Source organism: Pelodiscus sinensis, chromosome 4, assembly GCF_052426305.1.
Source record: "Pelodiscus sinensis isolate ZL-2025 chromosome 4, ASM5242630v1, whole genome shotgun sequence".
Taxonomy (NCBI): domain Eukaryota; kingdom Metazoa; phylum Chordata; order Testudines; family Trionychidae; genus Pelodiscus; species Pelodiscus sinensis.
In genome coordinates this window covers 39097194-39169282 of record NC_143055.1, presented here as the reverse complement: position 1 = coordinate 39169282, position 72089 = coordinate 39097194, and positions in this window count along the sequence as shown.

Here is a 72089-nt window from a genome sequence, read left to right as displayed (position 1 = left end):
TCCCTGCCCAAAGTTTGTGGAAGGCTGGAGAGGGATGGCACGAGACAAATGGCTTGGTCATTGTCTCCGGTCCATCCCCTCCAGGCTCCCTAGGGTTGGCCGCTGTCAGCAGACAGGCTACTGGGCTAGATGGACCTTTGGTCTGACCCAGGACGGCCATTGTAAGGTCAGGGCTCAGGGTCGGGGGTCTCAATGGACCCACCTTTATTCTCTTGCACACCTGCTCCTGGGTGGCCAGGCTGGCAGCTCTCCTGCCCAAGCCGGCCACTTTCCTGTGCCTAGTGCGGAGATCATGGACAAGGTCCACGATGTCCACACTAGCCCAGGCAGGTGCCCGCCTCTTGCGGTCCCGGGCAAGCTCCTGGGAGCCGCCAGCCTGGTCCCGGGAAGAGGGGGAGGGCTGGGGGGCATCGGGTGGGTGGCTCGATCCGTGCCAGGTGCAGGGTCTGCTGGCTGGGTGCTGGCAGGGTTGCACCTGGCACGGGCACCGTAGCCAGCCCGTGCTCCTTTAAGGGGTCTGGGGCCAGGAGGGGGGCATAGAGTTTCCCTCGTGTTGGCCAGAGTGGCCACCAGGGAAACCTGGGAAGCCTTAGCCTCCCACTAGTTCGAATTAAGGGTCTACACAGCCCTTAATTCGAACTAGCTAGTTCGAACTAGGCTTAATCCTCGTAAAATGAGGTTTACCTAGTTCGAACTAAGCGCTCCGCTAGTGTAGCGCCTATTAAAGTTAGTTCGAACTAACGGACGTTAGTTCGAACTAACTTTGTAGTTTAGACATACCCCAAGAGAGGCCGGGGGGGACACGGAGGCAAGCTGGTGCGACCCAGGGACAGCCTGCCGAGGAGATGCCGGCCCGGAGGTCGCAGCAAGCTGGGCAATACAGGGGAAGGACCCCCAGGGAACCAGGTAGGAAGTGGCCCGGGGCAGGAGGGGGAGCCTTCTCTCCCTCCCAGAGAACCTTGACGTGTTTCAGCCGGATTGCTCCGCCAAGTCTGTGATCTGCTAACCGGTCGCTCACAGGGCCCTGGGCTGGGACCCGGTGGAGTAGGGTGGGTTCGGGTCCCCCTACCTGGGGTGCATCCTCACTACAACCCTAAACTGTGTTATGAACTCAGGCTGGAGGGCCTTGGCCTTGTCTTAAAGGGCCAACTTTAAATTGTGTTGTGGACTCAGGCCAGAGGGCCTCTGCCTTGCAAAAAAGGGCTGAATGTGGACTGTGCTTCAGACTCAGGCCAGAGGGCCTTGGATTTAAGAGGGTAGGTGGGTGTGGCCCGCCACACTCAGACACACATGGTGACAGGGTTGCTCTGAAAAGAGGAAGACAAATTCAGGCCTTCCTGTATGGACCATGTACTGAGCAGAGAAAGGTGAAGCACTAAAAATGGACCCTAACTCTGACCACAGACACTAAAGCCCCAAAGGGTGATCAAAAAACTGCCTAAAAGATTAATCAACTTATTTTTTTAACTATAATTCTCCCTATGCCCAAGAAAGAAAATACCCTTGTGTCTGTTTGTTTGTAGGACTTTTTGTCTAACACAGGCAGGGGAAGGGTTCTGCAAGTGCAAAAGAAGGAAAGCAAAATAAATTATGGTCTGGTGGTGACTCAAGGAGGTCTCCAGCAACCACAGTTCTCCAAAGAGCCTAGTGAAGTGCAAAGGACATTATCAGCATGTGGTGAGATTATATCATCTGTTTTTCCCCACACACAGAACACAGACAATTTCTGAACACGTTTGCCTTTTTTGAATTACACCTAATTCTGATATTTCCATCTAGTCATTATTCTTTTTTCCTAATACCCTTTTTAAAAATTCCTTCTTTTTGGTCCTTAACTCTGCTGCCCAGAGATTTCTCCTTGGGTGTGTCTAGACTACTGAGTTTTGTGGACAAAAGTGGACTTTTGTCGACAAAACTATACCTGCGTCCACACTGCCTTTGAGTTATGTCGACATAACGTCGACAAAACTCAGCAGTTTTGTCGACGTACGTAAACCTCATTCTACGAGGAATAACTCCTTTGTCGACGTAGTTCTGTCGACAAAACAGCAGTGTGGACGCAGGGGAAAAGTTATGTCGACATAAAAGGCCTCCAGGGAGAACCCCTGGTGGACACTCCTGCCACAGCTTGCAACTCTATTGTTCCTGGCCGTAGCCATCTTTAAAAGGCTCAGGCACCCAGGAGCAGCACTCTGGCAGCAAGCGAGCTCCAGAGCAGACCAGGGCTGCACTGCACAGTTCAGGTTGAGCTATGTCACAGGGACAAGCCCCCCAAGACCCCTCTGGCCCTTCCAGGGAATCATCCCCCCGGGAACCCCGGGGCATCAAGCGCTGGGCACCCTCCTGGTCAGGGCCAGAGATAAAAGCCCTCCTGGGCCTCTGGGCTGACGATGACTCCCTACAGGCCATGCACTCCACGAAGAGGCGGAATGCAGACATCTATGCCCGAATGGCAGAAGAGCTGGCCAAACAAGGCCACCATCCCCGCACACTGGAGCAGGTCAGAGCCAAAGTAAAGGAGCTGAGGCAGGGGTATGTCCAGGCCCCTGAGCAGAGCTCCCGCTCCGGGGAAAGGCCGCACTCCTGTGAGCACTACGAGGACCTGGACAGAATCCTGGGGGCAAGAGATCCTCTGCCTCCTGAGAGGCTCGTGGAGTCTGGCCTGGAACACCTGCTGGAGGACCAGGAGCACCAGGAGGAGGAAGAAGAGGAGGAGGACGGCACCCAGGAGCCAGGCACCCAGACACAGGAGGCCTCCCAGACCACCTCGGACCCCGGGGAGGGAACATCAGGTGAGTGCTATGAGGGTCCAACACACACAGGGCAGGGCAGGGCAGGGCAAGGCAGGCGGGAGCAAAGGGGACGGTGCAGTGCTGTGACATGTTATGCTGAGCAAGGCCCGGGGGGAGAGAGGGCACACACCCATGGCTGCCCTCAGGTAGGACCGTGCTACCCCCCTGCACCTGCACAGCTGCTAGGCACTGCCTGTTCCTGCAGGCAGGGATGCCACATGAAGGCATGGGCTGGAGACGCTGGGACAGCCTCACAGCTGCAGGCCTCTCAGCACTCAGTGGGAACTCCGACTGTGGCCTGACACTCATCCGTGCTGCTCAGCCATGGGGGATGCGTTGGGGTGGGGAGGGGTACGACGGTGGTCTGCACACCGCCTGGGCCAGGCTGCACCATGCCTTACTGAGACACACATGAGCAGCCTCTGACCCTAGCACAGGCACTGCCTGCTGAGAAGAAGGAGGGCATGCCCTCTCAGGGAAAGGGTGAGCATGCATGACTGACGACTTTTCCCTCTTGTCCTCCACAGCCGGACCAGCTGACCAGGAGGGGGACGCCCCACCTGCCCGACCACCCAGACAGCCGCAGGGCACCCATAGGCACTGGCACAGCTACTTAGAGCTGGTGCACCAGAACGTTGGAGTCCTTCAAGAGATGAAGGACTCCATGGAAAGAAGGCTGGAGGCAGAGGCTGAGTGGCGCCGCCAGTTGCTGTGCAAATTTAGCCAGCAGCGCAGGGACATCTGCGCAGTGATCCGGGAGGCCATGGCCTTCCCCGGTCTTTTGCTTGCTCTTGCCCCTCCTCCTCAGCCTGCCCCCTCCTCTGCCCCTGCCATCCCAGCCCCAGCCCCAGCCCCACCTACTGCTCAGCCCCCTTCTGTGGCATCCCGCACGCGCAGCCGGGCGCGACAAGGCCACCAGAGCCAAAGCAGCAGGAGCTCGGCCTCCAGGCAGCCCCCTCAGCCCTGAGCCTCTCTCCCCCTTTCCAAGTTCACATTCCCCCTTCCCACCAGTGACACAAACTGAGGGACGCATTTTTTTAAGCACTTTATTTTCTAAAACAAACATGTTTATTTTTATTTTTTCTCTGAATCCAAGAGTTATTTATTTTCATTTGTTAAAAAAACCAGTTAAATAAAGTATATTCTGTTTTTCACCATCACCTGTGTCCATTCTCAGTGAGTGGGGACTGAGTAGAATGGGTGAATGTGGGGCAGGGAGGGGTTGCAGGGAGGAAGGCACCAGGGGTATGGGGCAATCCCACATGTGGAAGGCCCTGGGGACAATCGGGGCCTCCCTGTGAGAATTGCTCCCTCAGGGTATGTCTACACTACCACCCTAGTTCAAACTAGGGTGGTAATATAGGCAACCAGAGTTGCAAATGGAGCCCGGGGTTTGAATTTCCTGGGCTTCATTTGCATAAAGCTGGGCACCGCCATTTTTAAATGTCCGCTAGTGCGGACTCTGTGCCGCGCGGCTACACGCGGCACGGACTAGATAGTTCGGACTATGCTTCAGAAGGAGTAATGGTAGTTCGGACTAGGAAGCCTAGTCCGAACTACCTAGTTCGTGCTGCCTGTAGCTGCGGGGCACAGAGTCTGAACTAGCAGACATTTAAAAATGGCGGCACCCGGCTTTATGCAAATGAAGCCCAGGAAATTCAAATCCCGGGCTTCATTTGCAACTCTGGTTGCCTACATTACCACCCTTGTTCGAACTAGGGTGGTAGTGTAGACATACCCTCAGGGCTTCCCGAATGCGTAGGCCCAGCTGGTGGGCTTGCCGGGTGGCAGCTGTCCAGGGCTGCACAAACTGCCTCCCTCCATCTCCATCTCCATCTGTGTCCTCCACGCAGGGAGGAAGGCCTCCCCTTTCCTCTCTATGAGGTTGTGTAGCACACAGCATGCTGCAACCACATCAGGGATGTTGTGTTCCCCCATGTCCAGACACGTCAGGAGGCACCTAAACCTGCCCTTCAAACGGCCGAAGGCGCACTCCACCTGGAAGCGAGCCCTATTGAGGTGGGAGTTGAACAGTTCCCTGCTCGCGTCCAGGTGGCCGGTGTAGGGCTTCATGAGCCAGGGCATGAGAGGGTAGGCCGCATCGGTCACAATGAATGTAGGCATCTGCACATCCCCGACTGCCAAGTTCCTCTCTAGGAAGAATGCCCCAGTTTGCAGCCTGCAGTACAGGTATGAGTTCCTGAACACATGGGCATCGTGTGCCCGCCTGACCACCCAACACAAACATCAGTGAACTGTCCCCTGTGGTCAACCAGAGCCTGCAGCACCATAGAGAAGTAGCCCTTCCTATTGATATACTGTGCCGCTCGATGGGGCGGGGCACGGATGGGAATGTGGGTCCCGTCCAGTGCTCCACCGCAGTTTGGGAACCCAAGCCCTGCAAATCCGGCCATGATGGTCTGCAGGTCTTTGAGGCGAACGGTCCTGTGGAGCAGCTCCGCATTGATGGCCGTCACCACCTGCAGAATGGGACAAATAGAAACACACAGCACAGGACTTTAGAGGGATTGGCTCACCTGATGAGAAGTGCTCTCCCCTTTGTCCCCCAAACAATCCCTTCCCTGACCCTGCACCACGGCAGGGTGAGGCTGAGAGGGCTTCTACCTCTGCCACCCTATCCCCAATTCCCTGTGCCTGGTCCTGACTGCCCCTCTGGACTGTCCCCTGAGAGTGACTTACCTCCATCAAGACGGCCCCGACGGTAGACTTCCCCACATCAAACTGATGCCCCACAGAGCGGTAGCTGTTGGGGGTGACCAGCTTCCAGAGCGCAATGGCGACGCGCTTCTCCACAGGGATGGCAGGCCGCAAGTGGGTGTCCTGGCGTTGCAGGGCAGGGGCGGGACGGAACAGAGCTCCCAGAAGGTGGCCTTCCTCATCCGGAAGTTTCTGAGCCACTGATCGTCGTCCCACTGCTGCAGCACTAGCCGGTCCCACCAGTCCGAACTGGTGTCCAGCCTCCAAACCCGCCTCTCCAGGAAAAAGTTGGGGGGCAAGGGCAGCAGGGCTGCAGCTGGATCCTGAGCGAGGGGCTCAAAGCTGGCCTCAGGATCCAGCTCTGCTGCCAAGGTCATCATGCTCTCCTGAGCATGAAGCAGAGCTTCCAGCAGCACGGTGTGAGACCATCGCCTGTCCAGGGGCAGCTCAGGCTCCATGGCAAAAAAAGCCAAAATAACACACAAACAAAAGAACAAAACAAACAAAGAAACACAAGAACAAAAATACAAACAAACAAACAAAAAACCAAAAAAGTCCAAACCCAAGCACACAAACAAGCAAACACACACAGAAGCAAACACACAAACAAACAAACAACCAGATAAACCAGATAATACACAGCTGTGGTGTCCGACAAAGCAAGGCAACCAGAGCCAGGAAAACTGCAGCAGCTTTGCTTTCCCTGTAAAGGCTGGCAAGCTAGAAGCAGGAGCAGAGGAACGGCTATCCAGGAGTATCCCTTTAAGCACGCGTCTCTACAGAGAGCATGCAGCAGTGCCAGGGCTTTATGGCTGCCCCTGTGACCTTTCAGAAGCACTTCCGGGTGCCTTCTTCTGTCGACAGAGCATCCTGCAGTCTGGACGCTCTTATGTCGACAAAGCTGATCACTTTGTCGACAAAGCGATGTAGTGTGGACACTCTATGTCGACATAAGTTTTGTTGACAAAACTCTGTAGTCTAGACATACCCCTTGTGTCCTCTCACTTCTGTTATCAATACCCTACAGTTCCTAACTTTTGATTTATATTCATTACTATCTGCTTCCCCTTTCTTTCATTTGCACACATATATATACAAAGAGAGAGTGAGTGAGTGAGCATCACATTTATCCATAGTGCTACCATTTCTGTGAAAAGCTCTTTATATAAGTATTGCAAGGAAGAATATTGCATCCAGTCAAAACTGAAGGGGAAGTAGTTTGCTTTGAACTGAAGCCAAAAAGGAAGTTTAGATAGGAATGTTATTGAAAAGAGGAACACTTAATCGTTCAAGAAACCTGCCATGTGTTCTTAATGACCACAGACGATAAGGGCGTCTGTTTAATGCTCAGTAAAATGATGGCACTTCCAACAGCACATTATCACTACATCAAACTACCATGCCTGGGCACTGGTTCAGTAGAAGACATGCTACCTACTGAATAACAGTACTTAATGCAGCATGAGATGTCATAGCCATGAACTGGCCAAGCTTTGCTTTAATACTATACAAATTCAGTGCCACAGATGGCATGGCTGTACGCTGTACTAAAGATGCATAAATCATTCACACATGTTGCACTCGCCAAACAATTGCTATGTTTGACCTACATTCATATATTGGTTGCCAATGAATTCTTATTAACATTGCTGGGGAATTGCATAAATCTGTATTATGTACTATACAGCAGCACAGAATGGAAAAAGAATTTTCCATTTTACAGGAAATACTGAGTTGTTTCATGTTGTTCCATATCTGACTGGAATGGTGACATTCTATCATTTCAGTGGAATTCCACAACCCATTTTGGCATCTGCAGGCTTACAAGGAAGACTACTTTCCAGCCAGGCAGCCCACCCACAAACCAACCAGCCAGCCAGCCAGCCAGCAGTCAAGCCAGCTTAGCTGGGTAGGCAGCTGAGAACTGGGGAGATGGCCAGCAGGCAAGCCAGCAAGCCAGCTGAGCAGCAGATGAATCCTGGAGCTCCTTGGCTGCCTAGAAAATCAGCTAGGCAATCAATGATAGGCACCCAGGAAGCCAAGGAGCAATTTGTAAATCCATCAACTGGGGAGCTGGTCCGCCATTCAGGCAGCAGACAAACCAGGCAGCCATATTGCCAACAAGATGTCAAGGCGGCTTGCCTGGTTCCCATCAAAAGTTTTGATGATATAAACACATTCTCAAAAACATTCTGATTTTTGCTAAATCAGCATTTTCAACTGGAACACTTCCATCAGGAAAAAAAGTTGACTAACTCTAGCATATAAAACAGTATAAGGAATGCTGTGACTGTCACTCTCATTTTATTTCCATGTGGCAATTGTAAAGCATTTATTGACATCTATCATGTATTCTTTCTTTGTCAGTTTTCCAACTATTCTGGAGGGATGGATGGATTCCCATCCTATCATGAAGTGTCTGTTTTGGATTATATATCTATTTAGTAAGTTTTCCTTTTAAAAAGAAGTTTCCATTTTCTGCATATCTTTCCAATCTCTCTTATTAGTGCTTATGAGCACTTCAAATTTTCACTTAATGCACCTAGTGAAAATGTTAAGGTTGGATTTTACACAATCTCTTCCGTATCTCACTAGATACCTCTTTTGGTCTGATACTTCTCCATTTACTTGTTTCTTAATTAGGTTCCATTAAAAACTTTTCAATCATGTGCATATTCTTATCAAAGTCAATGTGGATCCTACCCCTCCTTCAGCTGCTCTTTAAAAGAAGCTATTTGCTCATTATCCTCAAGGATGTTTAATGATTTTTCCCTGTCTCAGAAATTGTTCAATTATTTTACTGGGGAGAGAAGTTAGATTCATAGTATAGTAACTACCAGACACATTATTGTTTCTTTTTTTGAAGATTACTACTGCATTTATTTTTCTCCGATCTCTCAGTAATTTCCCAATTTTTCATAATTTAGGATATATATTATTTGGACCGGCTGACTGGTACATGTTCAAATGTTCTATATATTCACTTTTCTTTTCTTTATCAACAATAAACATGGTTGAATTATATTCCTGAATGGATATTCAATACATTTTAAAGAGTGGTAAATAATTACAAATTAATTTTTTCATAACTCCAGTCAGCAGCTATTTTCCAAAATTTCCTCACTCCTAACATGTTTAAACTCCACATCTATATTACATCTTTTTCTTCTTTTAATATAAATAAAAAAGTTCAGTATCTGCCTCATATTTCCACGAGGAGTAACGGCAGTTTGAATTAGAAAGCCTAATTCGAACTACCTACTCCGTGCCGCGTGTAGCTGCAGGCACGGAGTCCGAACTACCAGGGATTTAAAAATGGCGGTGCCCGGCAAGATGCAAATGAAGCCTGGGATATTTAAATCCCGGGCTTCATTTGCAACTTCGATTGACAACATTAACTACCCTAGTTCGAACTAGGGTGCTAGTGTAGACATACCCTTATTCAGAAGCTTCAAAGGGTAGCCGAGTTAGTTTATAAAGTGCTACCAGACCATTTGTTGTTTTTCTCTGTAACAGACTAACAAACATGTAGATGGTATCATGAGCTTTCATAGGTACACCCCACGTCTTCTGAAACTATCTACATGTTTACAATTTGTTGCATTTAGTCAGACACCTTCTTAATTTAGGCATTACTTCAGCAAAGTATTTATGTGCACTACTTACAAGTTTAAAGTTATGAAGGTATTTAAGTATCTTTCTGAATAAAGTTTATTTTTCTCTAGTATTTCTTCCTTTCTAATACATAAAACCCTTTCTTACAAGTAGTAAGTTCATATATTTCCCACATTTTCTGAGGCAAAATTTGATTCATTAGCCCATTACCATATGTTTCTTTGGCCTGTGTTTTATATGAGGTCAGACTAGACAAATATAAATATCCCTTTTGGCCTTAAATTCTATGAATTTATAGATTGTTCGTTTATAATATACTGCTCACTCTCTTTTAGTGCTTTTTAATTTTAAGAATTTTCATGCCATCTTTTTAAGTACCCCACTGAAGACTAAACATGGTAAATATGACAATTAAACTTACCTTCCAAAATCTATGAATAATGTGTTTAAATGTGTGTGTGTCACAGCGTTACTTGAATTCCTTCCTTAAAATTTTGCTAAACATATTTGGTGGGACACAGAAAATGTTACCTTGGCACACATTTGATGAGAAATATATACACATCTCTTACTTAAATCATTGATTTTAAAAAATCTACAAAATGTCTGCAAATCAAAATTCACTAATTATTTGGACACACAGAAAGCAAGGTGAGCTGAGGAAAACAGGAAATTGGAAGTTCAAAGAGCAAACAGTTCAATATATTCATATAGGTAAAACACTATAATGTACCTACCGGTAGTTGTATTATTTTAGATGGCATATATGGACCAAAAATGTTATCACAACTGTCACCATTCAACATTATACAATGTAAACAAGATTCGTGGTTTGGCACACAGAGATTGCAGCCTGCTTAGTGTCATGTAACAGGTCCTTTTGACCACGGCCTCGCGCGAATTGCCCATACTGCCACACTAAAGCCCCTCACAAGAAAAACACAGGCATCTGAGGCAGATCCAGAGACAGAGCTTGAAGTCTCTCGGGTGCTCAGCACTGTTCTCAGTGAATGGAACTTAACTTGGCAAGCACCTGGGCCAAAAAGATAAGAGCAGGGATACAAGCTGTCCCATACACTAAGTTAACGAGCACTAAAAAAAAGAGGACAAGATTGAAATAAGAGAAATGAGCTGTCATATACATCTGTTAACAAGCACCTGGAGCGGGGAAGCAAAAACATAGCTAGCTTTCACGTGTGCCAATCATGTCTGCATCAAGCACTGACCACAATGCCTTGAGACAGACGTCATGTCACAAGAAAGGAACCCTAATATGGTATCAGATGTCAAAATTATAGTATAAAGCACCCTGAGCCCTAAGCTCGGGGAGGTTCCGTATCAAAAAAATAGAAGGCACCTATAGTCCAGCCTGGCTGAGGGGTTGATCACCCAAGGCCACCTCCTACCCACCGAATCATGAAAGGGTATACAAATCCGGAGCATGCTACGCGTTGTTTTGTGTCTGTGTATTGTAATCGTTTCTGGGCTTGTGCGTATTGCTTACTATATTGTATTAACCATTTCATAATTAGAGGTTGTTAAGTATATGTAGATTAATGACTAACTCCACCGTCTGTTCAAAGATAACCATAGAAGGATTGGCTACAGGAGGAGTTTTTATCATTGCTATATTGGTTTTATTTGTTATGTTCTTTTTTTGCATGCTGCACTGCCTAAGACGAATCAGAGACAGTGATTTAGTATAATCAAATTGTAGTTAATAAAGTTTGTAATTGGTTAAGTGCATTTAAGTCTCGGGCCTTCCTCCTTCGCAGCCCCAGTCCCTTGCCACAAAAAACCACCCCTAGACAATCCTCGAACCTCTGGTTCATCACTTAGTATCATGGCAAACAAATAATTAAAACACACCATTTAATACTCCAGTCATCTGAAGAAGTGGGTTTTGCCCACGAAAACTCATGATACCATCTACATGTTTTGTTAGTCTTTAAGGTGCTACTAGACTATTTGTTGTTTTTTAGCTGATGAGTTTTTAGAAGGAAAAATCCCTGTGTTTGACAGTTACTTACAGCGGTGAGCGGGCAGCTGCCCCGGGCCCCGCGCTTCAATAGGCTCCATCCCAGCACCAGGGGTGGTCTGGCCCAGCGGGATACTGGGAATTCCCCGGTGGGCCATCTGCCGAAGGGCTGGACAGCGGCTGCTGGAGAAGGGGGGGGATTGTGGTGGGGCGTCGCAGCCCTGCACAGGGGCAGTGAGGGAAGGGGGAAGCACCAGGAGGGTGCAGGGGTAAGAGAAGGCAGGTGCCAGGGGATTATGGGGGTGAAGCAGAAGGGCAGACTCCTGCAGGGGAGGGACCAGCACCAGGAGGAGAGAGGCAGGGCAGGTGTGTAGAGGGAGGTGTTAGGAGACGGGATGAGGAGGGGGTAGCTCACATGATCACTGTGGGGCTACTGGAGGAGTGGGCACGGGGGGGACCCCTTTTTTCTGTTTTTTCTCCAAAGGGGGCCCCGCGATATTGTGCTGCTCTGGGCCCCGCAAAACTCTCATCCACCCCTAGTTACTTAGATGGTATAAAACATAATAACTACTGTCCTTTTAAGTTGCTATTGTTAAGGTCCAATTACATTTCCTAGAAGGCAAAACTAAACAAACATACACAGAAAAGGAAAACAATACAACAGCAAAGATAGGAAATGCAGGTTCCTTCTTTGGTGTTCCCTCACTTTCCTCCTTACTGCTTGGTGGGAAAACCAAAAGGCATAGCAAAAGGTCTTATCGGTCATTCTGGGTGTGTCTACGCTGAGCCATTATTTCGAGATAACTAGCGTTATTTCAAAATAACAATGTTGGCATCTACACAGCTGTTGTGTTATTTTGAAATAATGAATGGCTTATTCTGAAATCTGTAAGCCTCATTCTACGAGGAATAATGCCTATTCCACAATAGCTATTTTGAAATAAGGAATTGCTGCTATTTCGAAATAGCCCCTCACCAGGACCATTCTAAGTTACTCCTTCTCAGTGCCTCCTGGGGCTCTAAATCAAGATAGCACATCTACATTAGGGATGCCTGCCTCACACTAATTTTGAGGATTCCCTGCAGTGTAGATATGCTATTTCAAAATAAGTTATTTCAGAATAACTATTCTGGAATAGCTTATTTTGAAATAGCTGTGCAGTGCAGACGTACCCTCTGAGGCCTGGCAAACCTGTAACTGCATTGCATTGCTTAGGGTATTGCTTATAGCTTTCTCTCCAGTTTACAGAATTATTGAAAATATATTGTCTTGGCTGGCTAAGGAAGACTCTTATCAGACAGAAGTAAAAAGGCAAGGGATCAGAAAGAGAAGAAATAACATGAGAAAGGAAAAGGACATATTTTGGGGTATGAAAAAAGGGAAAGAGACTCTCACGTCCCAGCGGGTGACTGGGATTCAACTAGAGTCAGTAGAGGCGACAATATCATCTGGATTCTTCTCTCTCATTCAGTCGTATTTAGACCTCTCTCAAGATCAATCCCCATAGGAAGCTCTATTATCAATGTTAATGCTTCATATAAAATATGAGGATCTGAATATTTTTAAATGTCTCTGCAAAGAACTGAAAATGACATTTAGGAACAAATCGAATTGGGAGTTTTTAGGCAAATTTCCTCAGACCACATTGTCAATTTGTTTCAGCCTCAACCTGAATGTGGTCTTCTAGGAAGCAGGATGAGACCAGCAAAGCCAGGGCCAAATCATGGCCCAACTTGGTCTATGGCACATGATAGTAAGTGGGCACTCCACTATAAGTAGGAATGCAAAAGAGGAAGAGTTTCTCTAGTCCCACAGGTAGGCAAGAAGAGGCAGAGCTGTTCTGAGGGGAACATGAGTCATGGTTTCCTTTCCAGATCAATTTGAATATACAGGCTGGATCTCCCTGGTCTGGCACTTTGCTACCTGACTGGTCCTGAAGGAAGGAGTTTGCTGGACGAAGAGAGGTTGGCTGCTCTGGTGACAGACTCTGGGCTTTCCCAGGATAAGTCAGCAAGTAACCAGGCTCCCCTGCCACTGGGCCACCAGACTGCCAGCTCCTCAGCCAGCCCTGAGGCTCCTGTGGCTCCATTGCCCCAACGCTGTCAGACTCAGCTGCCCTGGGGCCACTGGAGCTTTTCATCCACTGGGGTTCCACTACATCCGCTACTCTGGGACTCTGCTCTCCAGGGCTCCGGGGCCCTGCTGTTCTGGGGCTGCTGAATCTCCATTGCTCCAGGGCCGCTGGGGCTCTGCTGCCCTGGGGCCTGGTGAAGCTTCATGGCCAGCCATGGGTGCAAACACTTTGCAGCCCTGAAGCTGCTCCAGGTGCCAGAACTTTTCTGCCCTGAGCGGGGGCTCTCTGGTCCAGGAACTCTCTGGTCCAGCAACATCCATGGTCCTGCCAGACCACAGGGCTGTGTCTACACTGGCACCCTTTTCCGGAAATGCTTAAAACAGAACAGTATTCCGTTATAAGTATTTCCAGAAAATGCATTTCTACATTGGCAGGACGCTTTTCCGGAAAAGCACTTTTTCCGGAAAAGCGTCCATGGCCAATGTAGACGCGCTTTTCCGGAAAAGAGCCCCGATCATCATTTTCGCGATTGGGGCTTTTTTGCGGAAAAGAAATCTCTGCTGTATACACTGGCCCTTTTCGGGAACAGTTTTCTGGAAAAAGACTTTTGCCCGAACGGGAGCAGCATAGTTTTTCCGGAAAAACACTGACAATTTTACCGTAGATCGTCATTGCTTTTCCGGAAAAGCAAGCGGCCAGTGTAGACAGCTGGCAAGTTATTCCGGAAAAGTAGCTGCTTTTCCGGAATAAGTGACCCAGTGTAGACTCAGCCCAGATGTTTTCAGACCAGAGTCCCGGACCAAAGAAATTCAACCTATATTTCTGAGTAAATTGCCACCTATAGCTCACATCACTATCCCAAACAATTTTAAATCTCTTTACCTTCATAGTTTTTTTTGTCAATGGAAGACGCTTCTGTGTGCTGAGGAATTTTATCAAAGTCTCTGCATTAACTCACGTTGGATTAATGCAGCATAAAAGAGTGTTACCAAAATACATCTGACAAATTGAGACTTGACACTGGAGTTGTAATGTATTACTGGGACACAAAATAATTAATAAAGTACAAACAAGTTATTTCATGTTGCTACATATTAACATCGGGAACAAAGAATCTTTGACAGAAGCAAGACTTGACAAATTCCAGTGAGTCTGAGCTATATTGTTTATGTGTATTAATAATCTTTAGAGGCAGATTAACTGTCTTTGTTCAGTGTTTATTATTGTTTCGTTTGCTTTGATGTGATAGCAGCAAGCTCTATAATAACAGGGTTGAAAGTTGTCTATTTTCTCTTTATTTTGCATAAGTAACGGTCTGATATTACATTGTAACTCTCTCTTGTACTATTCTTCAGTTCATCATAAATGACTACTACTGTTCAATCAGCAGTAATAAAACTCAAGGACCACTTTTCCCTCTATCTACTAATGACAGCACACCACTGTCAAAAGAATAGATTGCTTTTTCCCAAAATCAATTCTAGGACTATACCATCTCAGCTCACCCCCTCACAGCTGGAGCCAACATTGTAGTACTCTGTCTCACTTTCCTCACAATAAAAAAAAAGCAAGCAAATGGTCTGGTAGCACTTTATAGACTAACAAAATATGTAGATGGTATCATGGCTTTCTTGGGCACAGCCCACTTCTTCAGATGGCCGGAGTTATGAGTAGGGGATAAGAAAACTCGAAATAAATAGGAGAAGGAAAGGGGAGGAGGGAGAGAAAGATGCTCTGTCACCTCTCCCCCCACCTCTATACATAAAGTATCAGGAGAAACGGTGCTAAACCTGAGTAGGTAAAGATCAAAGTCAGTGGATAGATTAGTAAGACAGGAAGGATACTATTCAGAAAGCTGTTAGCACCTTCAGAGTTTGTCAATCTACTTACATGAAAGAATTGGTTTGACCTTACAGAGAAATAACTTCAAGAATTCAACCTCTTCCCTGTTACAGGGTCCCTTAGTCAAGTCCAAAACAACATTAACACAAAAGATTCCTCAGCCCCCATCTTCACAGACAAGCTTCCAGCAGCAATGGCTTGCCTCACCATAAGCTCCTGGGCTGCAATTATGTTAACAATCAAGATCAGGGCTACATTCCTACCAAGCTTCCTCTAGCCTCAGGTCACAGCCACCATCTAGTTCCTAGCTCAAGACTTCTGTCAATTCTCCCTCTTCAGCTGACTATCCTCCTCAGTCACTGTATCTGCTTTCCTACCCAGCCAGGGCTTAAGGGTTTCCTTCTCTTAAGTCCCAGACCATGGTACAGAAGGCTGAGGAAAGGTGTAGGCAGATTAGCTTAAGGATTCTTGGTCTGTAAAGAAACAGGCTATCCTGTTACATTCTCCTTTCCACTTTTGCTATAAGATGCAAAATTTGAAACAATGAACACATAAAGCATCCATAAAGTAGAAGTGGTTTTGAATTACTGACCACAAAATAATTGCTTTTTTATGAAACTATAGCATTGATAATTCTTTCTATTTAGGTTCCTCTACAGCAGTGGTTCTCAACTTGTCTCAGTCCATGGACCACCAGGCCAATCAAAAACTTGTCATGGACCACCTCTTTTTTGAGACTGCATGTGCTGACAGATTTGGGTAACTCCCAGTCACGCTGGCCCAAAATTTCTCTATGGTAGTCACACTGTGTGATTTTGGACAATGTTCCTGTGGATCACTGAAAAAGTCTCCATGGACCACCAGTTGAGAACCACAGCTCTCCAGTATCCAAGCAACAAAATAAATAGGATACTTTCAAAGCAACATGGGTAAGTAACTGAGCACTTACTCAATATTTGTTGAGCAGAATGATTTCTCTCCCAGGCAAAACAAAAGTTGTCTCTACCTCTTCTCCACCCCTAAGCCACACAAATAGATGGCAGAATTACTACCTTATGACAGTTTTGAAACAGAAGTTATGCAAGGCCCTATCTAGAACACATAGGACTTTGTATTGCCTCCAAATGTATACAGTGTATGATGACAGGAGGAGATCTGCTGGCATAGTAACACCATCTCCTGAAATTATATTGACAATTCCAACAGAAGTCCTTTTATGTCAGCATAGTTGCATCCACAGTTTTTTCCCCCGCTATAACTAGTAAGGTAAGGGTATGGGTTGTTTCTTACATTCTTGTCTTATAAAGCTATGTTGACAAAACTTTGTAGCCCAGATCTGGTGAAAGTCTTAATACAAAAAACACATTATAAATATTTCCTCTCTCTCTCTCTGAAGTACGTTTAACTTATAAGGAAGGAGAAAGAATACAGATATCCAATCTAAGATAGGAATTTCATCAGAAATACACAAATTAACCTTGGAATAAAAGGATGTTTTCTTTATCACAAGTTAAGTGTCCCTCTTTGAATAGTGGTGCCAATTATTTCATTAAAAGAGAGTGAGATTACTTTGTGATTTAATTAAGACTTTCAGAACATCTGTTTCAAAATTCTATAAAACACTAATACTAGCATCTATTTTCATAATGATTAGAGCTGGTAAAAATGGTATCTCTCTCAAAGTTAAAATAATTTGAGTTTCTACATGTTTAAAAAAGGAAAATACAAAAATATATTTTTAATGTTTTGTGTTTTCCCCTTTTCTTCAAGCCCTCTTATTCCCAAGTCCCCTTACCAGTGGATCAAGTGTCAGAATCAGGGTTTTAGCTAGCTGCCCACATATTAATTGATGTATATAACACAAGATATTAACATTTGAAAATGTTGATTGTTGTCCAATAATTGTTGACAATTATACTAACAAATTTGTACCTTTGCCAACACAACATAATTAAATCTGGTTTTGTCAAAGGTATTCTGTCAATGACATTTAGGGATATTTTTCCATGAAATGTCAAGGTCATTTTTAGCCTTCCTGATATCAGTAAAGACTCTTCTCTTATTTTCTTTTCTAAATATGTGGATCTTTTTCTATTTTATTTTTTGTATACTTCTTCTGTGCCCAAGAAAGCTCATGATAACATCTACATGTTTTGTTAGTCTATAAAGTGCTACCAGACCATTTGGTGTTTTTTAAGTTTATAAAGAAGGAAAAGAAGAAAACGAAGCCAGACACATAGGCATTCCTCATACCTGCAACTGTTTACTTTGTAATGCCAAGTATGGGTGATTTGTTTTTTGTTTTTTGGGGTTTTTTTTTAATGCAAGGGTTAATGTCAAATATTTTTCTTTTTGCAGATATCTGATATCTTTTGGTAGAACTTACTATATACATACAAAGATGCACACGAGACCAAAATAGACTGTCTATAACATGACATTTTTCATCTACAGAGGTTTGAGAATTGTGAATTAAGTCTCATAATACACTTGTGGCTCTTATAAACAATTTTAATATGTACATACAGAGTCTCAGATAGAAAAGAAAGATACCTCAAATATCTCTGAGCAAGTCAGTAGCAGAGTCAAGAACTGATATCTCTTTTTTCTCTAACCACCTCATGACATTCCCTCTCTATGTAAATAGAGGAATTGAGCCTACTATTTAAAGTCACAGGAATAAAACTACATTTGCAATGCTTATTTTGATTTGACATATGGGTTCATGTTTATTTCTGGAACTAATTAGGATTCTAAACATCATGAGAAGGGTGCTGAATTATGCTTGTCAAAATGCAATGCTGTCCCGCTAACAGCATGCACCCAGGCACATGATAAGGGCTTTTCTTTAAAACGTGGGTATAAAATATGTGGTATAATTTTTCAGTTAGGAAAAAAATGTGTAAAAATGTGACCCAGTTGCATAAGTATAGCAACTTGTTCTTCAATGCTGCCCAAAAGTTAGTACCTGAGCCCTGGTCTGCACTAGGGAGTTATTTCAAAATAATTCCCCTTATTTAGAAATAACAAGCAGAGCATCCACACTGCCAACCCCATTATTTTGAAATAACATGCTGGTTATTTTGAAATAATAACTCCTGCTTTTCATGAGGAATAATGATAATTTCAAAATAGCTATTTTGAAATAGCGGTAGTGTGGACACTCTAGTGACATCATTTTGATATAACTATTCCCCAAAGTAATTCAAACTAATTACTCCCCAAAATAAAAAACAGGACTATATAGCACTTTAAAGACTAACAAGATGGTCTGGCCCACGAAAGCTCATCACCTAATAAACCGTCTTGTTAGTCTTTATAGTGCTACATAGTCCTGTTTTTTGTTTCAGCTAGACTAGACTAACATGGCTACATCTCTATTACTAATTACTCCCCAGTGTTTCCTTGGAATGTAAGCCAAGATAGAGCAGCCACATTAATGGAGCCTGCCTCTGACTAATTTTGATGCATCCCGGTAGTGTGGACATGCTATTTCAAAATTATTATTTAAGGAGTTATTATTTCAAAATATGTTGTTTCAAAATAACTTCCTAGTATACACATGCCCTGAGAGACCTCTGTGTCACATTGGTAGAGCATTCTAGTGGGGAACTAATGCAAACTGTTTCATGTCTGAAAATGTGCAAAAGAAATGATACCTCTGGTAAAATATTCTCTCTTTAAATAAGTTAAATAATGCTGACCTTTTTAGTTATAATATAGTCACAACTTACTTAATAAAGATGTACAGTATGTGCAGCATTTTGGTAGAGCACAAATGCATTTGACTGATTTTCAGGAGAAAGAGAAAAGATAGGAAATGCAGTTGTGAGTATTAGATAGTTTTTGCTACCATTTGCATTTATTAGAGGAAAAAGTAATTGCTAATAGAAGTTTTATCTAGAACTTGATTGAGAATGTATAATACTGAGCTATGGAAACTTACTTACTGGACTGCACGTGCATTAAATTAAAGTCCCCAGAAGAGTGATTTTGAATTATTTAAGTGCACAGAAATTCTCTTCAAAGCTTTAGTAAGCACACAGTGGGGGTTTTTACACTTTCGCTCCACCCTCCAAAAATCTTACATAATCATCTGTGTTATGTCAAAACCAGATGAAAGCAAACACAGCAATAAAGTTTAAATATCTTTAAATTGGGTTTAGAGTGTCAGCACTAATTGATGTAGTGTTGCCAACTCTCAATATATTATCATAAATCTAGAGATATTTGGTAATTTTGATAAAGCCTTAGGAATTTGAATTAAGGGATTATATGAGAAACTCAAATTTTTCTTTTTTTAGGTAAACTTCTAGTCCTGATAGTTGAAAAGAGCTTGAAAATGTGACCCAAATACATGTAAATGTTTAGAAATTGGAAGGCAAAGAAAAAGAACCTCAAATTTATTACAGGCAGTCCCCGACTTACACGGATCCGACTTACGTCAGATCCGCACTTACGAACGGGGCTTTCTCGCCCCGGAGGTCAAGGTGGCGGATTGCTACCTGCGAGCTCCGGGGCGAGAAAGCTCCATTCGTAAGCTGCTCCGGTGCCAAAGCAAAGCCTCAGAAGCGCGGGAACCCGCCGCGGCTGTGGCTTCAGTCCCGGTGCCTGTGGTCTGCTGGGGACCATCCCCAGCAGACCACAGGCACCGGGACTGAAGCGGCAGCAGCGGCGGTTCCCCGCGCTTCTGAGGCTTTGCCAGAGCAAAGCCTCAGAGGCGCGGCACCCCGCTGACGCTGTGGCTCTGCTCCCTGTGTCCCTGGTCTGCTGGGGGGGGGCGCAGCTAGTGTGCCCCCCCAGCAGACCAGGCTTTTGTTTTGGACCCTGGGGCAGAGCAGCTGGGGCACTGCCGATTGGTCCTGCAGCGCCGCTCTGGGCACTACTGGACCAACCCGGCAGCACCCCAGCTGCTCTGCCCCAGGTCCTGATTCAGCCGCTGCTGGTCAGTTTCAGCAGCGGCTGAATCAGGACGCCTGGGGCAGAGCAAATGGGGTGCTGCTGGGTTGGTCCAGTAGCACCGAGGAGCGGCGCTACTGGAGCAACCCAGCAGCACCCCAGCTGCTCTGCCCCAGGCGTCCCCAGGTCAGCTTCTGCTGAAACTGACCAACGCTGACTATAGGAAGCCCGAGGCAGAGTTGCTCTGCCCCGGGCTTCCTGGAATCAGCTGCTGATCAGTTTCAGCAGCAGCTGACTTGGGGACGCCTGGGGTTCTTAAGTTGATTCTGTATGTAAGTCAGAACTGGCGGTCAGTTTCAGCAGCAGCTGAATCTGGACGCCAGTTCCTACTTACATACAGATTCAACTTAAGAACAAACCTACAGTCCCTATCTTGTACGTAACCCGGGGACTGCCTGTATTATGAAACAAGTCCTGTGATTCTAAAGCTAATCTCATCAGCTTCTGAGGCCTGAATTATGATTTTTGAATGCTTGGGGTTGATAATACTATTGTCTTCTGTTCAAACATAAAAGTGTAGGGCCAGATGATCACCTGTCAACTGCCATTTTTACTCACGAGTCATAATTTGATCCAGGAATAGCCTTATTTATTTTGAAGAGGAAACCAATGCATCATGGTACAAGTTGGATCTCCCTGATCCAGCACCCTGGGGACCTGACTGGTCTCAGATGAGGGATTTTTCTGGACCAGGGGAGGTAATTTCAGGCCCCCTGCTGCTGTGCCCCCTCCCCCCCTCTTTGCCACCTTCCATGTACTTCCTGGCTCCTGACACAACACAGCTGAGCTGCACACCAGCTCTCAGCCCCTCCCCAGCCCAGCTGAGCTGCACACTGGCTCCCTGCCCCCCAAATGAGCTACATGCCGTCTCCTTATCACCCACCTCCTGGCAGCATGCTGGTACTCTCTGATTCTGGAACGTCCATGGTCATTTGGTCCAGATGTTGCCGGACCAGAGAATCCCAGAATTTAGAGGTGCAACCTGTATAATTTATCATCAAGAATAACAGAAACGGATCCTACACGAATCAGCTTGCATTTTAACGGTAAGTGATTCAAAACTGTGCTACCAATTGGGCAAGCTCAAAGAGAAACTTTAATGTAGACGTACATCCTATACGGTGTCATGTTTCATGTTTAGTCACACAGAGACAAGAAACATTTGCACAGACCATGCTAGTCTGTAGCAGCATCAGTACTGTACTAATTTATTTGTCATGGTTTGTTCAATATATAGGTTATCACTGAAATCTCTCAATAATATCTAGTGATCACACTTTTAATGTTTCAATAATTGTTTAAACAATTATTACTGCTTGTTATAAAGTTGAAGACATCAGTGAGTTGCTAAAAATCAGGGCTTATAACCAAATACTATACACAGTCACATAGTTTAATGTCAGAAGGAACCACCAGATGATCTGCTATGTGAGTCTATCTATCATAACACATACTACCTATGTCCATAACTTACATATCATATCTATTAACTGTTTATTATGCTTTAATAAACAGATCATAGATATAAAATATGATCTATACATTTATCCCTAAATCAGAGTTCAGCCATCTGGTAATTTAAGTGAGACAACATAATTGAATAGCTTTTACTTTTAAATTACCTATATGCTCCAGATTACATGGTAAATACAGCCGAGTTAAGCTATTTTGACTTAAGCTATGCAATTGACATAGCTAAAGTTGCTCAGCTTAATTTAACTTTAGCCCTGCTGTATAGACACACCCTAAGGGAACATCTATACGTCAAGCTCCCAACACGGGACCAGACCACAGACTTGTGGTAATGGAAATCACACTAGCATTCTAAAAATATCTGTCTATACATTTTTCTAAGAGGAGCTTAGGCTTTGAAGTCCACCCCTCCAGTTTCAGAGTCTGATCCATTAGTTCTACACAGCTATTTCTAGTGCAGTAGCGTGAGGCCCACTATCATAACACCATAGATCTGGAATTGCTCCCAATGCTATATAGATATACTATAAAATAATGGTGGGGGATTGATTTTAAATACACACATCCCAGGATCAAAGTGAAAGCCACTTCCATTTCGCCCATTGATCAATATTCAGTGTGCTCCTCAGAAGTTGGAAGGGAGTCAGGACAGTATCTAGAATGATAAGTGACCAATGTATGCAATTATAGTATTCTTAAATTAATTCAGGCAAATATTTAATTCCCCCAAATTATAAAAGATACTCTTCAATACTAACAACTTTTAAACACCCATTTTTTCAGCCTTGAAGAATCAAGTTAGTGCAGTCTTGGCTTAAGTAAAAAAAGAAAAAAATCAACAGTTTCAGTTTAATACTCCTTTTTTACAATGAAATATCACATGCCCCATATGATGCTTTCTTGACAATGATATTTACAACCTTTTTTCTTTTCTTTTGTCAAGACAGTGTTTAGGTGGAAAGAAATAAAAACATTTTTTTTAAATGTGAAAAAGTCAGAGTCCATGTTTTATAACTACTATGACCTTTCTGTTTCCATTTGTAATGCCACCACAAATAGTGCACGCTATCATAACAGTAATGATTGTAATAGCTGTAATTATTAACTACTGCTCACAGTAACCATTGATGGAAAGTTTAGAAATTTGAAGATAGATAAATATAAAAACATAGTAATGTGCTATCACTATGTTATTAACACCGAGCTTTTGGGGTAAAATCTATGGCAAAACTCAATTGACTTCAATAGGGCAGTATTTCACCCTGATAGCTACATCTATATCCGACAAGTTGTTCCATGTAGGGGAACTCCAGTAAACGCATGGAATCCCATTGACTTTAGTAAGTTTCTGCATTGTTGAGATATCTCCTGAATGAAATAGCTGTCAGAATCATGACCAACAAAGTTATTATATAGAATAAAATGAAACTTTGTAGTACTGTTAAGGGTCCGAGCAAATGTTTAATGAAGACCATCACATTTGTAATATGTATTCAACTGATTGATTACTCTAGCATGATAAATCATTCAAATCCCATAAACACCTAAATCTATATTTAGGCACCTCAGTAAAAACAGAATTGCTCACTGAGCTATGTCAGTGAAAAATCAGACTACTTTTAATCACACCATAAAAAGTCCAGAATGAGGTGTAGTATCCAAATTTTAAAACGTTGCTATCTCATTCTGTGGGCCTAATTCCGACTGTATGTATTTAGATATGAATGTAACTATGCACATCAATTCAGTGTGACAGCAGATGGGCAAATCTCAAGAAATGGAGATTGAAACTAGAGTGGAGCATAAACTTGGAGACGAAAGACTTGGAAGATCTGAGGGGATAGCGTAAAGACAGGAACAGCACTGGAAGGTTCTGAAGGGGCTTGAGCAGAAGGTGTCAGGCATGGAGGGAATAAGTGCAGAAAGCCTGCTCTGGGAATGATTCAGGATGGTCAGTGAAGGAAAGAAGCTGAAGAACCAATATCTCATTTCAGTAGAAGTGAATGAACCAGGGCATTATAGGGTTAAGGCACTGGAATGCTACCCTGGAGAACTGGATTCTATCCCTGTGGGTATGTCTACACTACCCCGCTAGTTCGAACTAGCGGGGTAATGTAGGCATACCGCACTTGCAAATGAAGCCCGGAATTTGAAATTCCCGGGCTTCATTTGCATAAGCGGGAGCCGCCATTTTTAAAACCCCGCTGGTTATAACCCCGTGCAGCGCGGCTACACGGGGCTCGAACTAGGTAGTTCGGACTAGGCTTCCTATTCCGAACTACCAGTACACCTCGTTAGTGTAGACATACCCTGTCTCTGTCACTGAGTTTCTTTGTGTTACTGAGAAAGTCACATAATCCAAACAATTCATAGGTGATCATTAATGTGTATTTCTCATTTTACAGCTATCCAGTTTGAGATCCTGGATTTAGTGCTCAGACCTTCAAGTGAAATGAATGGGAGTCGTGCTTTGAATATATGATATTTTGTACAGTGTGTGCTTTCTGAATAATCAGGTTCTGAGCAACTCAAATGGGATTCAGAACATCCATTGACAATTGTAGGCATTTTCCCCACTCTGTGCCGTAATTCTCCATCTGTAAAATGGAGATGGTAATATCCTGACCTACCTGAGTCTTGTGAAAATGTACTTCTGGGAAGCTCTGATACTATACTCCTGTACATCATAGAAAAAATCATGGAGAAATTAATAATTCTGACTAAAGGATAGGGTGTGATTAATATGCAGTAAATGGGGTCTGGAGCCAGCCACTGGACACTGAAGATAAAAAAAGAGGTATCCCGAAATAGCTCCCCATTGTCTTCAGAAGCCACCTATTATTTCACATTGTTTTTTGAAATAATGGGCACACTGTTTCAGCATCCCAGTAACCCTCATTCCATGAGGATTAAGGGATGTCTCGAAATAGCACTTTATTTTGAAATTTGGTGCTGCATAGACAGCACCAAATTTTGAAATAGCCTATTTCTAAATAAACATGAAATAAGTACCAAATTGCGTATCTTATTTCGAGTTTAGACATAGCCTTAGTGAACAACTTCTATCCTTTACACTGAAAGCATATGTTTAAGGGGGCCAAACTAAGGTTTTATAAGCAAGGTTATTTGTTGTATTTCCTAACTTCTGAGTGATTGATTTTACAATTTTAATAATTTTTTTACACAGCTTTTTGTGTATAGTAGGGGTGTAAAATTATATACATTCATTGTTTCCCCTCTGCCAACTTTCTTGTGTTATTTGTCTTCTAACATTTTTAAGTTCTGCAAGACAGGGACTTTCTTTCTATGAACCTGATATCACAATTATCTGCATGAATTTAATAGAGTGTATTTGGATGCCACCATATGATTCCTCACAATGAATTGCTTGATTGGAATCCCAAATGCATTTGTCAGTGCCCCAAAGTGTTGTAGAGATTTGTGGTTCCAGCACTGATTAACTACCAGAATTTTCCTGTTTTGAGGTAATCTGCTACAGGGCACCAAGACGGCCCTGTTTCAGGTGATTGATTAGACCTGAATTAACTATGATTCAGATTCAATTGCTTTTCTGTTGTCTTTAGATATTATCTTTATCCTTGGATTTATGGTTTATGGTCCTTTAATAGGTTAAATGATTCCCATCCTGTGACAGATTTTTGTTACCAATCTGCCTGAGGCGTCAGATGATTGGGCTGAGGCCACAGGATCATTAAGGGAGGAGATGACAGAACAAACAAAGAGTATGTCTAGACTATATCCCTCTGTCACCAGAGGGATGTAAATTAGACATACCAAAATTGCTTATGAAGCAGGAATTTAAATATCCCGTGCTTCATTAGAATAGAAATGGCCGCCACTTTTTGCTGACGTGACAATTTGCCGGCAAAAAGCTACAGTCTACATGGGAATTGGTCGACAAGGAAAACCTTTTCCGACCGATCCCTTATGACTTGTGCAAAGAGGTTTACAGGATCGGTCGGAAAAGGCTTTCCTTGTCGACCAACTCCTGTCTAGACTGCTGCTTTTTGCCGGCAAAGTGCCACAGTGGCAAAAAGCGACGGCCATTTTTATTCTAATGAAGCACGGCATATTTAAATCCACTCTTCATTAGCAATTTTGGTATATCTAATTTACATCCCTCTGGCAACAGAGGAATGTAGTCTAGATATACCCCAAGTGTCTAAATTTTAAAGCTGTATTGATAAAATAATGAAATAACAGCGGAGAGTGATGGGTGCTTCCCATGTCACTCAGAGGAAGGAAGAAAGGGTTAGGGCTTTGGGCCCTAACCCACTTTCGTACTCACACACTCATTAACTGAGGCTGGCCAGGCCTGGATGTTATGACAGAAGAAGAGGGGGAAGGGTGGACAGGAGTCTGGTCCAGTGCACACAGGTCATCCAGGGTCCGCTGTGATCTCTCCAAATTGCTCCAGCTCTCAGGAGGGATTTAAATCCTGGACTTCTTTGGGGGTGTTCCATTCCGTGACCTCTGAACCTGGTGCTCTTCATGACAATCTAAACCGGCTTTCTGTGGTCTCCTTGACTTTCCCAAAACACACCGTCTAGACTCTGTTATTCCCTTTGCTTCCCTCTGTGCTGGCCTTTGCTTGTTTTGCTTGTTATGGGCTGGCTCTGCAGATTTATTCAGTTGATTGTCTTTCTTATGGCTGGCTGGTGGATTCCAGGCCCCCCTCTTTCTTGGCCGGTAGCTGAGAGTCAGATGTGTACTGTGACCTTGAGCTGGCTGTAGCCAACGTCTTAACTTCGGGCCTAGCAGAAGTGTGGAGTTACCCGTACTCTGCTCTTTTCATTCCCCCCCCCTTTGGCCTCGCACGACCTGCAAAGGAATCCTTCATTCACTTACACTCACACTTTTGACCCTTCCCCAAAATGCCCTGTGATGCTTGCAACAGCGTTAGCAATATTCAATGCTGACCTGTCTCCCCAGGGGGAACCCCTTGAGGGAGGGGGCCATTGGGATGTGACAATCCCTACTCCAGCCCTTTTGGAATGGATTCTGCCCTTTATGGTTCATTTGTTATTCTGTGGCTAATCTCTGCAGTTTACATCAGCTTTCTAGAAGCTCATTTTGGTTACTGTATACTTCAAGGTGCCCTTGTTGAGACATTTTTTTCCTTATCTTCACACTGCCAGTGTCAAGACCCGATTCTCAGGCAAAATTTGAGATTGCACATGTATGCTAATAGTACTTAACTACATTTTTCTTTAGAACTTTCCATTCCTGAAGTACATTTAGTGTTGTCTGGTTTTGAGCTCAAAAGCTTGTCTCATTCACCAAAAGATAGTATGTCCCCTTGCAGATATTATCTCACCCACCTTGTTTTTAAGTCACAATATTTTCAATGACTTCCAGTGTTCTGCAAGAGAACACTAAACATGGCAAAAACAGAGGCCATTTTAATTGGATCTATAATGGATCATGCCTTCATTATCCTTGTTTTTTATAGATATTTTATTGAAATGAGAAAACATCTTATGCCTATATTATCTTTCCACTTTCTGATGCTTGCTGTTTCAAAGTCAGTCTTATTATTTGGAGTTATTAAGGTCAGAAAGGATAGCTGAGGCTCATTTACATCCCATGACAAAAGACATCTTTATGAAACATGAAAAGCCATTTTATTCCTTTAATAAAGTGTTTGATTGAACCTTCATTCTTGCATTTAGTATTACACCTAGATGATGATATTTTCATAACCTTAATGCTGGATCACATATCAAATATATTAGCAGACTACAGTTTATCTAAAAATGAGTAGCTCTGTTGGTAAATACATAAAGATTTGCTAAAATGGCATAGCAACAATTTCACCTGCGCAAGATTTCCAACAAATATATCTCTTCTTTATCACTGTTTCAGAGTTGTCTTTCTCACTTTCTCTGAAATAATAAAGGACACTAAATTTGAATCCCTTGCAAACAATACTTGACATAACTCAATATCGTGTAACACTATAAAAATCTGATCATAGTGTGTCTGTTTGGAATAGATGGTATATGGCTAGCTGCTCATCCAAGAAAAATTTTAGCCTTTCCTTACGTTGAAAATTCTGAACATTTATAATCCTGTTTGGGCATATTTCATGAGGTAATATCGTATGTACAGTTGTGTAAATATGAGAATAGGTTACTTATTCTTGGTGTAACCACACAGGAGTCAGTCAATAACACCAGCGAGATATTTGGCTCAAAGATTTTAGATGAGGACTATCCAGCCCCTGGTACAATCCTAATCTATTGCATTTGAGAATTATGCTTGATTGTTTTCGTTTTGTTTTAGTATCACAGAGAAACATTGCTGATGATTTCATTGATTTAAGCAAACTCTAATCAAATTCCCGATCATAATATCTGTTGAATGTTGAGTGTATGATTTTCCTATGCAGTATATACATACTCTGTTGACTAATCAAGTTTTAGTGTGAGTGCATAGTACAAGTTGGACCTTCCTGGTCTGGCATCCTCAGGACCTGGATGGTCCCAGATGAGGGATTTTGCCAGGGGAGGTCATTTCTGGCAACCCTATTGCTAGCCCAACTCCCTGCACTACTGCCCCATGGGTCTTCCCAGTTCTCCCATGCAACGAAACTGGGCCATGTGCTGGCCTTCCTAGCTACACCCCCAGCCCATCTGAGCCACATGCTGGACTTCCCAGCACCCACCTCTCCCCTCCCCCTGGCAGTGTGACAGCTTCCTGGCCCATAGACCCAATGCCAGCCATCAGGACTGTGCTCTGGGCTTCCCTTCATCCCCCACAGACTGGAGCACCCCACCCCACACAGTGTGCCAGGGCCTTGCCCCCCCACCCTTAAAAAACCATGGGGACTCTGATCCTCCACAGATGTAGCCAGATCAAAGAGTCTCCATTCATAAAGATGCAAGATTAACAGGATTAATTCTTAGTTCAAGCTATAGTTAATGGTAGTGATGTAAGAAAATATCTGCATTACGTTGAATGTTTACCATTTTATTTTCATTCCATTGCACAGGTGTGGCAACTGGGCCGAATAATTCACTATCTGTTCTTAATATCTATTTCATTTGTCCTTACTGCTTCGTTTTTTAGCCTTTTTTCATTCAGTAGTGGTGTCTTTCTTTTTCAGAATTGCTTAGAGGAGTCCTGGCAACATACTGGTAGATAAGAGAATGGTTTTTACTTGTGCCCCATTCTGTAAGGGTTTGTCTAGATTGCATCCCTCTGTCGGCAGAGGGATGCAGATTAGGCAAGTTGACATTGCAGATGAGGCAGGGATTTAAATATCCTGTGCCTAATTTGCATAAAAATGGCCTCCACGTTTTTCCGACTCAGCACTTTGTCAGCAAAAAAGAGGCAATCTAGAGGGGGATCTGTTGAGAAAGAAAGCCTTTTCTGACAGATCCCTTATGCCTCCTGCAAGGAGATTTACAGGAGCAGTCAAAAAAGGTTTTCTTTCTCAACAGATCCCCCTCTAGACTGACTCTTTTTGCCAACAAAGTGCTGAGTCGGCAAAACACGATGGCCATTTTTATGCAAATTAGGTGCGGGATATTTAAATCCCTGCCTCATTTGCAATGTCGACCTGCCTAATATGCATCCCTCTGCTGACAGTGGGATGCAGTTTTGACATACGCTAAGTCTTGGAATTGGATTTTCAGTACTGGCAGCAGGCCTTTTCAATAGTGGAATTAGTGGACTTCCATTGCTGAATGTTGATATCTTTGGAAAGTGAATGACTCAATTTCTTCTAATAAATGTCAGAAATATGGAAGTACTCTGTCAATTTTGTTAGAAAGGTTCACTGTTCCAGTAGATGCTAAAGATAGGAGACCTATCCAACAAACTGTTAATTTAAAAAACAACAAATAGCCTGGTAGCACTTTAAAGACTAACAAAACACGTAGATGGTATCATGAGCTTTCGTGGGCACAGCCCACTTCTTCAGATAACCAGAGTATTAGATGTCTAGGAGAAGGGAGATCATTAAGAGATCTTCAAGTAGCTTTTTTTTGTTACAAACCAATTCCACAAGCCAAATACACAGGTAAGGACTGGAATTACAACTCATTCACAAGTTCCATTCTCACATCCATAGACTGAATAAAGATACTGGATGGCTTGGTCATTATCAACCAAACAATGAAGGTGACAATGGTTCTTTGTATATGTAGAATCTCATGATACCATCTACATGTTTTGTCAGTCTTTAAGTACTACCTGGCCATTTGTTGTTTGTTAATTAATGGTTCTTATCTACCTCTTTTGACTATCTAGCCTTTAGGTACTTAGAAACTATTTGTTTTTCCTATTACATTCCTACTCCACTTTCCCCTTGATATATTTTTTTACCCACTGTCTCTTTTTGTCCCCTACCCCATTTTTTTCCCTTTTTCCATCCATTCCCGCCACCCCCCCCCCCCCCCACACACACACACTTCTTCCCTATTTATTTTGTTCCTGGACATCCAACACTTTGGTCATCTGAAGAAGTGGGCTGTGCCCATGAAAGCTCATGATACCATCTACATATTTAGTTAGTCTTTAAAGTGCTACTAGGCTGTTGGATAGTGATAGAAATGTAGCCATGTTAGTCTGGGGTAGCTGAAGCAAAATGCAGGACAATGTAGCACTTTAAAGACTAACAAGATGGTTTATTAGATGATGAGCTTTCGTGGGCCAGACCCACTTCCTCAGATCTAGGCTGTTGGGTTTTTTTATTTTTATCTCGTACAGGCTAACTCAGCTACCCCCCGAAGCTTCTCAACAAACTATTGGTATTCATTAGAAGAGAGAAAATTGATGAATCTTATATCCGAGTAAGTGTTAATATTTGCAGTTATTAGTATATGTGTTTTGACATGACTTATTTCAAACATTTGTGTTCTTTATCATCTATGAATAAATATGATTTATTGTATGTTATCCAGTAACTTTGCTGCATAAAAGGAATACATGAAATATCTAGCTTTGGTTTGAATGGTGCTATATAAATGTAAATTGAGCAGAAAGAAGGTAAGCAATTATAATTATTCTAGCAATATTTGCATAAAATAAGATAATGAGATTTGCTAAAAAAAAAACCTATGCAGACAACTTAACAAAGTAAATGGAATGTCTACTGGTAAACTTCAGCTCTTGGAAGTCAGTGTAAAAAACAAAGTAGGTTAACAGCTAAGACTCCTCAGAATGACTAATGACAATGTCAGATCTATTTGAGAAGGAGATATCATTGTTGCCAAAGTGTTCAGAAACCCATGAAGCTTTTCATGGAAAGTGCACAAACAAAATCCATGATCAAGGTCGCCATTCATTGCAAACAACAAAACAACATAAGGATATGGATTATAGGAAATGTCAAACATTTTATCAAGCAGGGAAAATGGAATTACTGGTGAACCTGTACACAAAAGCTATCAAGAGACTTTGACTGAAAACTGCTTGCTGGGCACATTTTGAACATATAATACTTCACTTGTGTATTCAAATAGACATGAAGAAAAAATGCAATGTATCATACAAAGCAAAGCACAGCCGTTACCTTCGAAACCAGTGACCAGGATTTATTTTTCTATATAATTCTTTCACATGATCCTATTTACTAACGAAATACATAGAATCCTTCATGGCATTTTCAGTTTGCATTATTAGCATGCACTATAGGCTAAAACCTCAAGGGAAACAAACATGTATAAAACATACAGCACATCAGTGAAGAGACATTGCAAACAGAAACAGGAACAAAAGAGATGACTGATTGTATCAGATAGCATCCTATTTAGTTATTTGCAGAGCAAAGTTAAACACTTGCCAATAATGACCAATGAATTAGAAATTGTTTTACCTACAAACAGGAAGCAGATTCCACTCCCCCTTTTGGATGAGACTGTATGGTCATGGATTCTTTCTCTACTTTCATTGTTAAAACATCATTGAAACTATGAAGGAAGTTTAAAGCTTTATGGTAACAACTACAACTTTCAAAGCAATGTCTATTTCTAATTACTTTTCGCTCAGACTAACAGATTTATGCTTGAAATACACTAATTAAGCATATTACAGTATAAGTAAAGTTATTAGATCACTACCATGGGATTTGTATATTTTAATGTCTGTTCTTGAAATCTGGATATATGATAAGTGCATCATTAAAGTGCATTATAGGCCAATGTCACATCTCATCACATTGCAGGATAAGAACTTGAAAAATGTAGTTTGATTCCTGGTACAAAGCCAAAAATCCCATAATAAACATCTCAGTTTTGATGCAGTAGGTGAAAGTAAAATCCTTAGAGGGGAAAAACATTAGATGCACTGTGGTCTGCTCAGTCATTATGTACTATCAGATAAACGATCAACACTGATTCTTTTTTCCTTTGTCACAAAATGTTGTCAGCCACCAATGAATATGCATACTAAAAAGACATATTCAAACTTACCTAGATGAATATGCCAATTTAATATTCCACAGTAAACATAGGTTAAATTTAATTATAGAAAAGTCAGGAATAAAACTGAGATGCAAAACTGATTATAGCCAAATTTATGCATTTCCACAAAGAATGGCGAAACTAATTAAATATTTCTGATTATGCAAATCGTACTGAAAAATAACACTTTATAGGAAATAGAGATTAGAAGTATTGTCTGAATATTTGTCTTTGGAAAATAGAAAAAAAATACTTTCCAAAAATAGAAAGAAACTGGGGGAAAGAGGTATAACAAAGAAATAAAATGACTGGAGTGATAATGGGTTTGTAGCTTGTTAATTCAATTTCTCTTTTTTATTAATAATTTATGTGTATGTTATTTGTATAATTTTATTTGTATTTACTGTTAGTGTTCATAGTATTTTTATGGGAGTTGGGATTGGAGAAGTGGTACTGCTGATGAGAGATGTAAGTAGAATCAGGAGAGGAAGAGAGAGGGCATGTCTAGACTACATTCCTCTTTTGAAAGAGGGATGTAAATTAGATTGAAATAGCCAGTGAAGCCGAGATTTGAATTTCCCACACTTCATTTACATAATGGCAGCTGCGTGTTCTTTCGAAAAAGGGCTTTTCGAAAGTGAAACCACCATCTAGATGTGATTCTTTTGAAAAAAAAACACCAATTTTTGAAAGTTCCTGTACTCCTGAAAGGTATTGAAGGAAGAAAAGAGAAAAAGAGTCAGAGGAAGGGAAGGATGACCAGAGCCATGGTGAAGGTGATAGTGGACAGAGCATGCTAGGTCAAACAACCAATTTACTTATTACACTGGAATCAAGAGACTATGACAGGGTGAATACAAAGTTTGTCAGGAGACATAACTAGATCTGTCTCAATGCCACTGGTCCTGGAAGTTGTTGAGGAAAATCTTGCCTCTTCCATTATCTTCCTCTGTCTTCAGGAGATCCTGTTCTTCTTTCCTATTTCCAGAAGCTGTGAAATGGAATGGGCACTGTGTTGACCTAGTGCTACTGAAGAAAGGGAAAAACTTTTAAAAAACCAATGAATAAACTAGTAGCACCTTAAAGACTAACAAAACATGTAGATGGTATCATGAGCTTTCATGGGCACAGCCCACAACTTCAGATGACAGTGCTCAGAAAAGCTCATGATTTCATCTACATGTTTTGTTAGTTTTACAGGTGCTACTAGTCTATTTGGTTTTTTTTAAGCTTTTCATGTTACAGACTAACTCAACTATCCCTCTGAAGCTTTTGAATAAAGGGAGCCATTTTAGTATGTGAGCCAGAAGAGGATGATTCACTGTCATGGTCACTCTCTGCACAAATGCTTTTTCTGCTCCATCCAGCTTGGTGCAAAAGCTTGGAGCAACCATTTAAAATTGCAGGATATCATTTTTATTCCAGTAGGTGTTTCATAAACCATTATGGATAGAACATTGGTTCAACATAAATACGTTTTCCTGTGAATGACTGTCACAAGGCACAAAGTGCAAACTAGACACAGCTCATTCTTTTTGGAAATTATAACAAAGAAAGGTGAAGGAAACTAGGAGAAAAATGGACATTTGGATACCGTCATTCTAATGATTGTTCACCTTTGCCTCTTATTTATGATTTCCATGCCATATGTTCTTATGTAGTGCCATAATTAGGAGTGTTGACAAGGGGTGACTAAGAGGTTAACTCTGTTCCTAGCCAGGTGTCTGGTCAGCCAATAACAGTGCAGGTAGGAATTCAAAACTGGGACAAAAGAGTCTTTATCTTTCCCTCCTTTGTCTGAAAAGCAGAGCAGTTTCTTCCAGGTATTAAGGGCGATGGATGACACTTCCCTCGCCAAGAACGGACTTCAATGTGTAAGTAGGGAAAAGTTTAGCTAGTTCATCAGGTTTTATCATTTTCCTGGTTTGGGAATTTGAAACTAATGTCTGAGCTAGTTAAGTGTTGGTCTTCCTTTGTAACTAAGTTTTAACCCAAGGGGTTCCCTGAAAATCTTTATCAGTTGGTGGCCCTTCCCATCTAGCCTCTTTACTGTGTTTGCAACTATAGTTTTGTTTTGATAATAAAAGTTTGTTTTCTTTTTCTGATTAACCGGAATTGGTTAATTGTTGTGTCCTTTGACTCAGTGCCTAGTTTTAAGGGCAGAGTCCATTGTTGTCTTTGTATCCCTTCTGGTTTACTCAACTCCAAGTAAAATGGAGGTTGGGGCAGGGGGAGCATTTTACCTTAGGGAGGAGGTTTCCCCAAGTGATCTCTTCCCTGGTTTTTTTGGAATTACCTGGGTGGTAGCAGCTGATTTCTCCAAAATCCAGGTATTAGGATCTTGGGGTGAAGTTTTTGTACCAAAGCCTGTAGAGACAAGATTTTGGGGTGCTCTTGCAGGCTTCCACTTCTACATTTGTTGTGCCAGAGTGGGGAACATCTTAGACATGTAGAATTAGAAAATATTTTTCCTTTCTTTTTAATATAGCTTGTTTTATATGCAACTCGCACTATCATTTGGATTTAGGGCGGAAAAAAGCAAAACAAATGGCAATACAATTCAACACCATCCCTCCTGCTTAGTCACAGGGGTCATGCTATGCCCTCATCATGCTCATAAATTCCTGGTGCTGTCAGATATAACCTGCTTCACCAGCTATCCAAATTACTTACAGATAGTTTGTTACATCTCTAGCATCATAGGAACATCTGTCACATTATGCCTCACAGAAGTTAACACTAACTAACATCTTTGCTTTCCAAATTTAAAGGACTTTGTTTGTAAATTTCTTAGCAATTAAAAGTTGATTTTACTTCTACAAACTTTGCTGAAATCAAGTTTTATTTTAAATCAGTTAAAATAATGAAAAGTAGAATATATTTATAAACTAAAATGCGATGTATATATCATGCCAAGCTAATGAATAAAAAAACCCTCTGTGTCTGTCAAATCAAAGAAAATCACAAAGAAGTATTACATTAGGAATCCCATCCCTCCCACACAAATTTCTATAGATTATTTCAGCTATCATGTTCAGTACTTTGAAAAATGTCAGGTAATCTCCTGATATAGGAGATGAATGTTTAATGTACCAGTTGTGTGTATATTTGAAGAAAGTGGAGGACAAAGGGAGGCAGAGAGAATTGTCAGTTTTTATAGGCAGTTATAATATGCTTTCCAACATATGGGAGCTGCAGTGTGCTTTCGTATTCTACAGTCTGTTAGCATGAGAGTCAGCATATGCCAGATCTCTCAACCCTTGAAGAAGAAATAGCCTTAATTTGAAATTAAAAAAACCCTTCTGAACTGATCAATAGCCTCTCTCTCTCATAATTTAAATAGACTTTGTGCTCTATTTTACATCAGATTTGACAGCAAGAGTACGGCTCAGATTTTTAACACTGTATTATTCAGTGGAGAGAAGGAAAGAAAGAGCTTTCATAAAGTAAAAATAAGCTCTCCCTGCAAGTAAAAGTCATAAAACTGGCATGTTGATGTGTCTCTAGCCCCAGCAGCAGCAGCTCTAATATAGTGTCTTTATAACTGCACCAAAAAAAAGTAGTTACATGAAGTAGTATGCTACGAGGGGGTATCAAATCTGTGCCACTGGCAACACTGTAAATATACAAAAGCTGAAGCTGGCTTCATTAATTTATGAACATTTTCTCTGCAGCCAAACCGATGTGACACAGATTGAAGCTTAAGGTTTGTGCATTTTATAAATTTTATTTTACAATAGGCTTTACAGATCAAGTAAAATGATGGGAAGCCATTAAAAACAAAAGAAATGAAACACGTTATTGATGTTAAAGGACTGATTCAAAGCTCCCAGGGCATGATTTATAAAATGATAGACTCGTAGGACTGAAAAGAACCTCAAGAGGTCCCCTGTTCTTACGCCATGAACAAACACCATCTAGACCATCCCTAGTTGGAAGTTTCTCCTAAGGTGCATTTACACTGCACTCGTAGGTCGAAATCACATACACAATTTGAGTTATGTAAATTGCATATCTTATTTCAATCTAATTTCAAAATTGCTTATTTCAAGATTTGGAGCTATCTACACAGTGCCAAATTTTGAAGTAAAGCACTGTTCCAAAATGTTCCTTAACCCTTGTGGAACGAGAATTATAGGGATGTTGGAATAACGAGCTCGTTATTTCAAATTTTATTTCAAAATAATGGGCTGGTTCAAAAGACATGGAATAGCTATTTCAGAATACCTCTTGTATCCCAAAATAGCACTTCAATCTAGATGTATCCCTAACGTCCAAACTAAACTTCCCTTGTTTCAAAATAACATCATTGCTGCTTGTCCTGTCCTCATAGGTTAAGGAGAATAATTTGTCACCCTCTTCCTCACAAAAACCTTTTAAGATACTTAAAAACTGTTATCTCAATCTTCTTTTTTCCAGACTAAACATACCCAGTTTTTTCAATCTTCTCTCATAGGTCATGTTTTCTAGATCTTTAATCTTTTCTGTTGCTTTTTCCAGTTTGTCCACATTTTTCCTGAAGTGGATACAATAGTCTAGTTGAGACTTCATCAGAGTTCAGTAAAGTGAAAGAATTACTTCTTGTTTATTGCTTACTCATGCTAATACAGTCGCAAATGATGTTTGCTTTTTTTGCAACAGAATCACAGTATTGACTCATATTTAGTTTGTCCACTATGACCCTCAAATACATTTCTGCAGTACTCCTTCCTAGACAGTCATTTCCCTTTTTTGTGTGTGTAAAACTAATTGTTTCTTCCCAAGTGGATTACTTTGCATTTGTTTATATTGAATGTTATCCTATGAACCTCAGACTATAACTCCAGTTTGTGCAGATCATTCTGAATTAGAATTCTATATTATGAAGCACTTGCAACCCCTCTGAGCTTGGTATTATTCACAAACTTTATAAGTGTACTTTTTATGCCATTACCTGAATGATTGATGAAGATATTGAACAGAACCATACCCAGAGCTGATTCCTGTAAAACTCTACTTATTATGCTCTTCCAGCATCACTAGGAACCATATACTAATGCTTTCTGGGAATGGTTATTTAAACAGTTGCACCATAACTAAAAGACCAACCGCCACTGTTTTCTGCTCCTAAGTTAGGAGCATTTCATAATGACTAAAGTTAGGATGTGTGAAAAATTGCTGCAGAAATAACACTGAAGTGTTTGTGATCTTATGCTAAATTTGGAGACCAATACAGGATCACCAAATCTTTATGGACCTGAGCTGATGCTTTCACAACATTAGCTATCTGCCCATATGCTTATGATTCTACTTTCTTGACCTGCTCCTTCTCTGTTGTGGTGCTGGGTGCTCCTTTTGGGGACTTCCTTATACTTTGAGGCTATGTCTAGACTGGCATGATTTTCTGGAAAAGTTTTCCGTTAAAAGCATTTGCGGAAAATAGTGTCAAGATTGGCAGGACACTTTTCCACAAAAGCACTTTTTGGGGAAAAGCGTCCGTGCCAATCTAGAGGCGCTTTTGCGCAAAAAAGCCCCGATCACCATTTTCGCGATCGGGGCTTTTTTGCGCAAAACAAATCTGAGCTGTCTACACTGGCCCTTTTGCGCAAAAGGACTTTTGCCCAAACGGGAGCAGCATAGTATTTCCACAAGATCACTGATTTCTTACATGAGATCATTAGTGTTCTTGTGGAAATTTAAGTGGCCAGTGTAGACAGCTGGCCAGTGTAGACAGTTGCTTTTGCGGAAAAACTTGCCAGTCTAGACACAGCCTGAGTGTGAAAGTTTCTACTTCTCACTCTCTGTAAACCTTTAAAGGCCATGAAAAGCCATTCCTAGAACAGTTTTCAAGGAGCCAGAAAACTAACTTGTTCCTGCAATAAGACAGGTTGATTTGGGAACACAGTCCCATTTTTTAACCACACCCATCTTGCACAGATAGAACTCCGTAATATTTGCATCAGATAGGGATCATTCCATAGAAAGTTTTAAGTGAATCAGTAGCCTCTTTCTTTACCAACCCTCATAAATCAGACTCCACATATTTTACCTGTAATTGAACTGAGAAGTGTGTAATGCCTCTAAACAAATCAAGGTTAATATTCAGCCCTAGTTAATTCACATCCATTCTGATTATTTTTATCATAGTTCATGCCACAAGAAGACATTTTACAAAAACATTAGAAACAAGAACAACAGCAAAAATGGGATAAGCCCATTACTCAATGTGGCAGAAAAAGACAATAACAGAAAACGTAGCAGAGCCCAAAGTTTTAAATTGTATTTTTGTTACAGTTTTCACCAAAAAAGGTTAACAGTGATTGAACAACAAGCATAATAAACATCAGTATAATCAGGGTAGTGTCTAAAACTAAATGGGAAAGGACAAGTTACTTTTAGTAGCTAAACGTCTTCAAGTAGAGTAGACAGAGCCTGATAAATAAAGCTTAGAATATTTAAGGAACTGCCTGAAGAGTTCTCTGAGTCATCAGTAATTATCTTTGAGAATTCATGGGGGATGGGAGATGTCTCAGATGACTGGAAAGGGCATACATTATACCATGAAAAAAGGGAGAATAAAAACAACCCTGCTTTTAGAGACCAATCATCTTAACTTCAGAGTCCAGGAAGACAATGGAACAAATAATCAAGCAATTAATTTGTAAGCACTTGTAAGAGAATAAGAAGTTAATAGTCAACATAAATTTGTCAAGAACATTTTACACCAAACCTAATAGTCTTTTTTTTATCAGGGTAGCAATCTTTCTAGGGGGGTGGTGGGGACAGTAGCAGCTATGAGATATCTTGAGGTTAGTAAGAATTCTCATAAGTAAACTAGGGAACTATAGCCAGATGAACCTACTGTAAGTTGTGCAATCCACCTGGTTGCAAAATTGCACATAGAGAGTAGTTGTCACCGTTTCACAGTCAAACTGCAAGAGTGCATAAAGTGGGGTTTTGCAGGGATCTCTCATGTGTCTGGTTCTCTTTATCTTCATAAATTTTTTGGATTGCGGCATAGAGAGCATATACAAAGTTTGCAGAGGATTACAAGCAGGGAGAAGTTGAAAACTCTACATTTACAAAGGAATAATCAGTTCCAGAAATACAAAATGGAAAATTACTAAAGACTACCACAGAAAAAAAATAACGATGGGAAACTAAGTATGAGTCAATAATTTAATACTGTTGTAAAAAAAAGTGAACATCATTCTGGGATTCGTTAGCAAGAGTGTTGTAAGCAAGACATCAGAAATAATTTTTCTACTCTACTCAACACAAGAACTCAGCTAAAGACAGTTCTGAGCACTACACTTCAAGAAAGATGTGGACAAATTAGAGATACTCCATGAAAGAGCAAGAAAAATGAAATGTGTAGAAAACATGACAGTGGAAAAAACTGAAAAAAAATTGATTTGTTTTGGCTGGAAAGAGAAGAGTGGGAGGTGGGGTTGATAATTTTCACATATGTAAAAGGTTGTTACAAAGAGAAGGGTGATAAATGGTTCTCCTTAGCCAGTGAGAACAAGACAGGACAAGAACTAATAGGCTTACATTGCAGCAAAGGAAATGTAGGTTAGACATTAGGAAAAATCTTTTATCTATAGGTGTAATAGTCAAGTACTGGAACAAATTACCCAGAGAGGTTGTGGAATCTCTATCATTGGAGATATTAAAAACAGTTAGACAAACACCTGTCAGGAAAGATCTAGATCAGCATATCTCAAACTGTGGGTCAGGACCCCAAAGTGGATTGTGACCCTATTTTAATGTGGTTTCCAAGGATGTCTTTCTTATCCCTTCCCCTCCTCCACTCCCCACATAGCCTCCATTTCACTCAAGGAAAGCATACTAACATGGGCCTAGTTTTCAGTAGACTTTCATTCACCCCATCCCACCACAGTGACTTAAGAAACAAAATAATAACTTTAAGTAATCAACCAGCAAAGAGTGGAATATTCTAATATGTTCTGGGTGCTTTTTTTTTAAAGCTATTATTGCCATTCTAAATGTGAAAATGATAATGTAAACTCTGTCTGCTTACTGTGGTACACTGCCCCCCTTCAGTAATTGCTAGGCCAACTAAAGACTGATGCTACATCCCAGAGCGTGCTGTTCAGGGGTGGATGAGAGTTTTGCGGGACCCAGGGCAGCAAATATTACGGGGCCCCCCCTTTGGAGTCAAAATAGAAAAAAGGCGTCAAATGCGCAAATTGAAAGCTATTTTTCATATTAAATGTGAATTGGGTAAATTAGATAGAAACTTAATTTAGTTGGATAATTTTTATTTTAATTATATTGTAATTCATTCTTAAACATAATTCTGCATTAATAATTTAACATTTTAATTTGTATTTAAGTCTACTATAGCTGGCTAGCTCTTTTGGCAGCACATTCTTCAATTACGTCAGTTAAGTCCATTTCTTTACACAGGTCATTTTCAATCGATATAAACACTCCTGGCTCACAGTGGATTCTCTTTGGCTGCCCATGGCTGGTATTTGCCAGGCAGCTTTGGGTGTTCCACAGCCAGGCAGAATTGGGACTGGAAGGGGCCAGGTGGAGTGTGGGTGTTGAGACCTGTGGGAGGGGACAGGGGGTGTGTGGGTGTTGGGGTTTAAGGGGGCAGGCAGCGTTGGGTGTTGGGGGGAGGCAGCATGTGGCGGTTGGGACTTGGGGGGCCAGGCAGCATTAGGTGTTGCAATTTGGGGGGGGCAGGCAGCATGTGGGTACTCGGGTTGGGGGGCAGGCAGGGTGTGGCTATGTGGAGGATGGCGCACAGATGGGCCATGGGGAGGACCAACGGGCAGGGGTGTCTGACTCATCAGACAGGCCAAAATGATCATTTCAGCCTCTCGAACAGCTCCTGGCTGGGTGGGGGCAGCTGGCAACTCCCCCTGCTCCCGGGGATGTGTGTGTGTGGGGGGGGCACTGTCTGTGAAGGTGGATCGCACTGAGCCCATGAGTGGGGGGAGGTGGGGACTGGCGAGAGGAGACAGGGTGTCCCTGGCTGGCGGTTCGCTCTGCCCCCGGGAGCAGCGGGAAAGGAGTCTGGGCTTCCCCCGGGGGAGAGACCGCGCCACCCCCAGCCTCTCTCTGGGTGTGGCAGGAGGGTGGAGCAGCGGGATACTCGGGCGCCATGGCCAGGCATCGCCCTTCACCTCCATGGTAACGAGTCGCCACCGCGCGCATGCCACTGGCTAACAGAGCCACTTGTGGACTCGCAGTGAAGGGCGGCGGTGGAGGCGGCTCCAGAGGAATAAGGGATCTTCCGGAAAAGGCTTTATTTTCCGAAAGATCCCGTCTAGACTGGCGCTTTTCTCCGGCAAAGCCCCAAGCCGGAAAAAAGTGACAGTCATGTTCATGCAAATGCCGTTGGGGATATTTAAATCCCCCGCGGAATTTGCAATTCTGACTTGTCTCATTAGCATCCCTTTTCCGGAAAAGGGTGCCAATGTAGACACAGCCCTTTTGTTGCACTCTGGCTAGGGAACAGAGAGGACAGATAAACCTGGATCTCACCAGCTGTGGGACATGCACCACTTCCACAGCTGTGCCTGTTGGAATTGCAGGGGTGTAACCAGACATGAACCCCATCTTGTTCCCCCTCCCAGAGAGCAAGAGAAAGGCAGTCAGCCTTTGATGCCCTGGGAACGCAGGTGTGCTGCCTGTCCCTGACTCTACCATAAACAGAAACCAGACAGTAAATGGGCTAGCTGACGACCCGGGGCCTCCCGTCTCCGTGATGGCTAGTATCAGTAATTGACATGCCTGCACTGTCCCAGGAGAGGAATCTTCACCCATCACATACCAGAGATGCCCATTGTCTGCATTTTTCCAGGTGTGAATTATGCTTTGCACCCTTCGTGGGAAACTTGGTGTTCAAAGCCATTTTTCCTAATTGGCCACTTGAGACCAGGAAGAAGCCTACGTGACCCAAGCAGTATAAAGAGGGGTTTAGTAGCCCACCCCATTTGAGCTCTAATCACCTACACCTGCTGGCAGGTATTGATTGTCTCCCGAGGTCCGTGGGATGCCCAACCTCACCCTACTTCTTCCCGAGGGATTGAGAGAAAGACGCTGGCCACGCCAAGTCTGGAACACAGGGGTGAGAATATATACCTGCTAGGTGTCTATTTTGCATGCATTTAATAAGAGCTCAGAGAACCAAAAGGGTTTCATGGTACCTGTAAGTGACTTATTAGTGTAATTTCTGTCCTGTCCTTTGTAGTGGCTGTGTTATCTGTAACACAGTAGTAGCATTTAACAGCTAAGTTTACCCTGTAACAATAAAATAGTAACTGTTTAAGCTTTAACCTGACTCCTTCAGTTGCTGTAACAGAACCAAGCACAATTTAAAAGAACTTCAGTCAGTCATAAGGGACAGATATAGGGAGAGCTTGAGCATTGGATTGTGTCGCTTCCAGGGGACAGATCCATTGGGGCATCTCTCAGCCTCCCCAGGCTGCCCGCTGCGAAGGGATCGTGTATCCTAGCAGTAAAAATCTGAAGTGTAATAAGCTCTCCCTGTAAACTTGTTGGAGTGCCCGTCAACCTCCTCCAGGTTGCCCGCTGCGAAGGGACCCCGGTCTCAGCAGTTGAAGTCTCGGGTGTATAACACACACACACACCACTCACTGCCCTGACCGTCGGCTGACAAGGGGCCATAGAGAAGTGCTTCTCACCTGGCCCCAAACTGCTGCAGTGAGATAGGCCGGGAGAGTCTTCTCATCCTGGAGCAGCCTGCACACTGAATCACCAGCCTTATCCCAGAGCACTGATTGAACAGAAGAAAAAAAAATGAGTTAAGGACCCAACCAATAGGGATTTTATTTTGTGCAGTAGAGAGCTATCGGCTGGCAAAAACATACAACATATCAACTATATATTTGAGACAGTAAAACAAAAATTAATTGACTTAAGGACTCACGCCCAGCCCAACCCAAGAACAATGATTTAAATGAAGAGAAGCAAACATTAACTGAGTTAAGGACTTAAGCAATGCCAGGCAAATCTTTTAGTCTACTATATATTTGAGAGAGTTTGTCTGTCTATATGTTTGCTCATAATCTTCTAAATGGTAAGAGCTGAGACCACCAAATTTGGTATTGAACTTCCTCTTATCACAATTTAAAACACGGTCAAGGGTTGATTGTGCCAGGAAAATGGGATGTGTCTAGAATGAGGCTGCTTCTCATAAAACCATACAGAAAAAGAGGTAGAATCACCAAGCAGGTGAAAGGGGCAGATGCACCCCCTCCTGGAACTGTCCCAGCCCAAGCCATCCACCTCTACTGGTTGTTCCCCTTTTTCAGTGAGCAAGGGGAAAGTGCAGTTGCTCCATTTATCAATCTGGCCGGGTAGCACATGGGGTAGATGAAACAGGAACTGTCCCAGTCAAGAGACATACATCCCTCCTCTGGCTTTACCCACTGGAGCTGCAGTGATCATGGAGAGGCACTTCACAGTGCTGCAGTGAGATAAGGCTGAGGTACTCCTCTCTCCACAGGGCATCCTCCATACTGAACCTCTCATCTCCAGGCCCACCCAGAGTGAAGTATGTTTATTTTAATTTTATTTCCACCCCCCTCCCAAAAATTGAGTTAAGAATTCCAGCAACTCCAGGTAACTGTTCTAGCAGTTCTATAAAGAGAAAATGTTTAATTGTTCAATATTAACAATGATGAATAGTATTTCAACTCAACAGAATTTGTGTAGAAATTTTACATAAGAAGCAATGGGTTCATGTTGAAAACTTCCAGAAAATTTGACAGGGCATCTTCAGCATTAAGGAAACAGAATAAAAACCTGAGAGCTATTAGAGAATCTTGCTATTTCATTAAAAAAAACAAAAAAAAAAAAAAAACGCTAAATCTCTGATGGGCTATTTTAAAGCTTCTATTTCTGATTTTCCTTGTGAACAGATGCTGTTTTCTATCTAAACAGTAGAACTGAATACTGAATATCTTTATCTGCAACAAGGGAGACTTAGAATTTTTTTCCTAATATCTAACCTAAGTACAAGGGTAGTTAAATTATGGATTAGGGTCCAAGAGCAATTGTGGAATTGCTATTATTGTTTTGTTTTTAAGAAGAGTTTGGAAAAATACCTGTTAGGGATGTCTAAGTTTACTTGGTCCTGCCTCAAGGTCCCTTCTAGTCCTACATTTTTATGATTTTGCAATTAGCAAGTACAAATGCATCTAATATGGGCTTACTGTACGAAACCTCCAATTTTGTCTTAAAGCTCTAAAACTTGAAGTAGCAAAGAGTGACTCCTGAGGGTCACATCATCAGCTTTTGTAAATCAAGACTATATAGCTAAATCAATTTACAATAAGATGAGATCTAGCTTAGAGTTTTAGTTTGATAGAGGGAAATGTTTGTGACTAAAGTTTAACAGCCACAATACTTAAAAGTGAAAAACCAATAGTATTCGGTGATAAAATAGGAGGACTAATAATGAAAGCCCTTCTTCTGAAGTGACTGATTTGCCTGCAGTAGTATGCCAATAACAACAATTTGTTTGGTTTTGCTTTTTAATCTTTCAGATACTTGATGAGATGCTGGCATCATAGCAATTTCTAACTACTAAATGCCTGAACCTTATTAATTCTGGATGAGTAGCTATGAGATTCAGTATTCTAGTCACAGTAGAGTTATAGATATTTCTTTTGGTTTTTTTGTTCTCTCTCCCCCCCACCCCAACAATCTAATTATGACTAAGGAAACCTCCTTACCAAGCTTTTCAAACAGTAAAATTCCAAACAAGCTTTGAAAAGTTGCTAGAGAGAAGTTTGTTACCAGCTGGCAGACAGTTTCACTTAAAAGTTGTAAATCCAGGTATGACAGGATACTGTGAATTGCCATAGCAAGGCTTTTCAAATATACATATATTATACATATTAAGCCAAATTTCTTCTTGATACAAGTTGACTGACAGTTGTCAAATTACATCTGGGTTTAATTTAGCTCTTATCTATAACTGAGTCTTTGATTTAGAAAAAAATGGTAAGAGTTCTGAAAAGTACAGTAAAAGTCCACTTCTCTGACTGTTTCATAAGCAAAAACCAACTATATGTAATCAACAATTTATAATTCAAACTGTCAGACAGGATCAAACATACACAACTTTATTTAAAACTTATTTTAGATAAAGAACGCATAGATTGAGATGATATTAGTGTAAAACTTAAAAGAGGAAAATCTTTTTTCCTCCCTAATCTTTCTTCAGATACTAAGACTCACCATGGTTCCATGTAACATAACTTATGATCCTAAAAAATTATTGCTTTTCCAGTACTACAGGAAAAGGGTGCACAGAAATAGAATCATAGAGCTGGTAGAGACCTCAGGAAGTCATCAAGTCCAGCACCCTGCCCAAAGCAGGATCAATCCCAACTAAATCAACCCAGATAGGGCTTTGTCAAGCCGAGACTTAAAAACCTCTAGGGATGGAGATTCCACCACCACCCTAGGTAACGCAATTCAGTACTTCACACCCTCCTAGTGAAATAGTTTTTCCTAATTTTTAACCTTGACCTCTCCCACTGTAACTTGAGACCATTGCTTCTTATTTTGCCATCTGTCACTACTGTGAACAGCCTTTCTCCATCCTCTTTGGAACCTCCCTTCAGGTAGTTGAAGGCTATCAAATATCCCCTCACTCTTCTCTTCTGCAGACTAAACAAACACAAATCCCTCAGCCTTTCCTCATAGGTCATGTGCTCCAGCCCCCTAACCATTTTGGTCGCCCTCTGCTGGACCCTCTCCAATGTGTCTACATCATTTCTATAGTGGGGAGGGGATCCCAGAACTGGACACAATACTCCAGACGAGGCCTCAGCAGAGCCAAATGAAGGGGAATAATCACTTCTCTAGATCTGCTGGCAATGTTCTTCGTAAAGCAACCTAATATGCCATTAGCCTTCTTGGCTAGAAGGGCACACTTGTAGCTTCATATCTAGCTTCTCATCCACTGTAAACCCCAGATCCTTTTCTGCAGAACTACTATTTAGCCATTTGGTTCCCAGCCTGTAATAATGCCTGGGATTCTTCCATCCCAAGTGAAGGACTCTACACTAGTCCTTGTTGAACCTCATCAGATTTCTTTTGGCCCAATCCTCTAATCCAGCGGTTCCCAACCTTTTCCAGATGGGGATCCATTTTGACAATTCAGGAAGACTTAGTGACCCACGGTAATCCACAAACAGAGTGAGAAGGGAGGGCAGAGCCACCTGAGGAGACACTTGGTGACCCTTTTGAAATGCAATGGCAACCCATATTTGGGTCCTGACCCATAGGTTGGAAAACCCTAGCATATCTACCTCTGTCCCTAGCTTAGTGTCATCTGTAAACTTGCTGAGGGTGCAATCCATCCTCTCATCCAGCCATTAGTAAAGAAGTTCAACAAAACCAGTCCTAGAAACGATCCTTGGGGCACTCCACTAGAAACTGACTGCCAACCTGACATTGAGCCATTTATCTCATTGAGCCATTTATCTCATTGAGCCATTGTACCTGTTGGGCACAACAGTCTAGCCCACTTTCTATCCATCTTACAGTCCATTTATCCAATCCATATCCCCTTAACTTGCTGGCAAGAATATTGTGGGAGACTGTATCAAAAGTTTTGCCAAGTCAAGGTATATCACATTCACTGTGTTACCAGCAAAGGCACACCAGTAAACAAAATTAAATGGGCCCTGCTCTGATTAGATGTTAAAATGCCTTTGTCCCCAGAAGGAGGTCTGACCTGGAAACCACCATATCTGTCACCAGCGGATTTATCTCCAGTCCCATTAAATAAACACAGACATGTGTCAGATTCAAATGTATAAGGTATATTGAAGATACAACAAGTAATTAACAGCAACACAACACTGAATCAATAACTCAACCCCTCACCCTCTGAAATAAAAGAAGATAGGAGAGATATAACTGGCAACAGAAAATTATACTTAGTCCGTCGGGGCACCTTTGATGTTCAGGACCTTCAACCCACTGCACACCACTGGTGGAGAAGGAGACGGCTCAGGGTGGACACTGGTAGCTGGTTACTTCTGTCAGCAGGCACTGCTCCACCCCTGCTCCAAATCCAACCACCGTGGTACTAAGAAACTGTTATGCTCTTCTTTATACAGGAGATAAGGAATCACCCGCTACAATGAAGGAGGAGAAGCCTCGTACCCCCAAGGCTGGGAGGTCTGCTGCCACCACTGCGAATAGGAAATGTAGGGTAGTGGTGGTCGGAGACTCTCTTCTGTGGGGGACGGAGGCACTCATCTGTTGCCCTGACATTTCATCTCAGGAGGTATGCTGTCTGCCAGGGGCCCATATCTGAGATGTTACGGAGGCATTGTCGAGGATTATCTGGCCCTCTGACTTCTACCCCCATGATACTCATCCATGTGGGCACAAATTATACTGCAAAGTGTGACACTGAGTGGACCAAGTGTGATTACAGGGCTCTGTGAGTTTGGAGCACAGGTGGCATCCTCTTTGATCCTTCCTGTCGAAGATAGGGTCCCGGGCAGAGACAGATGCATCCTGGAGGTGAATGCTTGGCTGCGAGGATGGTGTCACCAGGAGGGCTTTGGCTTCCTCGACCTTGGGATGCTATTCCAGGAAGAACTGCTAGGCAGAGATGGTGTTCACCTTTCGAAGAGGGGGAAGCCCTATTTGGACACAGACTGGCTAACCTAGTGGAGAGGGCTTTAAACTAGGTTTGACGAGGACAGGTTAAAAATCACCTAGAAAAGTTAGATGTCTGCAAATCATCAGGGTCTGATGAAATGCATCCTAGAATACTCAAGGAGCTGATAGAGGAGGTATCTGAGCCTCTAGCTATCATGTTTGGAAAATCATGGAAGACAGGAGATATTCCAGAAGACTGGAAAAGGGCAAATATAGTGCCCATTTATAAAAAGGGAAATAAGAACAACCCAGGAAACTACAGAGCAGTTAGTTTAACTTATGTCACAGGGAAGATAATTAAGGAAATCATCTGTAAACACTTGGAAGGTGGCACGGTGATAGGGAACAGCCAGCATGGACTTGTAAAGAATAAATCATGTCAAAGCAATCTGATAGCTTTCTTTGGTAGGATAACGAGTCTTGTGAATAAGGGAGAAGCGGTGGATGTGGTATAACTAGACTTTAGTAAGGTGTTTGATACGGTCTCGCATGATATTCTTATCAATAAACTAGGCAAATACAACTTAGATGGGGCTACTATAAGGTGGGTGCATAACTGGCTGGATAACCGTAGTCAGAGAGTAGTTATTAATGGTTCACAATCCTGCTGGAAAGGTATAACTAGTGGGGTTCTGTAGGGGCCTGTTTTGGGACCGGCTCTGTTCAATATCTTTATAAACTATTTAGATATTGGCATAGAAAGTACGCTCATTAAGTTTGCAGATACCACCAAGCTGGGAGGAGTTGTGACTGCTCTGGAGGATAGGGTCATAATTCAAAATGATCTGGACAAATTGGAGAAATGGTCTGAGGTAAACAGGATGAAGTTTAATAAAGACAAATGTAAAGTGCTCCACTTATGAAGGAACAATCAGTTTCACAAACACAGAATAGGAAGCGACTGTCTAGGAAGAAGTACAGCAGAAAGGGATGTAGGGATTATAGTGAACCACAAGCTGAATATGAGTCAGCAGTGTGATGCTGTTGCAGAAAAAGCAAACATGATTCTGGGATGCATTAACAGGTGTGTTGTGAGCAAGACATGAGAAGTCATTCTTCCGCTCTACTCTGCGCTGGTTAGGCCACAATTGGAATATTGTGTCCAGTTCTGGGCACCGCATTTCAAGAAAGATGACTCATGTGAGTCATCCCACCATGTCTCCATTATTCCAATCAAATCATAGTTTTTTGACTGGGCCAGGGCTTCTAATTCTTCCTGTTTGTTTCCCAGGTTTCTTGCATTCATGTACAAACACCTTAGATAGCCAGTTGATTGCTCTACCTTCCTTCATTTGAATCAGGGGTCCTCATTTGTTGCTTTTTCCTTCTTGAGTTTCTTCCTGGTATCCAACTTCCCCACTTATCTCAGGGCTTTGATCACTGTCCCCCCACAAACCTATTTTAAAGCCCTCCACACTAGGTTTGCAAGCCTACTCATGAAGATGCTTTTTCCTCTCTTGGTTAGGTGGATCCCATCTCTTGCCAACAATCCTTGTGCCCGGAACAGTGTCCCATGTTTGAAGAAACCAAAGCCCTCTATCCAACACCATGTGCGCAACCATGCATTTACTTCCTCAATTCGACGATCCCCACCTGGACCTTTTCCTTCTGCAGGAAGGATGGACGAGAACACCACTTGCAATTCAAATTCCTTGATCCTTCTTCCCAGAGCTACATAATCTGCAGTGACTTCCTCAAGATCATTCTTGGCCTTATCATTAGTTCCCACATGGAGAAGCAGGAAGGGGTAGTGATCCGAAGGTTTGATCAGTTTTGGAAGAGTCTTAGTCACATCCTGAGTTCGAGCTCCTGGTAAGCAGCACACTTCTCAAGATTCCAGGTCTGGACGGCAGATGCATGACTCAGTCTCTCTTAGGAGGGAGTCCCTGACCACCATCACCTGTCATCTTCTTTTGGGGGCGGTGGTCATGAAATCCCCATCCCAAGGATTACACATCCCATGCCTTCCAGTAGATGGTGTTCCTTTCTACTTTCTTCCATGAAAGGTCTCTGCCAAAGCATTCTCCGCCGCAGTACCTGTGGAGAGTGCCTGAAAGCAGTTACTTACCTCTATAGGAATGGGGGTGTGACAGGGCAGCAGACACAGCAGCCGCAATACTGCCAGAGCCCTGCACTTGCCGGCAGCTGGAGGAGCCGTTCGCCGCTGAAGGCAAGTGCTCTGGCTCCGCCCCCAGAGCTGGAGAAGGAACTCTGGCTGACGCTGGAGGTTGGGGGGCGTGGAGCCTAGGGACACAAGGTGTAGTGCAACTCGGGCCAGAAAGTCAAAAGGGGCCCAGGTCAAGGAGACTGGGGGGAGCGAGCGAGGAGCCAGAGCCAATGGAGCTGGTGTTGCAGAACCAGGAGCCCCGCAGGAACACCAGGGCAATAGCAGAGTGGTGACGGAGGGAAGGAAGAGACCCAGGATGGAGTGAAGGAGCCGATATCTTACCCATGGGTTGGTGAGTTACGGGGTCTGCCCCACCCACCAATCCTCTCTGTCCTTAGGATCCTGGGTTGGGACCTGGAGTGACCTGGGTCGGGGCGCTGGAAGGCATCAGAAGAGTCATAAGACTGTGGATCAGTCTGGTGGACTGAGCAACTAGGCTGCAGACGCAAGGACTGGGATGTACATTTGAGTGGTGGAGGGAGCACTTGGCTTGGTGATAGGAGGACAGTGGGCATGTTTGATCCTGATGATGACGCGGGTGTAGATCTGAGGAGGTACGTGTGGCATAACAGGGGGATACTTGAGTTGTCCTTCTTCTGGAGGTTACATGCTGCCAGTTCTCTTCCTTGTCCTGTACTGCCCTCGCTGGCACTTCAACCTGGTGGGCCTGCAGAATTAAATGCTGCCTTCTATTGAGGAAATCTTCATCCTCTCTGATGGAATGTAGGGTTGATACCTGGGCCTCAAGTCTTCTAAATTTTCTTCCAAAATGGCAACCAGCTTGCACTTAGTGCAGATGAAATCCCTTCTATCTTGTGGGAGGAAGACATACATGGCACATGCTATGCAGGTAACAACAGCAGACCTATCACTATCCATACCTGCCTTCCTTCTTAGAGATTCTTCAGATGTTTTTAAATGACTCCTTGAAGGGCAGAAGAAGAAAAAAACATTTAAGGAGAAGAGCACCGAACACTATGGGGCTCCCTTAGGGTGAACTCCCTGGCAAACTCCCCTGTTGGCTGCTCTCTGCATTCACTCTGGCTGCCTTTTTTATAAGGCTGAGGCTAGGCCCGGCTCAAAGCCTTGCCTCTGATGCAAGCAGCCCCTGAAGGCCCCCCTGGAACAAATCACTCCCAAATCACACTTTTCAAACTTTGCAACTGCCGCTCTCTTCAAACCGCCAAACACATAGTCAAACAAATGTTTGCAAACAATCACTTTGATACTCACCCCACCATGTCACAATCCAGCCCCCCAAAATCCACACTTTCCTGAACTCCTCTCAGACGTTTCTCAGGCAAACTCACCGTTCTGTTGGCTGCTCTCTACATTCGCTCTGGCTGCCTTTTTTATAAGGATAAGGCTAGGCCCAGCTGAAAACCTTGGCTCTGATGCAATCAACCCCTGAAGTCCCACCTGTGTTCAGGAAATTTTGATCATAGCTTAGTGTAAAGGTTTTAAAGAATGGCTAGTGTCTCTAGGCCCCTTCCCACTCCCTCTCAAAACTCCCCGTATGTTGTCTCTGGTCGCTGACTCACTGTTTAATAAAGCCCAGACCCCAGATTAACCAATGAGCAGAACCTTCTAGATTTCGAACCTTGATTATAAGCTCACATCTTCCAGCTGCTGGCCACAGCACACACTCTTGGAGAAAAAAAAAACAAAACCACAGACAGAAACACAAGCTCAGAACACAGCAGGAAACCCCCAAATACAAACCCACACTACAGACAGCCACTTCCCTCAAGAGTCCTGTATTAGCTCCTCCTTCATCTGGAGAACTCCCTCTCAAAACTGCCAGTTTACACTCCTTGTTTGCAAATATGAGCTGTTTGAGCATGAGCAACAAAAAGAGGAACATGACAAATGAAAATGGCCACAATATGTTTCAGCCCTCTCCCCATATAAAGTAGAAAGGGTTATTCCTGTTACACACAGAGAAATTGAATAAAGAAATATAAATACTCTAGCTGTAATGTTGTTACATAACACTATTTTTTATTAGAATTCAGAATAATAACCCAAAATAAACAGAAGTACAACTCTACCCATGATAATCTAGTTCTCTGCAGACTGACTCTGCTAGGCCCAGACCACACACTTTTCTACACAGGCCCCTAGCTTCCAAGCAGTGCCATGAAATCTCTTGATATTTAAAGTGATAGCTTGTATTTTTAACACTTTTTAAAATGTACTACAGGAAACTGCATCACAAAAGCGTTGGAGCATAGGATTAAAGTGCAGTAGACAGCTCTAACATATGTATTTTGTTGTGCTATTCATTGTTCAGGTTACACTGATACATCCTGAGTTGATTACATTAATTACTAGGGGAAACATGGAATGACTCAGAGATGGAACATCCTCAGTCATTGCTAGATTTTATATATATATATATATATATATAACCAACAGAATGTCAAATTGTCTTGTAAGGGGCATGACTACACTGCAGATAAGAACATAAGAACATTAGAATGCCCGTACTGGGTCAGACCAAAGGTCCATCTAGCCCAGTAGCCTGTCTGCTGACAGTGGCCAGCACCAGGTGCCCCAGAGAGGGTGGACCGAAGACAATGATCAAGCGATTTGTCTCCTGCCATCCTTCTCCAGCCTCTGACAAAAAAAGGCCAGGGACATGATTTCTATCCCCTGGCTAATAGGTTTTTATGGACCTAACCTCCATGAAATTATCTAGCTTCTCTTTAAACTCTGTTATAGTCCTAGCCTTCACAGCCTCCACTGGCAAAGAGTTCCACAGGTTGACTACACGCTGTGTGAAGAAGAACTTTTATTAGTTTTAAACCTGCTACCCATTAATTTCATTTGGTGTCCTCTAGTTCTTCTATTATGGGAACTAATAAATAACTTTTCTTTATTTGGCCTCTCTATACCACTCATGATTTTATATACCTCTATCATATCCCCCCTCAGTCTCCTCTTTTCTAAACTGAAAAGTCCCAGTCACTTTAACGTCTCTTCATATGGGACCGGTTCCAAATCCCTAATCATTTTAGTAGCCCTTTTCTGAACCCTTTCCAAGGCCAAAATATCTTTTTTGAGATGAGGAGACCACATCTGCTCACAGTATTCAAGATGTGTGCGTATCATAGTTTTATACAGGTGCAGTAAGATATTTTGTGTCTTATTTTCTATCACATTCTTAATAATTCCTAGCATCCTATTTGCCTTTTTGACCACCGCTGCACACTGTGTGGAAGTTTTCAGAGAACTGTCCATGATAACTCCAAGATCTCTTTCCTGATTTGTCATATCCAAATTAGCCCCCATCATACTGTACGTATAGTTGGGGTTATTTTTCCCAATGTGCATTACCTTACACTTATCCACGTTAAATTTCATTTGCCATTTTGTTGCCCAATCACTCAGTTTGGTGAGATCTTTTTGGAGTCCCTCACAGTCTGCTTCTGTCTTGACTATCCTAAACAGTTTGGTATCATCCACAAACTTTATCATCTCACTGCTTACCCCTTTCTACAGATCATTTGTGAATAAGTTGAAAAGGATTAGTCCCAGGACTGACCCTTGGGGGACACCACTAGTTACCCCTCTGCAATCTGAAAATTTACCATTTATTCCTACCCTATGTTTCCTGTCTTTTAACCAGTTCTCAATCCAAGAAAGGACCTTTCTTCCCTCTTATCCCATGGCAATGTAATTTACACAAGAGCCTTTGGTGAGGGACCTTGTCAAAGGCTTTCTGAAAATCTAAGTATACTATATCTACTGGATCCCCCTTGTCCGCATGTTTGTTAGCCCCTTCAAAGAACTCTAATAGATTACTAAGACATGATTTCCCTTTACAGAAGCCATGCTGACTTTTGTCCAACAAATTATGTTCTTCTACATGCTTCACAATTTTATTCTTTTCTGTTGTTTCGACTAATTTGCCCAGTACTGAAGTTAGACTTACCAGTCTGTAATTGCCAGGATCGCCTCTACAGCCCTTTTTAAATATTGGTGTCACATTGTCTACCTTCCAGTCATTAGGTACGGAAGCCGATTTAAAGGATAGTTTACAAACCACAGATAATAGTTCATCAATTTCCCATTTGAATTCTTTTAGAACCCTTGGATGAATGCCATCTGGTCCCGGAGATTTGTTAACATTAAGTTTTTCTATTTGTTCCATAATCTCTTCTAATTACACTTCAATCCGGGACAGTTCCTCAGATTCATCACCCACAAAGGGTGCAGATTTGGGAATCTCCCTAACGTCCTCAGCCGTGAAGACTGAAGCAAAGAAATCATTTATTTTATTCATAATGGCTTTATCGTCCTTGATTGCTCCTTTTATATCTCAATCGTCTAGGGGACCCACAGGTTTATTAGCAGGCTTCCTGCTTCTAATGTACTTAAAAAACATTTTGTTATTTCTTTTTGAGTGTTTGGCTAGCTGTTCCTCAAAATCTTTTTTTGCTTTTTTTATTACATTTTTACACTTGATTGGACAGTGTTTATGTTCCTTTCTATTTATCTCACTAGGATTGGACTTCCACTTCTTAAAAGATGCCTTTTTGTCCCTCACTGCTTCTTTTACATGGTGGTTAAGCCATGGTGACTCTTTTTTAGGTCTCTTGCTATGTTTTTTTAATTTGAGGTATACATTTAAGTTGGGCCTCTATTATGGTGTTTTTAAAAAGTTTCCGTGCAGCTTGCAGGGATTTGGCTCTAGTCATTGTGCCTTTTAATTTCCATTTAACTAACCTCTTCATTTTTGTGTAATTCCCCTTTTTGAAATTAAATGCCAAATTGCTGGACTGCTGAGGTGTTTTTCCCACCACAGGAATGTTAAATGTTATTATATTATGGTCACTATTCCCAAGCGGTCCTGTAACGGTTATCTCCTGGACCTGATCCTGCGCTTCATTCAGGACTAAATCAAGAATTGCTTCTCCCCTTGTGGGTTCCTATACCAGCTGCTCCAAGAAGCAGTCATTTAAGCCATTGAGAAATTTTATCTCTGCTTCTCTTCCTGAGGTGACATGTATCCAGCCAATATGGGGATAATTAAAATCCCCCATTATTATAGAGTTCTTTATTTTGGTAGCCTCTCTAATCTCCCTCAGCATTTCAGTGTTAGTATCGCTGTCCTGGTCAGGTGGTCGGTAATATATCCCTACTGCTAATTTCTTATTATTGGAGGATGGAATTACTATCCATAGCGATTCTATTGAACATGTTGATTCATTTAATATTTTTATTTAATTTGATTCTACATTATCTTTCACATACAGTACCACTCCGCCACCCACCTGGCCTGCTCTATCCTTCCGATATATTTTATATCCCGGTATGATTGTGTCCCACATAGACACCAACAGCTTGCCTATGCCAGTTGAGTCAGGCTCATGGGGCTTGGCTGAAGGGGGTCTGTTTAATTTCAGTGTAAACATTTTAGCTTTGGCCTCTGCTTAATTCTGGGACCCTTCCAACCTCACAGGATCTCAGACTCCAGCCTGAGACCAGAACTCTACACTGCAATTAAACAGCCTTACAGCTTCAGCCCTGCAAATCTGAGTCAGATAGCCTGGGCTAGTCACAAGGTTTTAATTGCAGTGTAAAAGTATCCTGAGTCACTGAGAAGACTCATCATAAACCCTAAACTCCAGCCAAGCGCACAACAACAAATCTACTGGAAGTGTAGATCCCTTCATTGCTGGGGACATTTTGATGTCTACATTAACATCACGTCTGATATCTATGGAAACCTAGTATATTTCAGAGAACCTGGGGCAATGGTTATGCATTTCAAACTTTCCTTCTTTCCTTTCCTCCTTCCTTTCGACAGATGGCTTTAGAGCCCTTCCTCCAACAAATACCATCTTAGTGATTGTGAGTGTGGCCTTTTGACTAGTGGTTGCTTTCCTGTGTTCTTATCTTCTCTGCATTTAGAACAGTTATATCAACACATAGCTAATCCTACATGGGCATGCTATGCTCCATGATTCACCACTCTTTATTCATTGTACAGAAACAAATATCCACACACTTAAAATTATCTGTAGGTATAATGTAGCTGGTTTTCTGTTCAATTTTCAGTGATTCCTTTGGGTATGTCTACACTACAAAGTTAGTTCGAACTAACGGACGTTAGTTCGAACTAACTTTCATAGGCGCTACACTAGCGCTCTGTTAGTTCGAATTTAATTCGAACTAACGGAGCGCTTAGTTCCAACTAGATAATCCTCATTCCACGAGGATTAAGCCTAGTTCAAATTTACTAGTTCGAATTAAGGGCTGTGTAGCCCCTTAATTTGAACTAGTGGGAGGCTAGCCCTCCCCAGGTTTCCCTGGTGGCCACTCTGGCCAAAACCAGGGAAACTCTACTGCCACCCTCCCGCCCTGGACCCCTTAAAGGGGCACAGGCTGGCTACGGTGGACGTGCCAGGTGCAAGCCTGCCAGCACCCAGCCAGCAGAACCTGCACCTGGCACGGATCGAGCCACCCACCCGATGCCCCCCAGCCCTCCCCCTCTTCCCGAGACCAGGCTGGCGGCTCCCGGGAGCTTGCCCTGGACCGCAAGAGGTGGGCACCCGCCTGGGCTAGTGCGGACATCGTGGACCTCGTCCACGACCTCCGCACTAGGCACAGGAAAGTGGCCGGCTAGGGCAGGAGAGCTGCCAGCCTGGCCACCCATGAGCAGGTGTGCATGAAAATCAAGGGGGTCCACTGAGCCCCCCGACCCTGAGCCCTGAGCTTACAATGGCCGTACTGGGTCAGACCAAAGGTCCATCTAGCACAGTAGCCTATCTGCCGACAGCGGCCAACCCTAGGGACCCTGGAGGGGATGGACCGAAGACAGTGACCAAGCCATTTGTCTCATACCATCCCTCTCCAGCCTTCCACAAACCTTAAGCAGGGACACCACTCCTACCCCCTGGCTAATAGCACTCCATGGACCCAACCTCCAAGACTTGATCTCACTTCCCTTTAAACTCTGTTCTAGTTGTAGCCTTCACAGCCTCCTGCAGCAAGGAGTTCCACAGGTTGACTCTTTGCTTTGTGAAGAACAACTTTCTGTTACTAGTTTGAAGCCTGCTACCCATTCCTTTCCTTTGGTGTCCTCTAGTCCTTCTTTATGGGAACTAATGAAGAACTTTTCTGTATGCACCCTCTCCACCCAACTCCTGCTTTTAGAGACCTCTATCCTGTCCCCCCTCCATCTCCTGTTTTCCAAGCTGAAAAGTCCCAGTCTCTTTAGCCTCTCTTCATATGGGACCTGTTCCCAACCCCTGATCATTTTAGTTGCCCTCCCTTCTCCCACCCTCTCTCTTCCCCTCTCCCACCTCCTTTTCCAAGTCTCCCCCAGTTTTTTCAATAAAGACAGATTCCATTTTTGAACACAATTGTCCTTTATTTTGTACATCAAGAAGAGGGGCTAGGGAAGAGTAAGTGGAAGGAGGTGAGGGAGGAATGGGGTATGCGCCCCTGATGGGGAGGACTGGGCTTTCTCTGTGGGCTTTTGGGGTGGAAGCTCTCCTGCAGCCCCTCAATTATCCCCCCTCTCCCCAGATGGCAGCCTGCGGCAAGTGCAGCCAGTCTGATGGCTGAGTGCTGTGATGTGCCCAGTGTGGGTACTCCGGGCAATCCAAGCCAGGACTGCTTTGCAAGTGGGTCACCCCTGAGAACTGTCTGTCCGGGGTGGGGGTTGGGACCCTTTAAGCACAGCCCTCGGCTAGCCTGAGACAGCATCTCCACGCTCTAAGTCCTCCTCTGATGCCCTGCCGGCGCTGCTTCCGGCCAGCCTTAAGTCTGGTTCAGGGTCTACTTAATGTGGACATGCTAGTTCGAATTAGCAAAACGCCAATTCGAACTAGTTTTTTAGTCTGGATCCGTTAGTTCAAATTAGCTTAGTTCGAATTAAGTTAGTTCGAATTAACGTTGTAGTGTAGACGTACCCTTCTCTTTTATGTATATGTGTGCAATTGGGCTCCTGTACTTCTCAAAAGTCTTAGACAAAGCCCCCTGTAGAAGACTATTAAAGAAACTAAGTAGTTATAGGTGAGCAAAGTGCTGTAATAAATTACAAAGTGACTGAGAGATAGATACCAAAAGATGATCAATTTTCATCTTGGCCATGATTCATATTAAATTCTATGTTATTTATTGCAAATCCTCTTATATACACCTATTCCTAACAACAACAACAATGAAATAGCATGGAACTACAAAGTGTGCATACTGGAACGCATAATTAAGATTTAATTAGTACTGTCAGTCTAATAATAAATTGAACAAAGAATTCTTTATGAACAGATTAGCAGACCTAATTGATTTTCATCTCTTAACTTTAATTTGCAGCTTTTAGAAGGTGTTAGCCACTCCCCAAATTATGTTTCAGATCTCTTGGGTTTGGAATTAATTTATGTTATTTCTCATCTTTTTGGAAAAGAGGGTAAACAACATTAAATTAAAATCTTTTGCTCTTTGTGGAAATTAAAGAGCCCTAGTTTTAATAACAAAACACGCATATACTTTTTATTATTTTTTCCATTTTCGGTATTGTTATTCCCAAACTTTGAAACAATTCTCTGAAAATCTGTTTGCTGTTACTACATCTAGTTTTCACTCAACTGTAATTGTGAGAGTAGATACTCTTAGTTCCATCCTGCCTCAATCCCCTGATAGTCTTTTCCTGCAGTGAGGGACATATGGTGATGATATTCTAATTCACTTTTCAACATATTGTATTATTGAACATGAATGAACACAGTGATGTATAAAAGAACCTGTTATACTCACTGGAAAAGAGCAGACAGGGAGAAAAAAAAACACCTGATGAATGACTATTGATTATTCTGACCCATTTGTCAATGGATGGGAGAGATAAATCCAGGACTTTGCTGGACATTACCATCTGGGCATATTTCCCTAAGTCAGGGGATCTCAAACTTTGTGATACCACGACCTCCTAAAATGCTAATTGAATTTGTGTGACCCCCTCCACCCTCACCAAAGTTGTTAGTAAAAAAATTAAAAAAAAAAAGTGGGGAGGGAGCCAAAGTTGTTAAGCAAAAGTTGCACCACTTTGTCTGGTTTGGGACTGAACCCACCCCTTCCCCTGAGGCAGGCCCCCCAGAACCCCCCACCCCCTGAGGCAGGCCTCCAGCACCCCCCTCCACATCACAGTGCACTCCCCCCTCCCCCTGAGGCAGGCATCATCAGCGTTTGAAGCCCTGATCCAGTCAAATCTCCCCCCTCCCCTGCCCCCCCTCCTCCTGCAGAGCCAGGCATGGAAGAAGAATCTTACTTAAAGTGTCTGCTTCTGCCGCCGGCCTCTCTGCCTCAGCTGGAAGCTTGCAGGGGAAGCATCACGTGGCCAGCTGCCGGTCTCTGCTGGTCAGGTGGGCCAGAACACTGTGTGCTCCGCTCCCATCCAGCCCAGCACCCTCTTTGCATAGTGCAGGGCAACTGCCTCCTCCTGCCCCCCCTTCACTAGATTCTATCGTGCTCCTCACTGTCTCGCCAAATGTGGCAGGAGAAAATTGATCGGATGGAGCCCGGACTGTCGGGAGATGCCAGAGAGACACAAATGCAAAAAAAAAAAAAAAATCCATCTGCGACCCCCCTGTAAGTTGATTGCAGCTCCCCTGGGGGCCACAACTCACAGTTTGAGAAATGTGCCCTAAGTCATCAAGCATCGTTATTTTTGTGATCCCAGGGTATGTCTACACTACAGTGCTAATTTGAACTAAACTAATTCGAACTAACGCATCCAGACTAAAAAACTAGTTTGAATTAGTGTTTTGCTAATTCAAACTAGCATGTCCACATTAAGTGGACCCTGAACTGGGGTTAAGGCTGGCTGGAAGCAGTGCCGGCAGGGCATCAGATGAGGACTTAGAGAGTGGAGCTGCTGCCTCAGGCTAGCCGAGGGCTGTGCTTAAAGCGACCCGACCCCCATCCTGGACAGACAGTTTTCAGGGGTGCCCCACTTGCAAAGCAGTCCTGGCTTGGATTGCCCGGAGTACCCACACTGGGCACATCACAGCACTCAGCCATCAGACTGGCTGCACTTGCCACAGGCTGCCATCTGGGGAGAGGGGGAGTAATTAGGGGGCTGCAAGAGAGCTTCCACCCCAAAAGCCCACAGAGCAAGCCCAGTCCTCTCCATAAGGGGCACATACCCCATTCCTCCCTCACCTCCTTCCACTTACTCTTCCCTAGCCCCTCTTCTTGATGTACAAAATAAAGGACAATTGTGTTCAAAAATGGAATCTGTCTTTATTGAACAAAACTGGGGGAGACTTGGAAAAGGAGGTGGGAGAGGGGAAGAGAGAGGGTGGGAGAGGGGAGGGCAACTACAATGATCAGAGGTTTGGAAGAGGTCCCTTATGAAGAGAGGCTAAAGAGACTGGGAGTTTTCAGTTTAGAAAAGAGGAGACTGAGGAGGGATAGGATAGAGGTCTATAAAAGCATGAGTGGGGTGGAGAGGGTGCATCAAGAAAAGTTCTTCATTAGTTCCCATAATAGAAGGACTAGAGGACACCAAAGGAAAGGAATGGGTAGCAGGCTTCAAACTAGTAACAGAAAGTTGTTCTTCACAAAGCAAAGAGTCAACCTGTGGAACTCCTTGCTGTGGGAGGCTGTGAAGGCTAGAACTAGAACAGAGTTTAAAGAGAAGTGAGATAAAGTGATGGAGGTTAGGTCCATGGAGTGGTATTAGCCAGGGGGTAGGAGTGGTGTCCCTGCCCAAGGTTTGTGGAAGGCTGGAGAGGGATGGCACGAGACAAATGGCTTGGTCACTGTCTTCGGTCCATCCCCTCCAGGGTCCCTAGGGTTTGCCACTGTTGGCAGACAGGCTACTGGGCTAGATGGACCTCTGGTCTGACCCAGTACGGCCATTGTAAGCTCAGGGCTCAGGGTCGGGGGTCTCACTGGACCACCTTGATTTTCATGCACACCTGCTCCTGGGTGGCCAGGCTGGCAGCTCTCCTGCCCTAGCTGGCCACTTTCCTGTGCCTAGTGCGGAGATCGTGGACGAGGTCCACAATGTCTGCACTAGACCAGGTGGGTGCCCACCTCTTGCGGTCCTGGGCAAGCTCCCGGGAGCCTCCAGCCTGATCCCGGGAAGAGGGGGAGGGCTGGGGGGCATCGGGTGGCTGGCTTGAGTTGTGCCAGGTGCAGGGTCTACTAGCTGGGTGCTGGCAGGGTTGCACCTGGCACGGGCATCATAGCCAGCCCGTGCCCCTTTAAGGGGTCCGGGACCGGGAGGGGGGGGCAATAGAATTTCCCTGGTGTTGGCCAGAGTGGCCACAAGGGAAACCTGGGGAGGGCTAGGCTCCCGCTAGTTCGAATTAAGGGGCTACACACCCCTTAATTTGATCTAGTAAGTTCGAACTAGGCTTAGTCCTCGTAGAATGAGGTTTACCTAGTTCGAACTAAGCGCTCCGCTAGTTCGAATTATGCTCGAACTAGCGGAGCGCTAGTGTAGCGCCTATCAAAGTTAATTCGAACTAACGTCCTTTAGTTCGAATTAACTTTGTAGCGTAGACATACCTCTAGATCTCTTGTGCTTGTTTCACAGCTTCCACAAGGTCCTCAGAAAGATGCTGGCAGTTTTGTTTTTGGTAGACATCTGGGTTGGAAGGAACTGTTTTCTAACATCCTCATTAAAAAATCAGATGCATCTACCTGCTTATTAATGGTTGAGATCTTGGACAAATGGAAAACACATTATGCAAGTGTACTGAACCAAAGTCTTGTTGACAAATACCTAGAGCAGTGAGACTTGGAAAACAGCATATCTAGAGATGAGCCCTGAATTTCTGTCACTTGAAGTACAAAAGGCCATCCAAAAGTTACAGAATATGCATGCTGCTGGACTTGATGTTAGTCTAGCTGAGCTGCTCAAACATGTTCTGAATCCATTTCACCTTGCATCAATTGTTCTTAGAAGTATGAGTATCAGGTAAAATCGTAGCAGAATGTGAAGATGGTATTCCTGTACAAGGTCAAAGGATCTCACCTGAAGCATGGAACTATAGACTAATCTCTTTGTTAACGGCCCCTAAAATATTCTTCATGTACATTCAGCTTGGTAGGATACTCCCGGGGGGCATGTCTTCACAGCAGCGTTATTTCAAAACAACTAATGATATTTCAAAATAACAAGGTGAGCATCTACTGTGCAAGCCCATTATTTCAAAATAATTTCAAAATAACAGGTTTCTTATTTCAGAGTATGTAACCCTAATTTCATGAGGAATAATGCCTATTCAAAATAACTATTTTAAATAGGGAGTGTGTAGACTGAGCAGCTGTGGTTATTTTGAAATAAGTAACTTCCAGGGTTTCTCACAGCTGCCCTGGTGGCCACTCTGTCCACACTCATCAAAACTCTGTAATTCCCCTTCCATTGCAGCCCTTAAAGCTGCAGCCACAGGGGAAATGGCTTGGGGCACAAGGAAGGCTCTGCTAGCACTGCGCCACAGAGCAGCAGCCTTCACTGCTTTTGCAACTGCCATAAGCAACCCCTGTGCTCCCACCAAGCCCTCCACTGCTGCAAGTGAGCCAGCAGATAGCTCCCAAGCCCTTGCCTGGGGGCAAAAAAGGAGGGCCCCATCCTGGTCTCGTGTGGAGATCCTGAATCTCATTGAGGTCTGGAGAGAGGAGGCAAATCTCCAGGATCTCCACACCAGATGAAGGAATGTAGACATTTACAGCCTGGGCCAGAAGGGACACATACACACTCAGGAGCAAGTGTGCACAAAGGTCAAGGAGCTAAAGGCAGGCCTAAATGAAGACCAGGGAGTGCAGCTCCTGCTCATGGACGGCACCCCAGACCTGCCCCTATTTTGACTAGCTACACCCATCCTGGGAGGAGGGGGTCAGTCCCTCCCTTAGCTTGTTATGAACTCTGAGCTGGAGATGCCTGTTGTCAGCCTCCCAGAGGGCATGGATGTGGGTGAGAAGGAGGACATGCAGGAGAAGGAGGAAGATGAGAAGGCCAGCACTGACACCATCCCTGGAGATCATCCTGACCCTGGAGCCGGTACCCCTCTCCCAGGATGTTGCCCATTGATCAGACAAAGCTGGGAAAGGCCCATCAGGTGAGTTCCATTACTTTCCCTAGATACACATGGTGGGAGGCAGTGGGCGGACAGGGGCTGTGCTCTGCTTTCCCAGCCTTCTCAGCCTGGGGATCGCACAGCAGCCTGAGCATGTGGATGCACATGGAGCATCAGTCCAAAGCACTCAGCCCCATGACACGCTCATACAGGAACCCCTCACTCCTTTTCATGAGGTTCCTGCATAGGCCTGCCTCACTCCTAACCATGTAGTGGGACAACTTCCTACCACAAGCCACCACTAAAGAGGATGGGGTCAGGGACACACACATAGTAGTGCTGCACACAGGGGAAGCACCCGCTTCTGGGCAAACATGACAAGGCAGAGGACAACAGTCCCCTGACAGGGGAGCCTACTAGAAAGGGGAGGAATTAGAGGGTGCCCCAGCAGCACCACCCCTGGCAAGCAGCATTTGCCATTCACACACACTTCCCCCAACACCCTTCCCTCCTCTCCTCCAGAGAAATCAAGAGTGCATTGGCTAATGTGGCTCTAAGAGATGTGTGTATGTCTATCTGTCATTGTGAAACATCTCCATGGGAGTGGAGTGCTTCAGGTGCAGTGACAGCCTAGAAACATTCAAAGAATATATTGTGAGAGTTTGGGAAGAACATAAAAGGAAATTCTGAAAGGTCAGCGGAGGTGGCCAGCACACAGGAGTTCTGACTAAAGTTTAATCAGAAGCCTTAATATGTCTGTCTTTTCCCTGAGCAGCTGTATCATCTGCTCCTGCCCCTGTTTCCTAACCTGATTATCTGTCCATAGTTCTGCATTAATAGCACCTCTCTATGCACTCTTGTTTTCTATTGGGATAGGTATATGGCTGGATTTATTAAAGTAATTCTAACTTATAAGATGGTCACTCATAATCAGGGCTCGACAAATAATACAATCTACTCGCCTGTTGGCAAGTAGATTGTAACCCAGAAGAGACGGGTTCGGGTGATCTGCACATGTGCAGAACGATCTGCACATGCGCAGATTGCCAGACAGCGCAGCTGGCGATCAGGGCTCACCGCAGTTCTGCGAACCCTGCTCATAAAATATTTAAGGATTTCTGAAAAACACTGTACACACTTGTATATAGCCACAAACAGTGATGTGAGGTGAGAATATTCTTTGGAGAATATTCTCTAAGAATGAGACTATTCTGAGAATATTCTCCAAAAGATTTTTTCCGAGAATTTTTAAGAATTTTCTAATTTTTCATTTCCTCTTGAAATAATAGTTTGTATTCAACTTTTAGAACACCCTGAATGGTAAAGAGTTTTCTTGATCATTCAAGATAGTTTGAGAACATTATAGAATGTTCCAGAATGTTATGGAACTTTCTAGAACATTCATGAGTTAGGAATTCTGACTGTTATGGAACTTTCTGGAAGCATCACAAAAAGTATATAAAGAGGCAATCAATAACAATTCTCTTTTGTTAAAGGTGTAATTGTGTTTTGATCAGTATGAAAAGAACTAAGCCTAAATGTGATGTGTGGGATTTCCTTCATAAAACGGTTAAAGACAAAGTGTTATATAAATGTAAGTACTGCAAGGCTGAATACATCAGAATCGCAACAAGGGTGAGAAAGCATATTTCCAATTGTCTGAAGACTCCTGCTTACATCAAGGAAAAGGCAACAAAATTCTCAGAGACTAGAAGCAGATCACTTGAACCATCAACTGCATCAACATCTATAGAACACTGTGATAGTGATAGTGAATTTACATCACTACCTTCCACATCTAGTTCAGCCAAGGTGTCTCACTCTGTGGGTGTGTCTAAACTACATGGCTCCATCGATGGAGCCATGTAGATTAGGCTGATCGGCAGAGGGAAATGAAGCTGCGATTTAAATAATTGCGGCTTCATTTAAATTTAAATGGCTGATGCGCTCTGCCAACCAGCTGACGATCAGCTGTTTGTCGACAGATCGGGGCAGTCTGGACGCGCCGCTGTTGACAAGGAAGCCTTTGTTAACCGGCGCAGGTAAACCTCGTTTCACAAAGACTTCCTTGTCGACAGCGGCACGTCCAGACTGCCCCTTTCTGTCGACAAACAGCTGATCATCAGTTGGTCGGCAGAGCGCGGCAGCCATTTAAATTTAAATGAAGCCGCGATTATTTAAATTGCAGCTTCATTTCCCTCTGCCGATCAGCCTAATCTACATGGCTCCATCGACGGAGCCATGTAGTTTAGACACACCCTATAAGTCACTACTTTGATTCTGAAAACAAATGAAACTGAAAACAAAGTTTTGGATGAATTTTTTGCATGAGCTATATTCTCATTAGGATCGCCTCCTTCACTGGTTGAAAACGAAGATTGGATTACTTTCATGCAAAAATTAAGTCCATCTTACAAGATGCCATCCAAGTACACACTTTCTAACAAACTTTTGGAAGCTGAATATCTACGTGTTGATGCTCTTATAAAAACAGAAATTGCTGAAGCCTCTTCTCTTGCACTGCAGTGTGATGCTTGGAGCCACCGAAGAAATGAATCTGTTATAAATTTTATTATATTAACACCCCAACCAGTATTTTACAAGACAGTGGCAGCCGATGTTGAACACCATACTGCTGAGTATATGGCATTCCATATGAAAGAAATAATGACAGAAATGGGCACTGAAAAATGTGGTGCCATTGTCATTGATAATGCTGCAGCAATGGTAAAATCCTTATCCATGCTTAACGAAAAATACAGTCACATTGCTATGTACACTTGTGCTGCTCTTACACTAAATTTGTTAATTGGTGACATCAGGAACTTAAAATCTGTTCAAGAAACTGAAGCTACCTGTAAAACTATTGTGAAGGAAATTAACAAATAACAAGGTTTACGAGCTCATTTTACTGCATTTTAAAAAGAGAAAAATCAAACTTGTGCCCTTAAATTGCCAGTTAAAATTAGGTGGGGTTCCATTTTATATTGTTTGAAAAGCTTATTGAAATAAAAAATTTTTAAAATGCCTTGCTGTCCGTGAAGATTTACAGACTAAACTGAGCAAACGTACCAGGAATTCATTCCTGGATGAAGATGTATTTTAAGTGTGGGTCCAAAAACTGCATGCACTGATAAGTCCTGTTGTTAAATGAATTACACTGCTTGAATCTGACCAGCCAAAAATAAGCAAAGTTCCTGAAAGTTTCAGAGAATTAAGTGATCATTTTGATAGGCTACTTCCCAAAAGTCCACTTACCAAGCAAGAAAAACAGGATGTGATGAAAAGTTTTGAAAGAAGAAAAGATATGGCTCTAAAAGACATTCACTATGCTGCAAATATTCTAGATCCAAAATTCAATGGTGAGTGCCTTACTAGAAATGAACAAATACAAGGAACTAAATTATCGATAAATTAGTCACAAGAATGCATGGCACTGATCACTCAGAAAAAGTCATTGCATAGCTTGCAGAGTATCGTGCTAAAGAAGATTTTTTTTTGGAAAATCATATGTAACAAAATCAGCTGGCTCAGCAGATACAGTAACATGGTGGAAAGGTATTTGCTATTGATCAAAATTAAAGAAAGCAGCAATCAATGTATTGAATATGCTACCAACAACGGCAGCAACTGAAAGAAGTTTCAGTACTTACAGTATCATTCATAATGCAAAAAGAAAGAAGTTAACACAAGAAAGGGCAGGCAAGCTGACATTCATAGCCCATAATATAAAGCTTCTTAAAAACCCAAATGATGTTCTGTTGAAATCCCCAAGAGAAAAAAGGAAACAGAACTAGAGAAATGAGGAAGAAGAAACTGATGATGATGAAGAGAAAGAAGAAATCAAAGAAGAGGATATGTAATAGGAAGAAGAAGAGTTAGAAATATATGGTTCAGATTTGGAAAGTGCAGATTCTGATTAGACTTGTATTCAATCCAGAAAGTTAAAAATATTTGTATCCTGCAACAGAAGATTTGTAATAAAACTTCTAGTAATTTAAACCTCTGTCTTTTTTTCTTTACTTTCTCGAATTTTCATTTTAACAATTGGAAACTTTCATGATTCTTGAAGTTTTATTAAGGAAAGACATTATTACAAATAGTAAAATTCTTTAAAATTATTTAATGAGAATTTAAGAGAAAATTCTCAAAAATTCTTGCGTTGGAGTATATTCTCAAGAACAACTCGAGAAAGTTTATTCCCGAGAATTTAACATCACTAGCCATGAAGTAGAACATCATGGTATTCCTATTCTTATATTTTTCTCATGCATCTCATCACTTTTTTAAAAAGATCTAACACCATTTCTTGGAACTTTATAGTAAAGTGGGTAATATTTTTTTTAAACCAACCAACCAACCAACCAACCAAACAAACAAACAAACAAACAAACAAACAAACAAACAAACAAACAAAAAACAGCCTCAGAGAAAATACAGTGTATTTCTGGTCTTTATGGTTAAAATCTTGAAAATGTGTCCATAAAAGATCAAAACCACAGGGCAAATGAAAATAACCCAACTTTTATTATTTTTCAAAGCCTCATTATTTGTAAGACAGCCTCAGAAAGGGGTGGTTCTGAATCCTACTTTTGAACACTCAGAGATGATTATACCTAACCACCCTAAAAATATTTGATTGTAACAAAAAGTTCCCAAGTCATTTAAAATAGTGTTATTTCAATTATACGAAGTATCAAGTGACATGAAGGTGACTCACAGGTATGTATTTCCCCTATTGACAATGTTATTACTAAGTGGTATTCTAAATTCTATTCGCATATCAGAATTTCAGGAAAGCATCACATATTTAGTTATGTCATGATCCAGGGTATGTCTACACTACCCCGCTAGTTCGAACTAGCGGGGTAATGTATGCATACCGCACTTGCTAATGAAGCCCGGGATTTGAATTTCCCGGGCTTCATTAGCATAAGCGGGGAGCCGCCATTTTTAAATCCCCGCTGCTTCGAACCCCGTGTAGCGCGGCTACACGGGGCTCGAACTAGGTAGTTCGGACTAGGGTGCCTATTCCGAACTACCGTTACTCCTCGTTTCACGAGGAGTAACGGTAGTTCGGAATAGGCACCCTAGTCCGAACTACCTAGTTCGAGCCCCGTGTAGCCGCGCTACACGGGGTTCGAAGCAGCGGGGATTTAAAAATGGCGGCTCCCCGCTTATGCTAATGAAGCCCGGGAAATTCAAATCCCGGGCTTCATTAGCAAGTGCGGTATGCATACATTACCCCGCTAGTTCGAACTAGCGGGGTAGTGTAGACATACCCCCAGAGAGCAACATGGTAGTAAATTAGGTGTTTTCCTAACTCACATCTTTGAACAAAATTCAGAACAAGAGTAGAAAATACTTAAAAAAAAACCCTTCACTTGGAGTTCTGACCAAGTTTAAATCCTCCTTTCTGATATAAATTCTCATTATGCAATATAAAGTCTGTGATAATTCAACCATAAAGTAACAACATTGCTATGGTGAAAATCAAGATACTCTCTGAGCTATTTTCCAAGAAGAGTACACCACTGCATCTAATGGATTGGATACGAAAATAAAAGAAGTGACTGTTACAAAGCAAGTAATATGACCCACTGTGTACAGAACAGTTTGGGAGAAAAAAATCACAGAACAAAAAAACCTGTTTTTTTTTTTAAACAATCATCATGCAGATCATGAGAATGCTGCTGCTTCTTTTTTTAAGCATCTCAGTAATACACTGAGTCTCAATACACTTTTAAAAAAATCCTCAAGAACATCTGAATTCCAACATCAGAAATATGGAATACAATTTAAGACTTCTGAAATTAGCTGCTGTACTTCAGCAATCAGGTCCACAACACGATGAAGGCTTTAACAGTCCCAAACAGAACAATTATTCATGGTGAAATAGCATACTTAGAAATGTTGTTTTGGATTAATTCAGTTTACAACAATTCAAAAATATTATGTTGCCAAGACAGATGTGTATAAATGAAAGAGAGACTTGGATTAATATCCTGGCCCCACTGAGGCCAATGAAAATTCTGCAATTGGTTTAACTGTGCTTCAATTTAATCCTCACTAAATAAAAGCCCACACAGAAACACATTTCACTTTTTTTACTCATGGCTATTAATTTCATTGTATTACTATAAGGGCTCGCCCGAAAGGGGCATGTTAATTTCACAAGTCGTAATAGGGAAATCCACGGGGGATTTAAATATCCCCCGCGGCATTTAAATAAAGATGTCCGCCGCTTTTTTCCGGCTTTTAGAAAAGCCGGAAAAGAGCGTCTACACTGGCCCTGATCCTCCGGAAAAAAAGCTCTTTTCCGGAGGATCTTATTCCTACTTATTTCTATTCTTAAAAGGGATTTCCCTATTACGACCTGTGAAATTAACATGCCCCTTTCGGAAAAGGGGCCAGTGTAGACGTAGCCTATGTGGTCAGTTAAGATGATTTCATGCACAGCGTGCACCCTATTTTTCTAAAAATGTATTACTATTAACAAAGGCCAACAACCATTCATGAATGATCCACAGGTGCTCTTCAAACCCAGAGAAATCACCTGGATCATCATCATCTTGAAAGAAGATGTTTTGTCCCCCATCTGCCACTCTACCGTATATAAAACAGAACGGCTACGTCTAGACTGGCATGATTTTCCGCAAATGCTTTTAACGGAAAAGTTTTTCTGTTAAAAGCATTTGTGGAAAAGAGAGTCTAGATTGGCACGGACGCTTTTCCACAAAAGCACTTTTTGTGGAAAAGCATCCATGCCAATCTAGACGCGGTTTTGCGCAAGAAAGCCCGATCGCCATTTTTGCCATCGGGGCTTTTTTGTGCAAAACAGTTTTTAGCTGTCTACACTGGCCCTCTTGCACAAAAAACATTTCCAGAAAAGGGCTTTTGCCCAAATGGGAATGTCAAAGCATTTGCACAAGAAGCACTGATTTCGGACAGTAGAACGTCAGTGCTTTTGCGCAAAATCAAGCGGCCAGTGTAGACAGCTGGCAAGTTTTTGCGCAAAAGAAGCCGTTTTTGCGGAAAAACTTGCCAGTCTAGACACAGCTAACAAGAATAGGAGATCTTTCTCCACTTCCCATGAAGGAAATCAAAGGCTTAAATATAGAATGGCAGATCCTGACCAATGTAAGTCAGCATAACTCCACTGAAGTCAATAGAGGTACACAATTTACACAAATGATAATCATGCCTATGATTTCCTAATGTTAAATGACAAAATATGAAATCCTAGTGTATCCATAATTTTTTTACCTCTTAAGCTGCATTGATTTTGAAAAGAATAGTTAAACTCTCTAGAGTTATATATATATATACACACACACACACACACACACACACTTCCATATACTTAAATTCAGGTAGCATATTTCTATAATCAAGTTCGTTAGTATAATTACATCTATATAGTTTTGTACTGATATAGTTGTTATAATAGGTGTAATATAAATAATGAGCAGACAGGCCCAAAGTAAAAATATAAATAATTAGTCAAGAACAATTCTGAACAATAAAGGATACTTATATACTGCCAAAAGATTGAATCTGATGATCTAACAGGTCTCACTATCCCTGAGAGGCTTTTTCTTGTTACTTTGCTACTTCCCCAAAACATTTTACTTGTTTTCTGCATAAAGACATTTTACCATACATGAAGTAAGGATACTTCTCAGCCTGAGTAAGGAAACCAAAATCTACCTCTTAAAGATTGGCTGAATGTAGAAAACTTTCCACAATTGCAGTAATCATGTCTTTTCATTTATTTTTAAGGGCATTTAAATAAAAATTGTGTCTTTGCTCATCTGCTCCAATTGCCTATTCTTAATCCACACTTAAAGAAATAGCCCCCTTTGTGATATTAGTAACAACGTTTCTATAAAAGTGGCTGTGATGGCACAAAAGTAAGAATTATTAGTTGGTTGGGGCAGGAGCATTAGTAGACATAATTTCCCAATCCTGATCCTACACTCATTGAAATGAACACTATCTTACTGTATCTGTAGAATAAGATAGTGTCATTAAAGAAAAGAGTTCCTTCTTGTAAGAACTTTGAAAAAGTGAGGCAGGAAAATCATCATATTTTATCAGAGAGTGGAAGGACAAAAGGGTACGTCTACACTACAGAGGAAGATTGAAGCTGCTGCTATCTATCTTCAAAGGTTCAAATTAGGCATGTAGTTAAGACAGCTAATTCATAGTGAGAAGGGCACTCAGTCAATGCTGGTAATCCTGCTGTCACGAGAAGTAAGACAATTTAAAGGCAGTATGTTCTTCCTTCAACTTCCTGCAGCATAGACAGTGCCAGGGGAAATACAAGCTTATGCACCTGGGGAAAAGTAGTCGAAAACACATTCGGCTAGAGTAGATCACGGCTTTTAAGGAACTGGCAAAGGTACATGGTGCATTGCGTCTGAAACTCCTTTATAGTCCCTCTACAATACACTCCTCAAAGGACAGGTTTTGCTACCTTCATCCCTCTCTGGGTGGAACCACATAGTCATACCACTCTCACTGAACACTGGGCTATAGCCTACTTCTTTCCACAATTGTGACAAATCAACAGATTTAACTCTATTTGCTCCTACAGAAACGTTCTTCTGGGATCCTATAACCAGTGGCTGATTAAAATGATTCAAGGCAGCTTCTTCAAAACAAACATCGTTTATGCAACCTACAGAACACAGAAAACAGAGAAAAGGGTGAAAAACAAACTGCTATAATACTCTGTTTTTTTACCTAAATGTAATTCTTTCTCTGTATATTTAAGAAGTTTTCACTTAATTCAGACACCCCATCTTTGGGCGGGAGGAGGAAGACAGCATTCTGTCTTTCAGTGTCTCCTTCCTTGAACAGTTGCTGAAAATTCAATCTCTCTTCTTTCTTCTTAAGATACTTTGAATAGTTTACATTCCTTTTGAATTTCTAGGTTCTGGCCTTGGCAAAGCCACTGGGAAATGGGATGGAGACTCTTCACAGTTGATAGCTCAGCTTTTGTCTTTCAAATGTTTATTGGACTGTTGCCAATCCAGGCTATTGAATTGACTTTCTGTTTCTTTCTCCAACATCTTATTATTAAAATGAAGCAATACATTCACACAGTCCAATAATCCAATATAGTTATATGTTGATAATATATTAGCCAAGTTACATTCATAATTTTTTATGGAATGTATGGAATTTATGTTCTCCAGATGTACAGTGGGTGGCATATGCATGGTCCTTCGACCAGCATATGAAAGGATTTTTAAAACATTCCTCCACTTAATCTTAGTTGAGTAAAATATACATGTGCTCATTGTTTACCAAACTGGAAGGA